Source organism: Coloeus monedula (assembly GCF_965178545.1).
Source record: "Coloeus monedula genome assembly, chromosome: 14".
NCBI classification, from domain to species: Eukaryota; Metazoa; Chordata; class Aves; order Passeriformes; family Corvidae; genus Coloeus; species Coloeus monedula.
Window position 1 is genome coordinate 2,415,635 of NC_138794.1, and position 72,089 is coordinate 2,487,723.

Sequence of the window (72,089 nt, forward strand, 5' to 3'; positions counted from 1 at the left end):
GCTTGTTATGAAATTCTATTACAAAATTTCAGTAGCAATTTCTGTGTCAATATTTTACAAAATAAAAGGAGTTAGAAAGAGGCAAAAAAAAATGCAACTCAATTGGGATCAGAGAAAAACAGCTACTGAAATAAGGTACTCGTCACTCTTTCCTTTCTATAGTTCAATATTCATTAAAGATTTTTTTATAAGTTTAGGATATCAAAAATCAAGTCCAGGTATATCATTATCGGTATCTTTACACTGCTTACAACCCTACTAATGCTGGGAAAGAAAAGTAGTTTTACACAGTTTTCAGAATCTCCTTGCACAAATCTGTTCAAGGGTCTCCCATACATGGGTATCTCCTTAGGGAGAATGTCCTGTTGGGGATCCATGGACTAATACTGTCCCACTTATTCTCCCATGCAAGCTAAACCTTGCAGGTTAGGTTTCAGCAGGTGGGATTTTTAGATCAAGGATATACTAGGCCTCCTTCCACGTAAAAAGTAGAGTTGGGGTTTTTTGATGGAAGCTTTATAATGCCTTCCCTGCCCACTGCCCTTATGCCATCCACCGAGCAATCTTATCTTCAAATGTGTTCAAGTGAAGACAACTCTGCATAAAGAGCTTAAATTAAATTAAGCTCTCTACCCCAGAATATATATATACTGTATGACCCACATTTAGTTTTTTATTTTTGGTTCATACTGTTGAAAAGAAAATCTCTTCTGATGCACCCAAATGAGAAGCAGAAGAATAAGCTAGTGCAAGCTCTGTCAAATACACACTTTGAGAAATGGCATCCTAGTTTATAGCAGATTTATAGTTCTTATCTCAAGTTTCCAAAGTTCATCTGAATCTCCAATACAGGGAATTTCAAAGTATCAGTAAATCTTTTACGTCATGAAGAAAAGTCACTCAAAGAAGCAATGTCCCTTATCAGTGGAAGAAGTGATAAATCTGAAATAATATATAATTCACGATGACACATATCAAGACACTATAGCAAACACTGACACAAGACCTATTTATGGCATTGCTTTGCTAGGCGTATTCCCTACAGAACTATCTTTTCTTATTCTGACCCAAACAACTGCTTTGATAATGCACATCTTTCCAGAGCTGGGTAAAAAAAAGCAAATCTAATTCAGCACCCATTTCTCATGATAGAAAACTATTGGCCCTCAGCCAGCAACATATAGAAGTAAATGAAAATTTAAGTGCAGATTAAAGAGAAATGTGACATGGTATGGCTACTTTAAAAAATTCATTACCTCAGACACCAAACTATCCATTGTCTGAAACATGCTAATACAAATGTTAAACTGTCCTTGGCTGGGGAACAAAGGTTTTGTTTAGTTCCTTCACACCATCTTTGTCAGACTGTATTGTTTAATACATTTGTGGATTCACAAGCTCTGTAGAAACACAGTCTTCTCAAATCTCTCTGATATGGTTCATTGCCACCCTGAAATTCAGAATCTGGAAATACTCTACAAATTTTAGCTAGAACTCGCAACAACCTCAGGAACAAGGTCACCACCAGACAATTTTGGGAAGTGCATTAAATTTAGTGACTACAGATGACATAACTGGCATAAAATATCACATGAGTCAGTATCACAATCCTTGAATATTAAAAATAGCTTTTAAATAGTTTAAATATCACTCAAAACTACCTGGGATGATGTAGAATTTGAAAAGAGGCATAGCTATATATCTGGAAAAACAAGAGAAACCATTTCCCTGCCAAGGCCATTACTGCAGTTCACCTTCAAATTAACAACCAAGTAATAAAAAAATAATAATAAAAAAAAGAATCTACAGGAGAGACAATGCTCTTGAGACACAGAGCAGGGAGATATGTATTTCCATAGTCACCTCCACATCAGGCATTAGCCAAACAATATACCTACAGTGGCTGGTAAATCAGTTAAACTAAGAAGGACCCAAAAGCTGGCACAGTTGTTGCACACAAGTTTCACACTATTTAGCCAATTATGGTTTTTTCTCTCATCTTTTTAAGTGAGTCATACAGCATAATATCATTTCAAATGTTAATATATTTGGTTTGAAGAGAGAAAATTATTCCAAACCTGGCTGTGCTGCAGTCGAAGCAGAACTGTGCTCTGAACAGCAGCAGATGTGCTGTCTACAAAGTCTGTTCAGACCAGCCTGGGAGATACCAGGCCATTAGAAGAATAGAGAAAACCTTTACAGACTGGACAGGATTACAGTTTAATGATATGTTTTCCAATACATTTTTTTAAAAGATAAAGAAGGTGGGTGTAGACTGGTGGAACAAAGGAACATACATGCAGGAAACAAGGTTTACAGAGAATTCAGACAAGGAGAAGAATAAACCCAGTAATATATGTACTTGGGTAAACACCACAGCAGTTATATTGAAGTGGTAGAAGTGCAATAATGTCTACAAATGGGAGTGGAACAATAATTTTATGCACACATACATTTGATATATACAGATACACACACACATATATATATACACTTGTTCGGTTTAGTAAGGTTAAGGGCTGATTGAATCTGACAATGCTTCTCATCCCTTCCTCCCCCCTCCTGACAGGAAGAAGTGCATGAGAAGATGAATCCTCAAAGACATGCTGCAAACAAAAAAGCAAGCCAGCAATTCCACATGCTTTGAGCTACATCAGACTACCCTTGTTAAGGTGAATTTTCAGCCATCTTCTTCCCAAAGGCATATGCAAAGAGTATCTCAGGCTCTTGTGAAGCATCTCCTCTGACTAGCATAGCCCACACTGATTTTTTTTCTATAATATATTAATAAAATTGAAAAATCTTTGTCATCTCAATGGATCAACCTGCAGTTCTGGGGCATCATGAGAAGAACCTCAGCACAAAGTTTTAATCACCAACTGATTTTCTGCATTTAAATTCAGTAATAAATTCAGTATATGTAAACGACACAGATATTAGGTGGTCCAAACTTGACCTTTAATCAGTCAAGTGATCCTGTTTTCCATCTTCATAGTGGCCTTCCAGACAAAAGGTAAAAGCAGTCCATTAGTAAGTATGGATTGCTGAGGGTCTGTGATAATGGGGGTTGTATAATAAAGCTGAGATAAGAAGAGGCTAAGACATACAGCAGTAATGAAATTGCCTGCCTCATTCCCAAACAGAAAAACCTCTCAGTTAAGTATATCAGATAACTCCCACTAAAACCAATACATTTTGTGATACAATTTTAACAGTAGGATACAAGTCATCCCCTTCCATTCCCAGGTGTTCACCGTTTTAAACTCAAACAAAATGACCTGTATCAGTATAACTTACTCTACTTCTGTCAATGAAGCATGAATAAAGGGGAATCCTAAACTATAAAACCAAGAATCAGGCCAGAAAAACTTATGTAAACCAGCCCATAGAGCCACCTTAGAGCAGAAGGGAAAGAATCCATCACTTTCTCCAGCTAATCTTAATATGTGAAGGAGGAATTCACCTTACTCTCTTCTTTCTTAGCTGAACAATAAAAGAAAATAAAGTGTTCCTGAATAAAATGTTTTCTGTATTCAAGCTGGTTTATATCATAGTAGGAATTTTAAATGTGAAACTATGCATTGGCATGTTACAGAATAAAAGAAACCAGAAAATAAGGAAGAAATATTCATCTGGCATCTATAGGAACAAAGGATCATGTAACAGATGGAAAGGGGAGTCAGCTCCAAACACTGAATAACCTTGTCTGTCACCAGCCTCAGATGAAAAACCTGCCATAATTAGAAGGTTCTGGACAGCAAAAAATGAGTGCACTAAGAAACAGAATATTACTGGTAGCAATAACTTCAGTACAAGGACAACATCTGATTTGGCTGATATTCTTTCTCAGAAGCATTATTCTGTTCTTTTTCCTAAAGAGACTAAACACAGTCCAGAGAATCACTTCATAAATTACTCCTGTTCTTCAGGGAAAAAAACAGCAACTATTCTCTTGACTTCCAGCAATAGAGGACTGATTTCTTATGTACATGGGTGTGTCTAGTTTATTCAGTATGCATCTATGGGTTGAAACTTTGGAGATCTTTATTTTATAAAGCAGTAAAATATCGTTAAGAATGTTTACTTAATGTCTTGCTTTAAAACAACACTTTCATAACTTTTAAGGTTATGATAACAACCTTTTCAGAAAGTCCATGGAAAACTAGGAAGCACTGGAAAAGGAATTTCTGAGAGCTCTTATCACTGTTTATAACAAAAGATCATCCTTTCATGCAAAGTGTCAGGTAGGAATGGCTTGATGATAGGACATATGATGTGTTATCCACTAGTGGTTTTTTAAAATCCAGATAGGTTTCATAAGACAATGTTTTTACTGAGTTTCAAAGTGAATGTATTCCCCATCTCTTCTCTCTCAAAAAAACCCCCCAACTGAACACATAAGAACTTCAGAACAATTTGCTTAAAAGAACATCACCACTGAAGTTGCTATGACAGACTTGAAATATAATCCTCTAAACCAGCTTAATTTTCAGCAAACCTTGTGCAGATGCTACAGAGATGACACATTACTTACACCATCATAAAAATGATAGAAGGCCCACAGTGGAGGCATTCTAAGTAACAATAACAAGAGATCACCTTCACTGAAGACTAGGAGAGACTTTTCATTTTTAGACTGTTATTTACATGCAAGGGAATGAACTAAGAACTAAACAAAAATGAAACTGCCAGAAATGCAAGCCATTTTCCTGTAGATTCCTCAACATGGAATGCTTCTCTTCTTGACTTGCTTGTCCCTCTGATACGATAGGACTGCACCAATTTTAAGTGCTAAGGACTAGGAGGCCAATTGCAATTACCAGACCTTGCAAATTAGCAAGTAAGCAAACAAACGCTATTAAAAAGCCCAGCCAAGGGTAACACAGCATGTCATTTACTTTGTTCATTGTTTTTCCAAAGTGCAATTTAGTCTCCTAACACTCCACAGCACACCAGTGAGTGTAGCAGCCAGAAAAAGCATAAAAGCTCCCACCATCAATGTCTGTTTACTGGGTTTTGCAATCCTGTCCTCTCAGCCTGTTTCAAGAGCTGAGACTGTGGTCCTGGAGACAATTCAGAAGAACAAAAAGCACTGTGGCACCACTACTGCATGCTGTAATCTGCATGTGTGTTGCAGCTTCCCTCAATGCCTGCAGATGAGTAAGGTGCCTTCCAGTTCACAAGAAGGTATCAAGTGCCCTGTTCAACCAACAGCAATCAGTATTGGTCACAAACAATTCATTATTTATAAAGCAGAAGTAACCACAAAGAGTTTAGACTAAACTATGTCAGTATAACATATCTTGTTTAATTTTGATGGTGACTACTAAAAGGCCAATTGCAGACAGGCTGGAGCAGGACAGACAGGGTAAAGTCACAGTATTAATGGTTTAGCTGCACCTCTCCTGTTCTGGTGGCAACATAAAGGTGACCAGGAACACTCTTCTGCATGCAGTCATTAAAAGCAGAGAGATGGGGCAATGCCACAAGGGGGTTGTGACAACTATCAAGTCTACAGTTTTGCAAAGCTGGAGACATTTTCACAGTATGGATAGCGCATCAAGGATTTAATCTGTACATTTAATTCAGGGATTTTTTTTTCTTATTTTTCCTCCCAGCTCTCTGCTGATTTTTTTATAGTAAGAAGCTCTGACACAGGGTACAATTTTCAGGCTGATGTGTGTCAGCAAAAGGGCTTCTACTGTTCAGCTCTGTCTGCAGGCACGTATGTACATATCCACAGTGGGCTAAAGTTTTAGCTGCATTAAGGCACAGCCATACTACCTCAAATCAAAAAGTACCTACCTCAGATCCAGCAGGAGATCCCCAGCCCACATGACACTTTGTTTCCTGCAACTCCAAGTACACGTGAAAACTTTTTATTTTTTGGCACTTCTTGAACTTTTAAACCTGCAAGCTTCTAGGCTTTATTATTCCTCAGAAGCCCTCAAGATTTCAACAGATGAACACTGTTTTCTTCTTAAAACACACCCAAGAACTCTATCCGCACTTCAGTAAAGAAACAGTATTGAGCTAGACTTCCCACCTCACCACAGCTGTAAGGGGAAACTACAGCCTCTGGGAACTATGATAATATTAATTGGTATCACATCCATTTACTGTTCACAACATTTTAAAATATATAAATACGTATTTAAGTAACTCCAAATAGGGATTCCACTTCATAAGGGGGGAATTAAATTTTAACCAGCAGCTCATGAAGTTTGTGATCAGTAACCAGTAATAAGGCAGACACGCATTCCTGGAGAAAGTCTTAAAATTAACATGGTTTGTTATTCCAATTTAATTGGGTCAGATCCTTGGCTGGCATAAGGTAATACAGCTGTAATGACTTAAATTAATCTATGGAAATAGGGAGAGCTTCAGCTATTCCACTGCCATAAGGGGTCCATTACATGGGTTAAGTCAGTTCTTTTTTATGACACCTGCCTGAAGAGGGTATGTATTAATTCCTTCATTAAGCCCCAATCTTATACTATGCTAGGGTCTGACTTGCATGTAAGGGGTACTGAAGTCTGGTAAAACAAAAGACTGATGCCACTTCCCCAGCTTGTAGAGTGCACTGCTCGCAGTGTTGAACACTCACATCACAGAAGGCAACAGAAGCAGCAAGGAATCCCAGCCTAATCCTCCCTTTTCTCTCATAATACTCCCTGTGTTATTCACACACCTTCTGCCAGTCAGTCCTGAAGAGAGAAGACAGCAGTCTGTCCCAAAAGGAGCCTGACAGCACAGTGTGAGTTCCTTTCAGCCCGTGAGCTGCCCAGCAGCAGAGGCTGCTCTGCGATTCCCAGATCACTTCTCAGGGGCCGCCTGTGACAGACACTCCTGTTTAGCCATTTCTGCAGGGATCCCAGGCTTTGCTACACACCTGGACTTGCTTTGAGAGCTGGCTCTTGATATGGCCCTGGAAGAAGCTCTGCTGTGAGGGGACATTCAGGGTGTACAGCAGCTTCGAGCACCTCAGCGCCACAGCCAAGGCGGGACAAGTGGGGTGCAGAGATCACAGTTTTGTTCAGCTCATGCAGTAAATTGAGTCAGGTTTAAGAAGTGGGGTGGTTATTTTTGTAGCAGATGCCAGGATGATAGTACGGGTCCTGTCTCTATGCTAAAGTCTGACCTATGGGTCTATCTCTGCAGCAGTATATTCATCCAACATGATAACAATACTGAAGTCAACCAGGGAAAGTTCTTAAAATAGATATTGGATTCCTGATATCCTTGAGGAAATTATTTTGACCTTATATTGCTGAAAGTTCTCCCACAGTCATACTGACAGAGCTCCTTTGTGGCATATAAGTTTATTAGAAAAAATGCCTGTTGCAGATTTTCTGATCAGAACCAAGTAATGCAAGTCAGAGGCTCTGTGTTCAGCTGATTCAGTGATAGCTCTCTTCAGTAGGGAGAAATTACTTTTGTGTAAGAAGCAATACCCAGCTTGTTTCAAACCTCAGCCTCTGGCAAATCTGTCATAGCAGGAGACATTCCCTGTTTCTTTGACAGATTGGCCTGCGGCTGAAAGTTAATCTAACATGTCAGAAAAAGTATACAGTAGGTAAAGAAAAAAGCCAAAGCTAACCCTCTCAGCATTTTACATCAGGGTATATTTGAAAGAAACACTCATTTATAGACAGTAAAATATTGCTCTAAGTCTTCAAATTAAAAGAAAATGAAGGCATAAAAATATGCTAGCAATAAAAAATTAAGTTTACAGAATGAATGGAACAGCATCCATAACCTACACCAGCAAAAAAAAAAAAAAAATTACTACCACCAGCTGACAGTCAAAACTCTTTTTTTTGCTATTACAAATCAATTTTCTTTCTCCTTATCACTCTGAGTGCCAAATTAAGAACCAGTTTCAATTATCATGATCCATAAAACCATGAATTTTGGCTACTACAACAATTAAAAATCCTACTTGCCAATGCTATCAATGTGTAATTTTGTTCTTGTCACAGTTTTATATATCACTACAGTCAGCAGCCCGAATTTGCTTAAGTTTCTCTACTCTTTCTTGCTGATAAGGTCCCTGAAGTTACATAAAATAGCATTCTCAGAAATGCACAAACATGTAAACTCACTGAAGCTTTTGCTTTAAACTCAACCCCAGATCTTAAGCAAAGTTAATAGGATTGCTGCTGGCTAGCACTAATCTTAGAAAGCGGAAGTAAGCCAGAACTACATTCTCTGTGGGAAATGTAGTTTTATCAGAAGTCTAAATATTTTGCAAGAATAGGTCAATGACTTAACTCCCTTGATGAGTAGTGAAGCAATAAATTTTTATGTTATTTTTTCCAGTGATTTGATTTTTAGTTGTACCAAAATGTTAAGATTATATTTATGATTTTTCACTTGTAAAATGAAAATACTGAACATCTCAAAAATTACTTTGCATTCAATGAAAAACCTTATAGATTGGGGGAGAGGGTTGGAGAGAAGAAGGGTCTGACACACAATGAAAACACATTTAGCAGTGTGAGATTTTCCCAGGGGTTTGAATTTCCAGGCAGCCACATCCAAACCATTAAAACAGGGTGAAACTCTACTGCTTATTGGTATTCTAAACATGTAAGGAAAATTTCATAAAAACTTCTCATGTTGCCAACTTTCTTAGGCAAAGCAACGCTCCTGGTTCATCTGTAAAGTGTTTATATTAAATGGTGAACAGCGTGAGGGGAAAAAAGTGTGATACAGTTTAATCTCTGTAGCACTTCTATAAGCCAAAAAGAATACAAGGAATGAAGCAACTCACCAACCAGTCTAAAAGTTGTGTTAAGGCTCTGAATGCCCTTTGTCACTGTCACCTGAAGCATCATTTTCCACTTTTCACGTCTTTAACTTCCTATTCCAACACCATGACAGTTTTTTCCCTAATCCATTAATGCCAAAATAAGGGCAACTGTTAAAGCAAAGCCTGTTTTGCACCAGACATCATTTGACACTGTTGGGGTATTTCCCATCTCCCTGCGCTCTGCGATGGAAGGTGCAGCGGGAGGTCAGCCCAGGGCCCAGCGCTGCTCCCAGCCGGGCACTCCTGAACTCGCAGGGATGGTGCACGGCACAGTCGAGGCGCACGGCACAGTCCAGGCACACAACTCACAACGCTGGAACAACAGCAGCAGCAGGCCTGGGCTGCATCTGGAAGGAGGCAGCAGAGCCAAGCCGAGAGAGGAAGTAGCCACAAATGCAAAAGGCAGCAGGAAATACAGGGAACATCAAGAGGGGAAGGCACCATCCCAAGCCCCTCTACTGCTTTGGCCACCCGTGTACCTCCTGGCCTGGGGGCACTCACAGGTCCTACTGACCTCGTGTGGTGGAATGGCTGCCTGTCCCACCAGCTGGCCCTGCTCCTTACTCCTAGGTTAAAGAAAAACTGGAAAATGAAGGAAGCGATTGAGAGGCTCAGGCAAGACCACCCAGAAATAGGGAATCAGAGGTGTGTAACAGCCTTGTGCTGCAGGGCACCTTCTCTCCTGGCCAGTCCTATTGACCACAGCAACCTGTGTCCTGCCACCATCTCCTAGGGCTTCTGCAACAGTGGATGGATTGGGCACCTCCCACTGTGTTTACAAGACCCAAATAAGGAAAACAGAGTGGGCAAGGAGAAAGGAAGAAAGTTAAAAATGTTTGAGAACCAAAGCCTTAATCATCTCTACAATTACTAAAAAAATCCTGAATTAAATTACTTACAAATTCTGCTTCAGTACATCTTTTGAGTCTCGAAAGATGACAATGAATGGTTGAAAGCATAAAACACTAAGCACTGTTCTTTTTATAATGTATGTTTTGGAAAATTGACCAGGCTCATATTAATCTAATAAATGGCAGCTTTCCAGCCTGGTAGCTTCATAATTGGCATCTTGGCCTTTCAAGAGTCTTTCTTTGAATCCCCCAGAGAGTATAAAGGTGCAATTGCATGTGAACTACCAGCCTTTGCAAAGAGGAGGTTCCACATCATGTTTTCCTGCTAGCAAGCTGATTCTCCTAACAAATGCACCAATCTTCATCCTTCCCATTATGATTTTTCAAGGGAGTATTTGTGACAGCAGGCATGAAGGACCACATCTGCTTTTGTGTGTATTTTGTTCCCCCACAGTTTTGGGAGAAGCTACAACAACAAAGAAAAACCCCATGAGATTCCTTCTTCAGATAAAAAAAAAGAAAAGAGAAATACAAGTATTAAGAGTTACCCATCAATGCAGTTCCCATAAGAGTCATGGAATGAGTTCCACTTGCATACCATGTGAAGCAACTTTCACAAGCTAAGTCCAAGCTTTAAGAGATAAAATTTCAGATTTTAATAGTACGGAACATCAACTTCAGTTCCTCTTTTAGGTGAGTTCTCCTGTGGTACATTTGTAGTACTGCTCTGACAGATGATTTGAATGAGCCTGTATCATAATAGTTAGGGATTTCTCAAACTTCATTTCATACAGTTGTTTAAAATAATCACTAAATACTTTATATTCTGAGCATGACAGCCACAAAATTTGACAGGCATCAGCAAGAAACAGAATTATATTGTCAGCTAATCATCACTGCCAAATTTCAGCATCACGCCAATGAAAATACAGGTGCCCATATGGAGAGGAACAGACATGTCATACCAGGCTGAAGCCTTTGCTGCTCTGCACATGTATCCTCACTGCAGTGTACTGCAGTTATCTAGGTGGAAACACCACAGGGACAGGCAGGAAAGGTGTGTGAAGTACAGAGGTTTGGTTTCATGAAAGCTTCTGAGCTTTCAACTCTTCAGCTTTCTGCCAAGTCTGAGTGGAAATTTATGAAACAACTTCCCGTAAAATTATTACAACTCAATCTAAAAGTCTGGTTTTCACTTTGGTTATATGCTGTACATGCACAAAAAGAGCTTTAAAATGAAAAGCTGCTTTCAATTTAGAAGAAGAAAAAAATAAAAAATTGAAGGGAAAAAAAAAAAGTAACTTTCTATCTATTCCCAAGCAGTGAAATGGGAATGACCTCACCAGAAATTCTCTTTTTTTTTCAAAACCAATGTCCCTAATCAACCTAATTTGGCAAGATATTCTGGTTCACGCAAAGTACTTACTCCCAAAAAACATGCATCTGTCAGAGTTTGGACTAGCATTGGCAAGCTTGCAGCTCCCCAGAAAGAAGTGCTGGTGCACTACTCTCATGAACACTGAGGCTGTTTGTTACTGAAGAGATTACTTGGGCTACATAAACCCAAATGAGCAAAATGAAATTAAAACAAGATCCTTCATCTAAAAGTTCAGTCCCAACATGACTGTTGGCTGTGCAGCCCTCCTGCCACCCAGGGAGCTTCCAACCACTGCATCAAAGGAAAAGAAAAGTTGTTGGCCAGGGAGCTACACAGTATTCACAAATGCAGTAACACTAGGGTGTCTCTCAAAGAAATTACCATTGAATAGAACCTCAAAAACCTAGTATTTTAAAACCCTAATCTTCTGCTTCAGAATGGACTACAGCCTTTGGTACTTTATGAAACAGTTGTTATCACTTTCCACATCAGACACACACAATCTATTTACTGTGTCCCACTTCCCCATGTGAGCCAAAGGGACTAAAATAAACTTCACAAAAGTCCTTGTCCTTTCATTCAGAAATAGCAGCTTTATAGACTCTACTCCCAGCTGCAAAAGTAAGTCAGACTGGCATCAACAGAAGAAAAAAATATTTTCCCTTGGGATATTGTTCCCAAACACTCCCAACAAAAATATTTTTCTTCTAAAGGCTTCCTTTCGGGATGAAAAAAGTCCAAGGCTTTGTCCTCTGCAGGCTGGCATTTACAGCAAGAGCAGATGAGCTCATATGAGGAGTCCTTTGATTCCAGGAGAACAGTTGCAGTGCTGTCAGCACAGTACATGTGACTTCGAGTGTGTCTGAATAAGAAGGGAGCAACAGATGAGAAGGGGAGATCACTGCAATAGGGAAAGGATCCAGTTTCTAGTCTGAATGCACAGAAGGTGTCACAGTGCAGCTTGCCCTCTGTCTCAACACTTCTTGATTTTGGTTTCTAACATCATAGGCTAAATCAATTTCCCCCTTCTGGACCAGAGCTGGAAGAAAAGCTTAAGTAAAATGTCTTTGTCATAAAGGATATTACTCCCCTGCAGTGCCAGATGGGTCTACAGACGTGCAATTCATCCAATATTGGGAGGTGAATACGGGGTTAGCAAAACCATTTTCTCACTACTCTCTTAAGCCTTTTTTGCTTTTGCTATCCCAAGCTACGGTTCATGGTTTCAGGCTTTTCCCATACTGCAAGATTTAAAATCCTGAGCAAGTACACAGGACAGGAAGGATGGAACAACACATGCTGAAGAATATTAACCTGAATTACCTTTCAAAATCAAATCATTAAACAGAGCCACTCTGCAAGCACTCTCAATCAAAAGTAAAGCATTAACATACTTGCGAAGGGAACTTGATCAAATTATAACCACTTTAATTCTGAGTAAGTGATGAACTAGAGCCGCATGAGCTGAACAGTCCGTAACAAGCAGCTGACAAGCTGGTGACAAGAGTATCCAGAAGAAGTGGGGGAGCTTTTGCTACACAGACCAGGGGAGTCTTTGTTTAGGATCCACATACAAGGGGTCTGCACCACTCAGAATCTGCCCAGAGGAACCTGGCAGCTTTAGGGTCACAGCCTCTAGAGAGAACAGAGAAAGTGCTGGCTGCAAACTGTTCCCTATGACTCTGCTAGGGGCTGAAACAGGGAGCAGGCATCATTTCATCCAGGTATGGGGTGTAGGAGCAGGGTGGAATTGCACGGGTTAAGCCAACCAACATTACTGATTTCTGACCCAATCTTCAAGGTACATAGCTTTTAGCCTCCAGTTCAGGCAATTTAGAAAGAGAGTTTGCAGAACTTCATGACAGGAACAGGTCAATTAAGACCACATCTCTGATTAAGTGTGACCTTTTCCTTGGCTGCATGATTCCCTCACTATTGATAGAGGAGGCACAATTCCTTTGCTTGAGCTTGTTTTGTCCAGCTTAGGGGTTTGTTGTGATTCCTATGAATTTGCAGAAGGCAGAACACCTACACCTAGGGAAGCGTGAAGTCTCAGCGTTATCAAAGAACCTGCACTCTCATCTGAGCACGTGAAGAAACTGCACTGAATACTTGATTACAACAAGAAGTAGAGAGAAAAAGAGAGAAGACACTTTCCTTGGGCTCCCACTGCTGCAACAGGAATACATCATCTACACTGCTTCTATGCCAGCTCACCGTTCTAGCTTCTGAAAGCAGAGTAGCTTAACACCTTTCCCAGGAAACAGCCTTCATTATCTACAAAGTCTAGAAAATTAAGGGGATAAATAAAATAAAACTATTCTTTGAGAACTGGCACACCTAGGGAAATACCAACAGAGTTACCGTGGGAAGACAGCACCAGGTTAGGCTTAGATTCTGCCTACACCTGGAAGGTGTTTCTGCATGTCTGAGGAGCAGATATGTTGCTGTTAGAGAAAACACACATCCCTTACAGGTAATTACACTCATCTGAATAAGTTTCCTGCTCCTCCTTGGTAGGCAACATACATGTATGATTTTGGAGAACTGATGCACATCCTGTTTAAGCCCCATTGCTTGCAAGTGGTCAGAAGATCAAAAGGCTCCCAGCCAACCCAATCCAGTTTTGCACAGCCATTACGTGGCACGCATGACATGCAGGGCCCCATCACAAACAAATACACTGCTCACACACAATAACGTGATAAGGGGGAAGGACAGCAGAACAGAGGTAGTTAGGAGCAGGCTACCCCAGCTAAAAGAGCCACTTCTTTTGCTACAGGCCTCTTCCAAGTTATCCTGGGAACCCGGCCAGATTAATCACCCTGGTAGACCACACACAACCCATAGGTAAGAAGCCTTTGCCGTGAAAAACTGAGTTGAATTATGAAATTCTCTCTCTTGTCAAAGGTTCCAAGCTTGAAAAATAATGCTGCCCAACCTTACCTTCATTCAGCTGCTATGCTTTCAGTTTTACTATTGCACCCTGTTAGCAGACTGCTGTTGGAGGGCTAATGCACAGCTGTAGGAGGGGAATTACAAAACTCACCCATCCTAGCCTGCTAGTTAGAGGACTTCCAGAATATGGAGACTGTTTTAATCACAAATACGTGCATTTGTCACCATACTTTGAATCTCCCTGCCAGGTCCACTTTTTATGAATGACTAAAGTATTGAATCAGCCAGAATCCTGCTTTCACAAGGTCCAAAACTGGAGGAATTCTTGTGAATCTCAAATCCTGCCAGGTAACAGAAGCCAAGGGACCACACAAGGCACACTGGATGGTGATTGAGGTTACTGTTAAATCAACAAGCTTCTGGGCAGGCAGAATTTTGTCAGTGTCATATTTCAGTGCTTGTTTCTGGAAGCATTCTTTGAGTATTGTGCAGAAAGGACTATAATTTGTCTCCAATGCAAAAGCTATGCTTTGCATTCTTTGGGTACCCAAAGTGCTAAATAACCTTGCAAGTATCTGAAGCAGCACAGCACCTCCCAAGTGACTTATCATGATAGTGATTCTCTTTCTCTACAACTGCACAGCACATGGGTAGCATCTGATGTGGCAGGGACTAGAGGTGCTTTAAGGTGGACCTTGCTGTCCTTTGTCAGAACACCAGAGTTGTCAGAACAACACCCTTTGTCAGAACAACACCAGAGTTCACAAAACACCACATATACCCCTGTGTGAAACACATGGGTGTGCATTAGTGTGAACTAAAAGGGAATTGTTCTAAGGTGCTGGACTGTGAAGTGGAGTGGCTGCATTGCCCTACACCAATTCTGTTGCAGGAAGGCACCCTCTAGCAGAGGGACAGTAACAAATCCCTGCAGAGCAAGGACATCTAAATTGCTGCAGGTGTTTGTTTGGGCACACAGAAGCCAAGGCAGTCAGCCTTGTTTCAGCAAAAAGCAGCAGGTTTGATGAGACCTAGTAGTGGGCATTTCAGACCACAGAGGAAGAGTGATCCAACCACGCCAAGAAAGAGAAGTATTAAACAAAATCAGAGACATTTAGGGTTCAAGAAGCAGCTTGGATGAGAAGAGGAGATGTACTTGAAGGCAGTAACCTGCAAGTCTGCCATTGGTAAAAGCACTTAAACATCTTCCCATGCTGTCTTCCTAGACGTGGAAGAAGATTGCTGGTGGGGACATACAGACCGCTTACCATGGTTATTTTCCACGCCTTTCGGGAATGCTTTCTCTTTGCCTATCTGAATTCATTTTCACAAAGTACTTGACAGCTCGGCATAAGCTTGATATACTTAGTTTAGCCCTTGCTAATTACATAGTACCTCAGCAATTGATTGTACACTAGCCAAATAAATTCAGAAAATAGTTATCTCAGTAAGACATTGTTTGCAGCAAACCAATGGATAAAACTTTAAATCGATGCTTATAATACTTTTCTCACTGCTAGTGAAACTGCAGGCAACTTAATTATGACTATTTTGTTAAAGGCTGAGCAAAATTTTTTGCCAGAAAGGAGGCTTAAAGAATGGTGGAAGAATGGACATGACATACAAGAAAGGCAGTACTGGTCTTTTGGCTACCTACAATGAGAGAGTGGCAGGTGGCTGAGTGAAGCAATACAGACTTCCTAGGAAAAGGAAGTTGTCTTCTAAAGACAAAAAGTTTTCCCATGGCAGAAATATCCTCCCAGGAAGTCCTGCTAAATAAAACTGCCAATGCAGTAAAATCCCCTACTGTCTTTCTAATGGGGCAATGAAACTTTTAAGTCATCAAGGACAGTCATTAGAAAACAGTCATCACAGTGACTGTCAGCTGTCAAGACTTGAGTTGAAGTAGCCCTCTTCCATCTCAAAAATTGAGTCAATGTTGCAAAAACTTAGCTAAAGGCTCAAAAATACATATCCTTTCTGGAGTAACGGGAACAAAACTAAACCAAACCAGCCAAAAGCCACCAGGCCAAGCCCCAAGCCAACCACCACAAGAGAGGCCAAGCTAAGCATGATGAGGCCCAACTTCAACTCTTAAAACAGTCAGGTGCAACCATTATCAACACTAAACTCCCTGAACAATAACTCAAGCATTTGGCATCAACCCACCACGCAAGGAACCCACTGACCTATTGCGGAAGATCCAGAACCACTGAAAATACGAGACAAGATGAAGGAACTCATTAAATACTCAACTGAGTACAACAGTTCAAAATAAGCTAAAGTTCTGGGATTACATGATTTGTTGTTTTTAAACATCCTTTTAAGATATTAAGACTTGCTTTACAATTCTATATACGACACCTATATTTAGGCAAATCTCTCCCTTTTATGTGGCATAATTTAGAAATAAGGAAGGCATATGCAACAAATTCTAATAGAAAATACACATTAACATGACTAAGAAATACACAAGAGGTGGACCTGGCTGTACAACACAGAGCTTCAGAATTCCTCACAAAGCCTGAATGAGCTCAACCACCAACTCTCCTGCATCATATTGCAGAAATGAGGCCTACTTCAAAATTCTCTTAACAAAACAGCCTGTAGTATAATCTCAACCAAAACCAAGATGAAACCAAACTCATACTTGAATAACACAAGTACTTTTTTAGGCAGAAAAAGAGGCAAGGCTTAGTTACATATCACTATAAAATAATGGTGGAATGAAGTGAAATTATGATATGTATCAGCCCTGAGCCATCTGAGCTGGTTTCAGAAATGGATACCAGCAGAACAACTAGTTCTCTGAACTGTTTAACCACTGATGGCTAATCTCTTGTTTCCTGTCTTTTCTCCCCCTCATTCTCTTAAATCTGGACTTGAGAGGATGCACATTAAATCATTTAACAGACCTCAGTGCTGTTTTCTCCCACACCACTTTAAAATAGCAGCATATCAAGAACTTGAAAAGAAATGTTGTGCAGCACAAAAGTGACATTTATGCTCTATTGCTACAAGATTTTCTGTCCAATTCAGAATTAGTTTTCAAATACTAAAATATTTGATACAGTATTAGAGATTATTTGAGAAAATAACACATGTATTTATGAAATATTGCAGATCCAGCTAGTGTTTTCAAACAAAATACAGTAAGCATTTCTAAGTAAATTACCATTTGTCTATAGTACTCAGTATGTAATTTCAGAGGGAATATTTGAAACATCCAAGAGAAAGCAGACAGGCATTTACAGTTACTAAGCTCAATACCAAACAGCTTCCATTTAAAACAAACCAACCCTATCTCTTACAACACAAAAGCTTTAGAGCTGTTTTCCCCTGCTTGCATATCCAAGTCTCTCTGACCACAGAGCAATTCAAGGTTTTTCAAACTGAGGTGAAACCTTGTAACAGAGACTGTTTCCTCAAACATCCACAGCTACCACCATGTAGGTAACTAAGTACACTGCTACCACTTTGGCCTTTTGTCCAACCTTACAAAAGAAGAAACTTGTCCTTATGTCTACTGTAAATATTAATTTACATTCCACAGGCAACAGAAACCAAACAAGATAATTCTGAAATATGCAGCTCATCAAGGCTGCACATACTTTCAAAGCACGATTCTGATAATATAATGGTTTTGATAGATTTAAAGATATCAACAGCCATTACAACTTTTATTTCAAGAGAAAACAAATGCAAGTAAAGCAAAAGAGTTACTTACCAGTACCAGTGACTGCTTCTGCATTAAAAAATTAATTACCTTTAGGACCAAGAAAGGGTATTAAGCAAATTCTGGCACATATCCACTGCACTGGTCAAATGAGAATTTAGCAACACTTAGTCATCCACATCCAAAGTCGATTTTTTTTTTTTCCCCCCAAAGGTAAAACCCACTATTTAAACAAACTATGGTCATATCTTAGGTAAGAGTACTGCTGCTGCTATTTCTGCCATGAGTTTTCAGTCAGTTCTTAGCCACTTATATCAGTGAGGAATCAATAAGATGATAGCAAGCAATGCTTTCCTGGACATGTAATTAACAAAGCCCTAGTCCATCTAAGTCACAAATACAGATTGCACAGAACAGAACATGTGTGAGAGAGAGGGAGGGAGAGAATTAATTATAAATGCATCTAATTTGGCTATAATACAAGCTGCACATGTGGACTGAGAAGAGTCCATGGCCCACAGTGTGTAAGCTGTCGCCGAATTGCATTTTGTTAATATTTCATATCTGTAGCCAGCAAACTAAGCCAGCCAAAGTGCCTCCTACCCAGGTAGCTATGCTGTGGTTGGATATCAGTTAGACAGCTGCAGCTTGGTTTTGCTTAATATGGTTTATCTTAAAATTTCAACAGCTGGCTGAATGCTCTAGCAGCTTTTAGTCAAATTATTGCAAGGTTTCAATTTTCATCTTAAACCCTGCAGAAAGGAATGTAATCATATTATACTAATAAATAACCAGTGCTTTCAAGGTCAACACAAGAAAGAGATCATAAAATTGTACAAATCAAAAATATAAAGAAAAGTTTTAAGCAGGCACAAGTTCTAATTTATTTCACATTGATGCTTCACGCTGGTGGTCGAATAAATGCTGTTTTGCTTTCATTTTTGCCATTCCTTTTCATATCCTGAGGTATTGTCACCAGCAGGAGGAGAACATTAGTTGTGATGGAACATTTGCTTTCTGAGAACTCAAATTCGCCAAATGTCGTCACTGCATATTTGGGTACGTTATGGTAGAGATACACCTGAAGCAGACAGAAACCTCAGAAAAACATCATCTGTTTCACATGCACAACCTTACAGTCTACTCAAGCTAATTTCCTGAGAACAGAATATTTAAGAGTATCTGGCCATGACGGTTTCTATCTCAGAGTATTATGGTAGTAAGTATTATTTATACACATAGGTAAATTGCTAGATCCACAACAACCCAGCAATTTAAGTGTTTTACTACCAGAGTAGGTTATGTTCCTTCAGAACTTGATACAAAATCAGCTGCAAGTACACAGGACCTATCACCTCATTTAGAGGCAGAATAATTACAAATGTTGATAAGCACAGATGCTGATTAACAACCACTCCTCTTGCACCTGAGATTTGTCTGCATTTGGATATGGCTCCCAAGCATCCAGATTTTTCTCGACAGCTTTGAGATTAGGAACTAAAAGGTCACCAGGATTTGGTTTGTAAAATTTTCTCTCATTCAATATTTTAATTACATAATATATCATATTCAGTGCAACAAAAGAAAATCAAGGTACTCAGAAGTACAGATCATCTGATTATATTTTTTATTCGCTATGTGTATTTTATGTCTGTAAAAATACGTGCCTGTAACTGCCTGTATCTGGATAGATACATCTATCATCAACACTGGTATGGAACTAAGAACATAAGTTTTTCCTTAAAATTGTTAATGATAATTAAGTATCATTTGCATGTACTCCAACAGGGAACACAGAATGAGGCAATATGTGACAGAAGCAAGCTCTAGGGAGATAGGGTCACTCCACTAATAAATCCACGTGGACTGCAACAGATGCCATCTCCTGTCTCAGCTATTAGAAAACACTTGATCATTTGCTCCTGTTTTGTTTGCCATGTACAGCATAATCAAGAAAATGACTTCTCAAGTAACAGTAATCTTCAGAACATTATGATTTTTTTACTCCTACACAGACACTGTCCTTGTTCTAAAGGCTATAGATATGGGAGGAAATTGCTAAATGCATCCTTCAGCATTAGCAGAGATAGCAATGTGCATTTGTTTATCACACTGCTCTCTGCGCAGGGTCACTGTCTCAGCTGTGAAGTATCCACCTGCAGACACGGACAGACTCACACAGCACAGATCCGTGCAGCACTTGTGGAAAAAAACACACAAGGAAACAGTGGGATGAGTTGCTGAAAGACAAAGGAGAAAACCAGTCGTCTCAGGAGTAAACACGATAATACACATGTGCCTGGAGCAAACACCTAGTGGCTACAACACAGCACTGCTTCGGAGACCCACTTCCCACCATTCATCTGCCACGTGAAGGCCACTAATAGCACAGACCCTAGAAATCACAGGTGGATGTAGAAGAGTCACAAAGAGCAGTAGGAATTATTTTTCATCCCACTCCAAGTCTTCACAAATCTTCAATATGGAAAACTATTCCCATCTTCTGAAACGCCAAGTAAACTAATAACAGTTACAGAAACATTCACCATACACTGCTGCTTCACCTGTTGGAAGTCTCTACTCCCACCCCTGAGTTTTAAAGACATGCTTGGCATGACTGCTCAACCAGATCTGGCTGAAGATCTTAACAGGCTCATTCTGTGTGAGTACCAGCTGAACAGAAATTGCAGCCACAGCACTCAGCCAAGCATGTCGTGCCCATCACACAGAGCTTGCTGCGTTAAACCAGACAGGACTGCAATAACCTTGGGCCTTTAAGACAACAAATACTAATCACCAGCTGACACCAGCAAGTCCTGCTTTCTAGTGAAGCATTTTCATTTTTGTACATGTCACCTCAAGAATCATCACATTTTTAATTGTTTCATACACTGAAATGATGATGCCAAGGACTCTTATCTTGAACTTGTAAATCATTGGTCTTGCTGTGAAATAACATCACAAGGAAATGTTGCTAACCATGGCTAAACACTACCCACAGTACACCTGTCAGACAGAAAAAAAATGTCATTTTTTATATGAAGTTAGAACCAATTTATTGAAGGGAAAAAAATAAACTGTAGAGCTTTATTGCTTCCATAATCATTTTCTGTTATCTGATTCTTTCCTGACTGACTGCACACACAACTGCCTATAAACATCAATGGGAACTACATAATGACGATCTGGGGAGAGGGGGAAACAACCTTCACCAATCTTCCCAACAGCTTTTAGAATTACCCTTTTTCCCCTTAGTGTTGGATAATATATGTGGACATAAGTTATCTGAAAAATAGCTGTAGCCTTTAAACTCTCAAAGTGTAAGCTGGTATATATTTCTTCATAGCAAATGATACTACCTCATTTAACTGGTTTTTAAACTAACACGTATTGAAGCCAACACATATTACAAAGAGGGCAGGTGATGTAGCCAGTGACATTAATGGGCATTAGGGAATTGCACAACATAAGGAATGCACAAGTGCTTTATGATCAACAGTTTGCACCCAACCACAAACACCTGGATAAGAGATTCTCTCAACTCTGACAAAAAAAAAAAAAAAAAAAAAAAAAAACCAACACACACAAACAAAAAATCCCAGTCCAAAAGAAGCAAATAAGGTAGCATCAAAAAATGTGTAAAAACACAGCCAGAAACAAAAGAGGGTGGCTGGCCTCTGTTGCACGGATGCTTGGGGTGTCAGGCACTAGCTATGTGAAGTAAAAACATGTATGGGACACTGATTCTAACACACAGCTCAGAGATTATACACTAAGGGCATCCACGTCACTCAAAAATTATTCCCCCGTAGGTACCATTTCAGACTGATAACACAGCCACTATAAACCTCTCTTAGAATTAGCTCTATTATTTCTCAATTCCAATACAAATAAAAATTACACTGTTTTCTGTCCCTGTGACTGATGTGGGTTTCACATGGGTCCAACGCTTCACATGACGTGACAAAGTGGGAAATAGCTGTATCACTCCATGAACATTTTGCATAGCTCAGCTTGACTGAGACAGATAGGTTGCTGTAGGTAAGATCAAAGAGGGGTGTCGGAGGAATCTGACAGGAAAGAAAAACGATGAGCTAGATAAGGAGCAACCCAACAAACATTCAAACCACAAGACAGAGGCTATTAGCTGTGAAGAGACAACCTGCCTGCAGCCAGCAGTTACATGGTTTTCCAGAGCTAAGGGAAGAGATACAAGATAAATAAGTAAACAAACACATTGGTCCATTGAAGAAAGGGATGAGCAGGGCCAACACATTGACACTTTCAGAGCATGCAGCAGTCAGCAACCAATACCACCTGTCAGACGTGGAGTCAGCTGGCATGCAAACACCACAAAGAACAGTCAACAAAGCAGTAAATGCAGAAAGGCCCTTCTTTTTTACTACTGAGTGAAGAAATAAATTAACATTTTAGACTTTGCATAGATAAATCCTACTGGGCAAAACTGCTCCAGCCACAGAGGACAAGGCACCCAGGCAGATGAGAGAGATAGTCTGATACATTCAAGAGCATATCAGCATTACAGACAGCATCATAACAGAACGTCAGCAACTGGAGAGGCAGCCCAGCTATGCAGAGCAGAGCTCAGGTACAGCCAGCCAACGGGAAATACTGCCCTTATGCCAGCCCAAGCCACAGCACATCTCATGAGCTGGTCAGGAAACAAGCCAGGATCGTAGGCACACAGCTGTGTAACTCTCTCCATATGGCCCATCAGCAAAAACGTTAATCTCATTTCTCACCCATTTCCAAGGAGGTGCAAGAAGCATACAGGTGTAAACTGCTCTCTTCCGTAGCTGCTTGCCTTAAACAATGAAAATCACTTAATGCAATGCCCACTTCATGCCTCCCTTGGCACAGAAGCAACACGATGACTGCTGCCTCACACACAGGATCAGCTAAATACATCCTAGAAGCCCCTAGAATATTTCTCAATGCAGTGCAGGTTGATGATGCTCAGGATGGTAAAATGTTTAGTCAGTTTTATTTGTATTCAAGCTTGCATAATACAAATTTTATAAAATAAAGTGTTGTTTTTCCACCAAAAAAAAAAAAAAAAAAAAAAAAAGTACTATTGGAATACGTTTCCTTGCCATGTGCCTCCCTTACCATGCTCTTTTCTGCTGGGCCAAAGACCAGAACAGTTCTGCTTTCCAGATTCCAATCTTGGTTTTCTCTGGATGAATATTGGAACGAGCAGACTGACAAAGGACAATGCAGTTAAACTAGGAGAAACAAAGGTCAAGATGTGGCATGGCAGCAGGTTTCCTGCTCCACCAGCAGTGGTAGGAACACTACAATACCTTCTGCGTAGGTAACTGTTGTGGTTTATATTCACATACACATTTTCAAGCACTGTCCTGGTAATATGATGAACAGGACATGCAGTTCCTCTCAGTGAACTGTGCTTTGAAAGTTGTCTTCTCTGAACAGTTGGAGGAATGCTGCTCTCCCAGTCCTCAAACAGGCCATAAAACACAAGACTTACTGACAGCCTGGAAAAATCTTTGTTGCAGTACTACACAACAGAGCCAGTTTCTTACAAGCCATTGCCAGTTCCATGTTGCAGGAGGTTTTTATGCTGTCAACTTAATAATGCAATAAAAGGCAGAGGAGAGCTATAGTTATAAGTATCAAAATATAAAATTCTACCACAGATAGTGCTTGGAAGATAAAGTCTCTTCTCACAGACTAGAAGTGACAGCTTTGCATTAGAAAGCAGCAGTAGATATTCAAAAGCTCCAGGAAAACCTGTAGTAAAGGCACCAAAAATCAAAGTGCAGCTGCTCTTTTTACTGTTTAAATCATTATATATTAGCAACAAATCTTGTTGTTGGCCAACACTCAGAAATGGCATATGGCCAATAAAAGGTTCAGTGGAGTTTTCCATCTGTCACTGGAATCAGCTATGGCTCCAGCTCATACATAGTAAGTTTAGTGTCATAATTATTTGTGTACTAGATGTCAACCACTCAGTCTAACATAATCATTTGACTACACAATTTGCTAAATATACTGCCCAAGCAAAACACACCATAACCACGGAACTGCAGCTCACGAGAGGCATTTACAGTGTAAGGCCAGCACTAACCAGAGATAAGCCTGCGTGCAGAGGGGGCTGGTTTGCCACAATGGGCTATGCAAATCCAAGCAACCGATGTATCCTCTTGCTGTGTGTCAGGGCAGTAAGAGGCATCATGCTCTTATTAAAATCAAAAGTCAAACACCAGAAAGATACCAAGTCAGTGAGTGGATGAGTGAAAGGGGACAAAACAGGTTTTTTCGTAGCTGTTTTTCCTTATAGGTTCTAAGCATATGGATTTACTTTGCTGTCTTCACAGTCCTGCCAGCACAAGAAGGCTGACAGACTAAGCTTTAAACTATTTTGTTTCACTGTAGGTTCAGGAAATACCTTAGTAAGAGTATTGTCTGAGGTTTTTAAAATTCCTTCCACAGTATTTTCCACTAGTTTTTAGCAGCTTTGGAATTACGCTTTTTTCTCCCTCCCCCAAGAGCACTCCAACGCTATGGATCCTGCACTGATAGGTCTTTAGGGCTGCATTCAGATCTGGATTTTCCAGACACTGGGATTTGTATTTCCATCAGCCAAGAGTCACAGTCTGCTTGGTCCCAGATTTGGGTGCAGGCACAGGCAGATTTCTGGTTTTTTTAGTTCAGCCAGAAAAATTTGTAATACTCCCAAATGCAGAGCTTTAACAAAGTGGGGGAGGTGGGAGTGGGGAGAAAGAGGGGAGTGTACTAAGCTGTGCTGGAAGTCAAAAGCAAGAACATTTTTGCTTGTGCAAGTTTGCAACTGTACTCTCTCTTCCTAAGCTCTACATCTGCTCCAAGAGCACTGCCAAAATAGTTTAGAGCTACTGGATCTGACCTGTGGCTGGCTTTTAACATTTAGAACTTGGGAGCATAGTAAATAGGGATGTAGAAATTCACTGAAACCCTTTAGAATATTTTATAAATCCCTTTGTGGTTTGGTCAGAATTGGCACAACTTCACAGCAGTAAGCTGATTTGCACAGAAATGGGCTCATGGGTCTAACAAATGCTAACAGCTCACAAGAACAATTTTTTGCTGCAAACAAGGTCCTGTCCAGAGTGTTGCTTTGCTTCAAACAGGGTGGAGAGTAGAAACAGATTATTTAGAAAAGAAGAAAAATCAGAACACCTCAAATAATGAGAAGAGCTTAAATGCTCAACTCAGTTGCTGAAACTTTAGTTATCTTCATCAGAAGTGGAACCTTAGAGTACCCAAGACACTCTGTGAGGCTAGCAGCCATAGCAGGACCTATTTCAGAGCAGCAGGGGGAAAGCTGAGGATACTCTTGAGTATCCAGAGGTCAAACACCTGCAATTTGCAACCCGACTAGAGCGTATAACATTTTCAAATTCTTGGACAGCAGAAAATCCCATTAAGCAGATTCAGTATTCAATATCTCAGGGATGATTAAATTGAGCATTTTAAAAATCTGTTTATGTTTGCATAGTTTACTTTATTGCTTCTGTAAAATTGAAAGAATATTTAAATCAGAAAGCACTTGCAAGAAAATGCTTTCAAGAAGAGATTTTAAAAGCCTTGAGTCCTCCATTGCCAATTGTTTGTTCTGTCTTGAAAGTTAGAGATTGTGCTAGGTATTTTACAAGAGCATCAGCTCATTAGACAGGACATAAATACATCCTTCCCCCACAGAATCAAAATAAGCATCATACAGAATTTTTAAAAAAAAAGGAAAATCACATTTCCTCTAACTAGATGATTACTGGTTCTGGTTGCAAGACCAGTTCACAGGAAAATCCAAGAACCCACCTAAAGCCCTTCCTTGATTCCAAATGGTTTTGCCTTGGCTTCAGTGGGCATAAAATTACAGAAAATTAAAAGGAGAAGCTTCACATGGTCTTAGCCCAGCCCAAGCTCTTCAAACATTAAAAAGTTAAGATGTATTTCCAGCTGCTGGGGAAAGTGTGGAGACAGTTCACAAAGCTGAAGCTCTCATGACTGCTCCTCTTCAAATAAATGGGAAAACATGGTGGAGAAAAACCAGTCCATTGAACTACAAATTTCTCAGTGTGGCAGGTGAAATCCAGCAGCAACAGACTTGAGAAAGGAAAATAGTAGCTCAACATTTATTACAACCTCTGAGCCAGCTGTTCTCATTCAAATTGAGAGTGAAAAGAGTCAGGGGTGGGCATAACACGTAAGAGTCAAAGCATCTGAAAGTAGATCCACTGGATTCACCCAGTAATTAACAGAGTACCTATTCAATTTCTAGCTGATTTGCTTATATCCCCACCATTTTTTAATCCCAGCTGGTGACTTTCAGCCTGTTACGCTAAATCAGCTATTCATTCAGGCAAACTCTAGCTGAGAAATCTTTGGCAATGGATAGGAACACCCAAAAATAATCCAGGAAAAGGTAAGTCATAGTTGTTTGTAAAAAATTATTATCAGTAAACTAGTCAGTACTGAAACAGCTTTCTTGGATAGCAGAAAGAGAACACCAGCTGGAGACGTGGCTGCCATTTCCATCCTCTGCTTTCAAGGAAAATGAAAGAATTTATGTAAACTTGCATATACCGTGCACATTGTTTCTATGGTTGTTGATTATGTTTATTAGTGACAAATCACTGCAATGAAATGACGTTTCTAGTGGCCAGGGAACAGATGCATAAGCTAGAAGCTTATAGATTTCAGGATACGTGAGTATATGAGAATCCAGTTTTAGCAACAGAAGGATGTAATAATTGTTGTATCCTGAGGGAAAAAGTTTCAGCTCTATCACATCAGTTCTTCTGTCAGCAGAACACGATTCTTGTGAAAGATACAGTATTATCTATATATTCTGCGCTAGCAATTAAGGCATCAATATGTTCATTTTCTTAAGGTCTGATAGAAACTTAAAAGCTGCCTTAGAATATTAAAAACATTATGTTCCAGCATATACAGCAGTGACAGAATTACTATTACATGTGTGAGGATTTAAATATTCTCCATTTTACAGTGGAGCTTTTTAAAGTTAGCATTGTGAAGGAATCAATAGTAACTCAGCAGAAGTTTATGTCAGCTTTAGAGACACTCAGTCCTTTGAAAAAACACAAACTGCATTTCTGGTGATATCTCATGAGGAAGTGGGTGGCTGCACCAAAGCTCTCTAAAGAGACACACTCTCAGAGACTGCAATAATTTTATCCCTTAGTTGCCTGCACTGCTCAGTTTGAGCAGTAATAGCTCTGTCATCTCCTCTGCAGAAGCACAGAATTGATTTTGTTCCTTTGCCCCCTGTAAAGCTTTCAGCATTTCCAGAGGAAAGGCAGGCATCTGCACACACATGGAACTTGTATATTAGCCTGGATACAATTTACATGAGCTCTACCCAAAATATAAACCAGGAGAACTAATTTACCAAGAAGTTCCAGCTGAATTTCAGCCAGTTTTCATAAACTCCAGGTTCACAGAGCTATCTATCTAGACCATCTTTTTGGCACACAGCCCTGGCACATTGACGTTTTACCAGAAGGTTGTTCTCTTCAATTGTTGCCCCACACACCCCCCCTTCCTTGCAGAATACTCAACAGGCTTATGCTTCACTGTCTAGCCAGGATGCAACAAAGGCCTCTGCCCCACCTCCTGAGAAAACTGTTCTCTTATTTTCTCCTCCTCAGCAAAAGCACAGGCAAAAAGCAACCAAACTGATTTTTTCCCAGGTGGCCTCACCCCTAAGGCTGCACAGGAGTGAAGGGGGGAAGAAAGAATTTACAGGAACATCTCACAACATGCACAAAGTGACAAAGGTTTAGCATCACGGTTACTGCACCAAAAACTGAAAGTGCTTTAAAATGAAAGAAGTCTCCTCTAGACTGATGCACAGTAACATAACCCAACACACTCAAGTAGAATTTTGCAACACACTGCCTTGTAGCAATCCATTTCTGAAACAGAGAAACACCCCCAAATCAACAACATCTATTACATTTTAAGTAAGGTTAGTAAATGCTGATGTTATCTGGTGAAACAACTTGGTAGTATATAAGATAGAATTAAATGTGTCCCTTTTCTAATATGTCAACAATAATTATTTTTCTAATACTTGTTCAGTTATAGGAATACATGAAAAGAAGCAATCGCACTGGAGAAAACAAGATTTGATGTTGTTTATATAGACACGTACCAAGAGTTTGTTTTATCTCCTGAGACATCACTGAGATTAAAGAACTTGCAGGCAATAACCATAAGAATAGTATTTTAATCATAAGAATAATAATTTCCATTTTATGTATGTATAATATAAATTCCTAAGTACTTCCAAATTCAAGGTCAGCTGAAAGTTACCAGAGTAGCTCGATTGTTTCATTAGCAATGCAAGGAACAACAGCAAAACTTCAACAAACCCAGCAAATGCACTGAGACTGCAGAGGCTGTGACACACAGCCTTCAACACATCTTGCTCTCCAAAATGCTTCGAGAGAGGTACACTGAAAGGACAGCAGGCAGCAGCTGCAGCCAGGCCTCAAGACAGCCAGAGCAAGAACTGAAGTAAAAAAAGTCATAGCAAACATAGGCTTCAAAGAGTGGAAAAGACAAGCTTATACTCCAGTGTATGTACAAGGACACCAATTGGTTGAAGTGTTTGTGTCAACAGGAAGAGGAAAGAAAGCAAGTGGAAGCACAAGTCACTGAGAGACCAGAACTCTTTGGTGCACAAAACTGGCAGAAAAGACAAGCTTAGAAATTGGAGGTAAGGAAGCACTTTTCTGCTCTGTTTCTCTTTTGTCTACAGAAGCAAGACTTCGAATAGTTGAGAGGGAGGAGGAAAACAAAACATCTACCAAGAAAAAGCCCACCCAAGGTGTTAGCAAAGAAATACATGATTCACTCATTGCCAGTATCTACTCCCATTTATGTTTTGGGGTGTGTTTACCTGACCCCTTGACATAAAAGTGTAGAAATAGAAGAGGATGTGTATTTGGTCTATTCATAAATTCCTGGAGGAATGGAACAGAGCAACCTGAAGTGATCATGGTGCACTATCACTGTTATCCATAGGACACCCCTCACAAGCCTCAACATTGTGCTCCATTCTTTGGCCATCCTGCATTTGAACACCTGACTTAGGTGCTTGAGGCATGCTGGCTCTATTTGCAGTCTTTTTAGACTGTGTGCAATCTTTTGAGCTTCATAGCCTTAAGATGTTCTGAAGGCACTACTGAGATACAAAACAAGAACTACACCAAGAAGCTTCTCTACAGCATTAATCCTGGCTAGCAATAGCCCTGCTCTCTTGGTATATGGAGGTATTGATATATGAGTGTAACAAGCCTTTGTGACAAGATTTTCTGTTTTGATCAATCTAGTTAACCACCATCAGACATTCAATTTCATGATACCACAAACACTGACATTTACAATACATTCCAATTGTCTTAATGAGAACTTCTAATCAAAGGAAAGCAGTTAACATGGAGGAGCACTCAAATTGTACTGGAGAAATACTTATGAACTTAAAATTCAAAAACATTTAATCTGAGACACGTTTCATTTTCAGTTTGAGAGATTCCTTCCATGTCCTGAAGAGGTGATCAAACCACCTGGTGAGCAAGCTAAGACCATGAGAACTACTGTAGAACTTTACCACAGAGACAGCAGATGAAGTGACAGAGGTCTCAAGATGGGAGGTACAATTTTGTACACATGAATTGCTGGGAAAATAGAAATCCCCAGGCACAAAAATGAACAGATTTGATTTTCTTCAACTAAAAATAGTACACTCTCCTTTAAGCAGGCATTTTCTTGAACTTGAATTCACTTGAGAACAACCAAGCAAAAATGTTCTGCTAAGGAGTTTTTAGCTTTTTTGATGTTGTGTACCCATAAGATACACCTTTACCTGGCTATGATCCACACTGTCACAGGTGATGACTGTACTCCATAGCTTACATGAAAAATATTCTGTAACTTGCAATCCCTACAGAAGAGCAGTCTCAACAGCTCCCCACCCTCCCCTTGACTATGTCATCTGAATGCTTCCATAGACCACATGCCCAAAATAACCATGTTGCTCACTTCTGGTGACTGAAATTCTTCTGAAGGCAGACAGCACTACTGAAAAGCTGGAAGCTTCCTGCATTTAGCTCACATGTACATTAACACTAAAGTCAAATTATGGACCACTTAAAAACATACAGTTCATAACTTCACAGCTTAGAGTCAACAAAAACTATTCGTCACACATGCAAGGTCAGAACACAAAGGCCAAGAGACCTAGAATAGATCTGACTCACACCAGCCTGCACCAGCTACCACAAACCATTCCTCAGCTCAGCAGCTTTCCTGGCCATCAGGAAACCAGGGATTGCAGTTGCTTTGTATCTTCCAGGGATCTTCAGAGATATTCTCAGCAAGAGCATTTGGCTCTTGGAGCTGAGGGTCAGAAATCAAATCCTTCCCTTTGACATTGTTCTAAAGCCATGAACTCACCCCTTCCTCAAGTCATGAGATTAGCTTGAAAATAATTTTGTCACACGCTTATTTGCCTCCAGCATTAGATGCTCAGATTGCCATTTTCAAGCTTTCTTTACAACTATTCATTTGAAAAAAAGAGAAAGCAAGCTCTGATTCTTGTGTGGCTAATGTACATCAAGCTGATGCTTTAAGAAAAACAGCAGCCATCATGAGAGTTGGCAACTCTCAAATTGCTGGTTATGAAGGAAAGAATATTAAACAGCTATCATCAATCTATCTAGATCCAGGAAGCAAGCCATGAAATGCTGACAAAGGGGAATATCTGATCTGACAATGACGGCGTATTTATCTTTTAAATGAAGAATAATGGAGTTACACTGAAGAGACTCATTTTAACTTTGCAACAGTGAAGTATTTATCTCATCACCTTAGGGTGGTATCTGAGCACCTCAGGGTAAGAGAATTTATTCTATCAGCTCTTTTAAAGGCCACCATTTTGCACTCCAAAGAAGCCACAGGAGCTGCACAAACAGAAGAAAAGGAGTAGGAACTGACCTTCTGAACAGCCCTAGTGCAGCCTCCCATCACAGCAATAGGCCAGGCAGTCATCCAGGAACTTCTTTTCTGCCAAACAGGGATAACACTAGATTATCACAACAATATTTGGGTTTGGGGTATTTTTTTTGAGGATGGAAACATCTTCAATTATTCTGTGTCTCAGCATATTAGGCCTTGTGACTGGGAGCATAAGTGGTGTGTACATGCACAGATTATCACACAAGAAAGCACAGCCACGCACAGGCTCTACATCCTGGGGCAGGAGCCATAACACCAAGGTACAGTTAAAACCAAGCTGCCCTCAAATCAGCCCTGGGGCTGTCTGAGCACCCTCATCCAAACCCAGACCAGGAGATTTTTATATAGACCTCTATCAAAAAAAACTCCACAAACAAATCCCAAAAACCAAAACCACTAGGAAAGGATGGTACAGACACTGATCTGTGATTAAAACAGTAGGTTGAAGCTTGAGTTATAAGAAAGATTGGAAATGTGTTTATAATTAAGGAAGGAGAAACTCAGGATTCTTGCACAAGTATGATCACCTATACCTAAGTTAACCACATATTCTTTACAAGAATCTATACCACCCTTTCCTTCTCCCAAAAGGACTGGACCCCACACCACACAGTAATACTTTTTTATTGTTAAGCTAGCCATGAATTCATCATGCCATCCCCACATCTTTTTTACCTAAAGACTGAATCCTACAACAAGGACTAATGCTCCCCTTAAGTTCTGATAAACTCACCTGCTTTTCTTCATCACTATCCATGTTCTATCTGCTCAAACTGTGAAAAAAGTAGAGGGAAAAAACCTTCAAACAATCCTAAGCAAACTCACTGCTTGTAGAAAAACTCCTTGATCTGGTACTGAAGTGCTACTCTCCTCACAAGACAATGAGTACCTGTTTTGTGGAGATACAACTGCTGATCCCAATTAACATTTTCTCTCCCACCTGCCCCCTAAATTGCACACAGCTGGAGCCACACCTCTAGACAGCCCAACCTCCTTTTGCTTTGTTGGGCAGCAAACCAACTCCCTGTGCTCAGCTGTGTGGGACATTCAGATGTATTGTAGCCAGTTCACACCGGATTATGATCACTGGGAAAGGAGCTACAGCTGCTGTAGTTTGATGCTCCCTTACCCTTTCTGAGGGCTGTGCTCAGGCAGCCATAGCAGCCTTTCAGCACGTCCCTGGTGGAGCATTAGTGTTAGCAATCTGACTAGCAAACAGTCACCCACGTCTCCCCTTCAGAAGCTCGGAAAAATTTATTTATCCATTATTTTTACTACCAGAGAGTAGACCTTTACCTTAATAGCAGCCAAAACATGCAGCAGCACGGATTAAATCTGCACTAATATTTGGCCGCCCTCAGCTTCACAGAATGCTCTCTCACAGTGCAATAGCTCAGACCTGGCAGGCAGCAGTGCTGAGGCCAAAGCCTCCTCTGGCCGCCCGTGTTTCTGTGCTGGGTCAAGCATGCAGACAGGCAGCGCGTGGTTCCTCATGCTGGGAGACCGGGGCTTTTTTTTTCTGTTCGTTGCTCTCTGCAGGGGTGTTCTCGGCAAGGAGGGTGTGAGCGCAGCACCCTCACTCAGTGATTTCTCAGCAAACTAAGTGGACTTAAGCCTTCAGTAAAATCAAAGCTCTGGCTTTGCTTCAGCTATGCATGGAGAAGGGGTGCCTATAGAAAGGAATTAGAGCTGGAACACAGAGCAAAAGCAGAGCAGAGCAAAACCTTCAAATCCTGAAATCACATGACTGAGCTTTCCTAACCACGCAGTGAGCATGTTGCTGTACCAGAGCTTGTTCCCATCAGAACGGCAGGCTTATAAGTACTTTAAAGCAATTTTAAAAAAACGCACCAGCGAAAAATACCTAATTTGAAATGAAGCAGCTGATATTAGAAAACTGAGCTGGAGTTTTAAGAGTAGACCAATGATAAGTTTCAAGGAAGAGAAGCAGTGGCAAGGAAGCCACTTACCTTGATAACAAAACCCTTTCTGCTCATCTATGTAAGGAAAGAGCCACCAGTAATTTAGACAGGGAATTTTGTACTGTTTTCTCTGGGGGAAAGCGGGATTTGGAAGGAAATCCTTAAATCTTTCCAGACCTAAATTATTTATTTTTTCCTGTAAAGCGGGAGAAGCGCACATTCTCTGCTGCAGTCAGAGGGCACACAGAACTCATTTGTGAAAGTTAGTTGTCACCCCTAAAAATCTTGACTATTAAAATCATTCTTGCTCTAGTAAAAAGAATTCTGGGCCACAGAGGGATTAGAAATGGGCAACAGCAATTGCTGCAGAATTTGTTGTTCCAGACAATTTTTCTCGTTGTTCATACTGTAAAAGTGGCTGTATGATTATGTTTGATTCAATACAGAAGGAAAATATCCACTTTTTCACCTTATTTCCTGTATCCTAGAGAGGGGTTGATCACATACTAGCCAAACACCATGGATGCAAGGAACAAGAGGAGTTTAGAGGGACTGGATGTAATGAAGCAAAACAGTGTTCCCATTTGCACTTGCTCACAAATGTGAGCAGCAGGCCTGCACCTCACAAACAACAAGTAATAAAAAAGGCACCCCATTTGGCATCACAGGGTTGCAAATGTTTCTGGAGACATGTCTGCAAGTGATAGAAGGGAAACGCAACTCTCTTCCTGAGAAACGAGTGACTGGGGAAGGGGCAGGGGTGATGACTTTACGAAGCTTAAAGACTGTATTTTACTCTTTAATCTTCGGTTATACACATGACTTCATTGTGGAAAGGTCACCAGACAAAGGAGTTCAGTGAACTGGTCCGAAGGGAGGAACTGTGTGCGGGTCTCGGCTTTGCTCTTACAAACCATTCACGTAAATGGCATGGCCATGTGCCCCGGCCAAGGGCGAGCCCAGTGCTCACACAGCCCGCCACAGGAATCCTGGGAACCGGTGGGAATAACCAGAAATTGTCACAGCAGTAAAAAGGTACTGCGGAGTAAGCTTAAATTCACCTTCTACCTCCGGAGACACCACAGAGCACTTGGGTATTGCGCTCAGCACCTTGCACCAAGATCGAACTCGCCGTGGCCAAAACCTTCGCTCTCCCCCAAACACAAGGCAGGATGGGGCGAGGGCCGGAGCGCGGCTCCCTGCGGGCGGGACCGCTGAGAGGGGCGGCGGAGTTTGAGGAGGGAGGCGGAATTCGAATGCGGCGGCGGGAGCCCTGCGAGGGGCGGCGGGACCCTTGAGGGGGGCGGCGGGAGCCCTGCGAGGGGCGGCGGGACCCCTGAGGGGGGCGGTGGGAGCCCTGCGAGGGGCGGCGGGACCCCTGCGAGGGGCGGCGGGACCCCTGAGGGGGGGGGGCGGGAGCCCTGCGAGGGCGGGTCCCTGAGGGGGGCGGCGGAGCGGGGGCGGGCCCCTGAGGGCGTGGGGGGGCGCGGCCCCACGTGACCCTCGCGCCCAGCGCCGCCGCCCGCGCTCAGAGGCGCTCGCGCGGGCCGGGCGATGCGGGCGGGCGCGCGGCGGCGCGCGGCGCTGGTGCTGCTGGCGGCGCTCGCGGCCTGGGGAGGGCGGGCGCAGCGCGCCGGGGGCCCCGCGGGTACGGGGGGAGCGTGAGGGGACTGAGGGCACGGGGGGACCCCGGGAGGGGACGGAGGGCACGGGGGGACCCCGGGAGGGCACGGAGGGCACGGGGGGACCCCGGGAGGGCACCGGGCTCGAGCGCTGCACGGCCCGTCCCGCGGGCGGCTCTGCCCCGCCGCAGGTGTGCGTGGCTCTGGCGGCATCGCTGCAGCGCTCCTCGCTGCGCTAGAGAGGGAAATCCACCGGGGCTCGAGTCCGCGGACGTCCCGCGGCCTGAGGAAGGGAAAGGTGTCAGGATGTGTAACACTTTTGCACTTAATTTTCAGAAAATGGGACGCGTTGCGTCCTCTCGTCTTTATCGGAGTTTCCTGAAGGATTTTTCACGCCGCAGGAGAGGAAGGATGGAGGAATCGTTATCTACTTCATAATTATACTGTACATGTTTCTGGCCGTGTCCATTGTGTGCGATGATTACTTCCTACCTTCCCTAGAGATCATCAGTGAATGTAAGTGACATCCTGATCTTTTTCCTGTAAAACTGAGCAGTTTGGCATAAAACATTCTCTTTTAAAAAGCTTCAAAGTTAAAGTGTTCTGAAAGAAAACTGAACAAGTTTCATTTTCCATGCACGGATGTGTCCATACAATATTTAATTTGATACACACTATCAATATTTTATTGAAAAAAACCTACTCTGATTACACTGCACAGGTATTCATTTAATATTTGCTTTTTTTCTGCCTGGAGGAAAATCTTTAAGAATCCTCAATATTAACTAAACTGACAATTTAAGTTTGGGTTGCATGGTATTATGTCGAGGTAACTGCTAAAGAAATAAAAAAGGAGGGATGGCGGTGTGTGGAACCAAAACAAGAAACCAAAACTCTTCCTAGAGTTTGTTTTGCTTTGAAAGTAGTGAACAAGTATCAGGATGAGCTACTGCTAACTTATTAAAGGTATGACACAGGAGGGACAGGAATTCTATGGATCTAAGAAACCCAACCAACCTGCAACAATTCCCCTGGCTTCAGCAGACCACTGAAGTAAAGAGATGGTCTTGGCAGGGAGTTTAGCTTTTCAATGCCAAGAATTAACAAAATTCCCTAGGGAAACTCATCCCTGAACTGGAAAACACTCTCCAAATCAGAACACTTACATAAAATGTAAGCTTAAACACTGCCATAAGAGCTGGTGTTCTGTTTATTGATGATAAATAAGCATTTGTCACACTTTTGCCATGGTCAGTCATACGTCCCTGTTCTTTGTGTGCAGGACTTGAGCCACAGAATGAATCACATTTCAGGAAGAGTCAACTTGCCAGAACAAAAATCTCATTTCTCTGAAGCAAGACACAGGCTCTTATACTGTCCATACAAAATGAAAATTTGATTTTTAAGATCACAGCACTGATTTGAATTTAACTAGTGTTTCTGGTATGTGAAGACACTGTAGTATAGATTTCCCTGGAAGATCAGTAGACTTGATATGGATCATGTAACAATATCACACTACAGTCCATGGAATTTCCCCACTATTATTACCCATATGAAACATAGTTAAATCCTGCATACAAAGGCTGATTTTACAAGAAATTTAAACTAATTTCTGTAATGAAGTTAGAAATAAACTAGCCCAATAGATCAGGCTAATTTCATTATTTTATGAATCTCAAATAAATGTATTGACTGTATGAAAATAAAGTTTATTCTATTAAACCATAGTAATATCTAAGATAATGTACTAATGCAAGTAAAGGGTACAGACTACTGAAGTATCAGGTTTTTTTAAGCAATTCTTTTTGCTCTATCCTCAGGCCTTGGCCTCTCACAGGATGTTGCTGGAGCAACTTTTATGGCTGCTGGAAGCTCTGCTCCAGAGCTTGTCACTGCTTTTCTAGGTAAGAGATGTGTTTTGACTCCTTGTAATTTAGAATTCTTTTCTTTGTATGCCAAACAGAACCATACCAGAGAGTAATTTTCCTTACAGGAGCTTTTGTGACAAAGGGAGATATCGGCGTCAGCACCATCCTTGGATCAGCAATATATAATCTTCTTGGTATTTCTGCAGCTTGTGGGCTGTTTTCCAGTGTGGTATGTATCAGCTTTGGTAGTTCTGCTCCCAAGACCCAAACAGTTATCCTTTCTCATTTGCCAACAAAAGCCAAGAGAGACTTACTATGACAACTGCCAAGTTTATTATTTAGTAGCAAAACCAGCATGTAATCAGTTTTAAGATAACTTGCTATGAAAGTTTTTAAAAACACTAACTTGTTAAATATCATACTTAAGTCATTCCTAAGAATCTTTAATTTTTACATAATATAGAAACAACATATTGATGCAGCATTTACAGCACTTAGTGAAAGTATTACAGAGAGGTTTAAGAAAAGTACATGACTGATCTGCAGGTTTCGAGGCTATCCTGTTGGCCGCTGTTCAGAGACTGTCTGGCCTACACCATCAGTGCAGCAGCGGTCCTTGCGATGATATCTGACAACAGAATTTACTGGTAAGAGCACAAGTAGTGTTGAATTCATGTTGACTGGAGATTTGTGAGACTGCTTTTCAAAACAAACAAAAATCCCCAAGCCCCAAACTTCAAGTAGCCTGAACTGCCATTCACTAACAGAAATAAACATCCTGTTGGCTTTAAAAAACTTAAAAAGTCACAATGCTTGTAAAGATTATTACCTAAACATTCAAACTCTGCATATTTATGAAGTTTGATCTGCATAGGTTTGTCTGTACAGACTTCACAATTTCTATCACAACTGTTCTGGCATAGCAGTTAAGTGTTCAGCATTTACTCCTTTTGAGCCTTTCCTTTCATAGCAGCATTGCTCAGAAAAACACTTGTCTGCCAGAAGGAGATCATGAGTTTCTGATGTTTTAACTCTTCCATCAACACTGAAACTCCTGTTATCTCAACAAGACAGTCAGGTCCAGCATTAAGTCTCTTGAAGTTTATAATTTAAGCAGGACATGAAGACTCAATTTTGCAAACATCAGGAAAACGTTCAATCAATAAGATCCCCTGAAAAACATGCAGCTATACAATACACAGACAAGATTCTGCAGGGGAGGGGAGTTAATCAAACTGCTGAAAGACATGGGGACACTCACAAACTTCCATGACATTAGCCATATAATTGCAAATAGATGCTTTTGTGTGTTCTCCTTTTGCTACTCATGCAAATTTTCTCTCTCTCTCCTTATGCCAACCATTGGGTTATTTTATACTACATCTTATATAAAACTTATTTTTCATTCTAGGTATGAAAGTGCATCCCTATTACTAATATATGGGTGTTATGTTCTGGTGCTATGTTTTGACATTAAAATCAACCAATACCTCATGAAAAAGTTCAGTCCCTGCTGTACGTGTTTTACAAAAGCTGTGGAAGAGAATGCAGAGCAGCAGCCACTGGTTGGCTGGAGGGAAGAGAGTGGACCTCTAATTCGTCAACAGTCAAGAACAGACAGCGGAATTTTTCAAGATGAGCTGGACTACTCTCAACTTTCAACAAGCTTACACGGGCTCGATGAAATCTCTGAAGGTATAAGTATTATTACAGCTGTCTCTAGCACTCCACATGCCTCTCTGCATCAAGTCTGATCAAGAGCAGACTCTGAGATAGCATTAAGATTTTGCTCACAAAAGAACTCCAGCCTAGTATTTAAGTAGATCATTTTTCTAACCTGGAATATAACCTTCAGCAAAATCAGAGTGGTGGTTTTCATATGAAGTTAGCTGCTAGAGGAATGCAAGAATTTGTGTTGTATTAGAACTTCAGTCTTTGCTATGTATATTTGAAACTTCTCAGCAACACTGCTTGTAAAATGCATTATCACCTGAAAGCCACACCAGTACTGTACTAATATACACAGTTTTCTTACGACAGTGGCAGGTTCATAGCCCAAAATATGCATGCTATCAGAAGTAAAGGGATAGCTGTGATGTGGCCACAGGTCATGTTTCTTCTTAGGCAAAAAACAGCAGTTGGTACTTACTCTTGGTAAATGTTATGGGTAAACCTTTATAAAGAAATTCATTTTCATCCACATAAGCTCTCTTACTGGTGAACATTTTACTCATAGAATACTAGGTTGGAAGGGAATCTCAAGGATCATCTGGTCCAACCTTCCCTGGCAAAAGCATGGTCCCAGATGGGCCAGCACCTGTTCAGCTGAATCTTAGAAGTGTCCAGCATTGGGGAATCCACCACTTCCTGGGAAGATTATTCTACTGGTGATTATTCTCATTGCGAAAAAATGGTTTTCTTGTGTACAAGCAGCCCCAGAAGTAACTTGATTTCAGAATTTTGTCCAGAGAGATGTAGGTACAGGGTAATACTACAGCTGAAACTTGAGGAAGTATTATTTTTCACCTTTTTTCAGTATTCTCACAAGTAGAGGACAGTAATATACTGTATGCTATGGATTCAAACTTAATACTACAATTTAAAAGTTACTTTTTCTTCAACAGATCATCCAAATGTCTTCACCATGCCTGAAGCAGATATGAAGAGAATTTTGTGGGTGTTATCCCTTCCTATTATTACACTACTCTATTTAACTATACCAGATTGCAGAAGACAGTTTTGGAGGAACTGGTTCATGGTGACATTTTTAATTTCAGCAGCATGGATTTCTGCAATAACTTATGTTCTTGTATGGATGGTAACAATAGCAGGTAGGTACCTAAAGTGTTGTTGCTATACCAGTCAAGAATCACTGAAAAAGTTGTGAGGTTTCCCTGTGAGGTTTTCCTTTCCATAAGCAACAGTCAGTTTAGCAACTCAGACTGTGCTGTAAAAAAAAGGTAACAAAGAAAAACAACAGAAATTTATGTTTGACTGCTTAGTTTGCCACCCTCTTCTATCCAATAATGGAACACTTTAGAATTTAGCTGCTTCACACTGCTTACCATCACATGAATGAGAACTTTATGTAGCTACAAAAAACCCAATCTATTTTTAAAAACAAGAGAGTTTCATTAAACTGCTTCATTAAGCAAAACAATTAAACACACAGCAATAAACTTGTCATGCTGAAGGCTGACAAACATGAAATCCACTAAGACTGGAATTAGAGGTCAAGGTTTTTGGAAAGGATATGTTATTTCTACACCTGTGTTTTTCAGGAACGTTATAGTAAGAGATTTGGCATTAAATTAACTGCCAAAAAACGTCTCAAATGTGTTTACTAAACATTTTTGGGGTATGTATATGTAGACCTCTTACAAATCTGCATCATAAAGTGAAGCAGTCAAAGGACTGCATGTAAGTGAGAGAAGGGGTAATAACTTGTATGTAAAAGCCTTCTCCTAAAAGTACTTCGAGGTATTAAAGTGCTCCTCACTTCATTGTTCCTCCAGTCAGCTTGAAAGACATCCAGTTTTCCATTTTAAGAACAAGCAGAAAACAAAACTAAAACTCTACAGAGATTTTTCAAAGCTTGCCATTTTCACATTATAGCTTACTAATCCTACTCAAGCATTCTACTAGTTCAGACATGAATAATTCCTTGTTCAGTGCAGAAACAGACCTACACATTTGGTGAACCTTTGAGAAATTACTAGTAGATCGCTGGATATTATACCCACCATGTTAACCCCTTGGTCAAATAATTTTCCACTTGTACCTAAAGAGCAAGGGTTCACTGTCTGGATGCTAGAAGCCTTTGAAACAGGATTCAAGTCAACATTATTGCTGTTCTACAAGACAAAGCATTAATTCATATGAAAGAAGGTATGGTGGAGATTCAGAGAGTGTATTAGTTCACTTTCAAGAGTCATCACAGGTAGTGCTGGGGTCTTTGGCCCACTACTCCTAGGTAAATTATATTCTATTAACATGTTAAAACACTACAAGTTACACACACATTATATTCAAGTCCAGGCTCTCATGAAGGTTGACTCAAAGGTTCTATCATTGCATAATCAGCCTACCAGAATGTCACAAAGGTATCATAGCTGGGGACTACACTGGGATGGTCAAGAACAAACCTAACTTAGTACACCTTTCTGTTGCTGGCAAAAAAATTTGACTACTTATAGCAACACATTGCTACTGATACACAAAATTAACTAAAGCCTAGAAAAATAAGACTATTCTGTCTTTATGGTCAGTTGCCAGAAAAAAAAATAAACCCCTACACATTAAATAGAAGATAAATCTATCTAATAAAAAGAAAAATTAGATTCTCCTGAGTTTATATTCTGTCTTATAACCTTCAGAGGGCTAGAAACTAATGTTGGGTACATAAGGCTGGTTCATTCATATTTCACCTTGGTTTGAACCATTATTTTCCAGCCTGAATGGTTTATAAAAGCTGATTTGTTGGTCCCTCATCCTACAAATCTATTAGGAGTGATGGAAGGATAAAGGGAGTACAAATTCTGCAACAGGATCATGGTAGTCCCTCTGAAACCAACAAACAGTTTCAAACATAAATTTACTGGGCTGCTCTAGACTAAGCTGGTAAGTAATAGACAAGCACTGCTGACCTAGCTTAGAGTACTGCCTCTTATTTAAATAAAATTGCTCTTATTAAATGTGTCAAAATATTTCAAATAAGAAGTCAATATTTTTTATTGCTGAAATCTAAGATACTTTTTAGTGAACAAAAAAGTTTAAGAAAAATTAATTCATTCATACCTTGACTAGAGGTATCAAATACTTCAGTACACTGATGCTTCTGAATGGTACAACTGCTAAAACAGTTTTGAAGAATCCCTGTCTTTTAAGTTAGAAATTATTATGGTTACAGGACATTTGGGGCTAAGAAAAATAGAGAGTAGGGAAAAATAAGCTGCCCTTCTAATAACAGTTTAAAACTTTTTTTAATTTAAATGAGTATTTACCTAAAGGAACTCACACTTCTAAGGGGTTACTTGTACTTACAAGTCATATAAAAATTTCTGCACATTGATTCTTCCAAGTCACTTTCTAGTTGGAGTGAAATGGTAAAGGCATGTAATTGAGACAGTATTCTCATAATACTTTAATGACTGTCCTGCCCAAGAAAATTCATGTGCTTTTTCCCCTGCCCCTGAGGGGAGTGAAGAGGGTAATTTTAAGAGTTATTGCTTCATGAGACTTTTGAACACTAACAAGGAGATGCCCACAACCTTAAGAAAGACTACAGTATTTTCTAGAAGTTGGGGGGGGGGGAAGAGTAGTAATTTGTTACATATTTAAACTTCTATTTATCTGTAAGAAAAAAATCATAATTGCTATTGTCTTGACCACTGGAGACTTGAAGAACAAACAAAGGATATTTCTTTGTTGTTACTCTTTGTTTTAACTGCTTTGTGGTTCAGTCACCTCACATGTAGTCAAGGTAGCTGACACATTCCATTCGAAATTACTGTACGATTACTGATTCTTTCTCCAGCAAACAAAGTCCAAAGCACTTTCTTTGGATGAAACCTAACTAAAACCACACTTGCATTTTCTACTGTTTTTTCTCAACTGCAGGTGAAACACTGGGAATCCCAGAGTCAGTAATGGGTCTCACATTACTCGCAGCAGGAACAAGTGTACCAGATACAGTTGCAAGTGTGCTGGTGGCTCGAAAAGGTAAAGATTTTAGTACTTAGGTTCATGCCAATGGATGTGTTTAAAAGGTACTAGGAAAAGAAAATACTATTTTGATAAATTCAAGGAGTAACCTCAAAATTTGGGCTCCAGCTTCTAGAGCTTAAGTTTACTAAAAATAAATAAATAGCTTACCTGAAAAAGCTGTGGCTCAGACATTTAAAAACTTCTCAGAGTATCTCAGAGAAGTATTCTACGTTGGTTTATTTGTTGTTGATCAAGTATTACAGTTTTACTGCAGAACACAACTGTAGGTCTCGGTATTTTAAACATAACTGGACTTTATAGTAGCCTGTCTGGCTTAATTTTAAGTGCAACTGTGCAGATGCTGGTGATTTAGGGAGACTTTCTATGGTTGGTACCCAAAACCATGTTCTGTTGAATCATGACTATGGTTCTTTTGATGCAAAATCTGAAAGGGGTGCTCTGTGAGAAACTGAGGGCTGGCAGTCTGTTCCTCCAAAACAGTTTGGCAATTTCATGTGATACAATTAAGCCAACTTATTTGTATTTCTTCTTTTACAGGAAATGGAGATATGGCTATGTCTAACATTGTAGGATCCAATGTATTTGATATGCTCTGTTTGGGAATACCCTGGTTTATAAAATCTGCCTTCATAAATACATCAGGACCCATAGAAGTGAACAGCAATGGTCTGACATACACAGCCATTTCTCTTATCTGTTCTGTTGTTTTTATTTTTCTGGCAGTTCACCTGAATGGCTGGAAAATAGATAAAAGATTGGGAACAATTTGTCTTGTCCTGTACTTAGTATTTACTGTATTATCAATTTTATATGAACTTGGCATCATAGGAAACAATCCTACAAGGGTCTGTGGTAACTAGCTTTAATCAGTGATTATGCTGATGAAAAAAATAAAAGCAGGAGAAAAAGATCAGTTTCTTCATTTAGTCAAAATAAAATTTAAAAAAAAAACAACTCCAAACTCCCATTGGGCTCTAAATCTTATATACAGAACTAAGTCATGTCATTAAAGTAATATTAAGTAGAACAAAAACATCACAGCCTAATTGGAGCCCTTTCTTTTAGAGTCAAGAATTACAGTATGACTACAACACACATATAAAACCAAAATTCTGAAAAAGACATCTACTTTTTACATTACACGGTTGATACACACTGGAGGGGAAAAATAAAAATCAGAAAACACTAAATAAATCCCACTATGCAATCTGGAGATTAACAGAGAAAATGGCTTATTTTATTAAAAACAGTATAACCATTCATTTAAACTGAATGACTAGAGACACTTGGCCTAATTTTCCAAAGGCACTGAGCATCCAAAGCATCCACAGTCTACAGGGACCTGCAGGTGCTCAGTGCCTCTAAAAAAACAACAAAAATCAGGCAAATTGTCTTTAAAAACCAAACATAGTAAGATTCAGTTAACAAGTATCACAGTATATTAAACACTATACTGTTAAAGGCTGGTGGGATTTAAAAGTTCCTTTTTACAGCTTTTGTAAGCATACAATGTTACTAAAAATGACTTACTAAGATAGAGAAGCTAAACAGACATAGGAATGTTCCTGAACACACAGTTTTAAATTATGCATTGCGATCCAAGCGGACATCAATTTCTCTGCCACTGATTTTTATGCCGTTCATTATCCTACAGGCCTTTTCAGCAGATTCTGGTGAGTCAAATCTGACTGTTCCACAGCCCTTTGATTTTCCATTCTCCATTTTTATTTCTGCAAACATTACATGACCTGAATAAATAAGTTAAACAGCAGTTATTTCCAGTCCTCAGTGTACTAACAACTTAAAGAACTCAGAAGTGATAAAAAAACATTTTTAAGTATAATCTAGGGGAACGTATGAAATTGGCACTTTCAGACTGATGGTACATTCACTCATTCAAGCAAGGTGACACAAACAGCAGTAAAGAATCCAAATCCAGATCAGCTATCTCAAATCTTTCCTTGCCATCAGCATAAGATGAAGTATGCCTGTATTTGACCTCAAGTTTGAAACAAAGTGCCCTATAAAACTCAGGGAAAGGTTCGTGTTTCATTTACAGACACTGACAGAAGTGGGAATATTGACAGGGATTAACTGAACTGTAGCTTAATCCAGTCCACCATATTCATCACAAAAACATACCAAGCAAGTGTCACAATCAAACAATTTTGTTAAGAAGCTGCAGAGCAAAATTAAAACCTTTAAAACAACAGTTACCAGGCTGGGAGTGGCAGAAAAGTAGCAGGCACTCTTCAATTCCTGCTGATTTGCCTTGAGGCTGGACACTCAACTCACAAGGAAAATACTTCTATAAAGATGTCTTGGTACCTCTGAGAATGTTCAGTTCCCTGAAGCTAATGAGTTTTTGCTTATGGTATGTTGTAGCACACCCCTCCTGAGCCCCAGAATGTAACTAGGAACAAAAAACTTTTCCCTAAAATACAAAGCCTTTTATTTTAAAATATCATGTAAGACTGGCCTTTCACTGAAAGAAATCGAACCCTGGGAGACGGAGTCTTTTTATTTCCTTACGATACTGACATGAACACAATCTGTTGCTTATAATTCTTAAAAGCAATTTAATATAATTACTATGTCTGTTAGCTGACAAAGAGATAATGAGAAAAAAATTCTGAACTATCTGAAAGTTGCCCAGGAGGCTGACACTTAAAAAAAGAAAGGACCTGTTGTGCTATATCCTCCATCTACAAAAAAAAAAATCAACACCTTACAATTTTTCATAGTTGAACTGTGAGTTCTAATTTATATCAAATCTGTAAACAGCTGTATGATGACTACCTTATGTATCAGTAGTATGTTTTAAATTATTTCTTTTCTGTCTATCCAAAATAAGAAGTCATCCTGTAATTCAGTTAAAGGTCTCTGTTCTGAAAACACGTTTTCAAAACATGTCACATATTTCTACACCCAAGCTTTATTTTTTACTTATTTCTGTGAAAAGACCAACTTTTCTGAATTAGATAAAAACAATTATTGAATATTTGTAGCAAACCGTTATTTCTTAAGATAAAGGGGAACATTACAGCCTGCAAATATGCTAATCAGGATCATCTACCTGCATAAAATAACCTGAGTGCTACATTGGCAAAATTACTAACTCTGATTCAATGCAGCACCATTTCTGGAAGTAATGCATGACCTGGACAGACCCAGGCTCCTGCACCTACTTATCTGAAAAGAAACACTACATTATATACTCTTACTGGCCAGGGAATATGTCAAAAAAAGAAAAATTTCAAAGAGTAATTTTATTAATGGAATAGGTTAAAGTTTATAGCAAGGGAGCACTTAGAGCCAACACAGCCCATACTGTACCTTGGTCTTGTGTTCTGTCATGCCTAAAAATTATTTATATAACTCAAGAAAGCTGGGTGAAATAAGAAAGATTAAGCTAGCCAGACTCTTCTTCAGAGTCAGTCTTTGTGTTGTTATCTAATAAACACCACATAACACATGAAGTCCATGGAGATGAGCAGGGGTAAGGTTCATATACATACCACATTGACTGAATTTCTCCTTCAGCTTCTGCCAGGTCAAGTCAAAAGGAAGCTAGAATAAAAAAGAATTATGGGTAACAAAATACTACAATGAGAAAAAGAGCATATAATTAAACATACACACAAAATAAGCTTGTGGTTTCTATATATTTAATTGCTTACATTTCTCACAAATATCTGGTTGCCTTTAGAGCCTAATCTCTCTCTCATGCCACTTCCCATCGGGCCAGGCACAAATCCTCGATCAAGGTCCATGTTCCTGTCCAGGCCTCCACCCATGGCTGGTCCCATTCGATCAAAACCAGAACCCATCCGATCCATTCCCATTCCTCCAGCCATATTGTTCATACCACCCATTCCACCACCTACAGAGAGAAAGAAATGAAGGATAAAATAAAATCTCCTTTTAGTAATAAACACACAAGTATTTGGTATAAAATAAAGTTCTTGTGTCAGGAGAAGAGTAACTTTATTAAAACTGCTGTAATATAAACAATAACTTTTATACATGCACAGTGATTTATCGAGTAGCACGGCTAGTATTTTAAGACAAAGTATTACAAGAAACAGAGTGTCAGTTCTAAAATAAAAGTAAAACCAAACTGCATCAAGCTATTAGTCAAACCATCTAATGTAGCAAAATGTTGAACACAAGACTTCAGATTTAAAGGCTGTCTTGTTTAATTAATAAAAATATGATACCCTGTACCAAAAAGATCAAATAAATACCTGTGGCAATACTAAGATACAGGTAATTTGACTAGAAACACTATTGTTTATTTGGCTTCCTGCATTTACATTCAGCTTTACTTAATGCAGTCAATACCCACACTTAATTACAAAATCTTCCAGAGAAGGCATTTTTTTGCCGAGAACAGAAGTTACTGCAAGTAAAGAGCATGAACTTTCCTATGTGTCATGGTTTAAGCCCAGATAAAAAGTACATACATGGAATAAAATACATTAATTTATTTTGTATAAATAACTAAGAGCAATAACATTCAAATACTATAATATTTCTGGATTCATAATTAAAAATTATTGTACAGTAAAACTATCAAGATCATTCATGAAGGACCCTCTCTTTAAGCCTTATGGCTTTTAAGATTGGCACTAGCAAGATTTTAGCTTCTCATCTGCCCTAGCCTGAGAACTCAAGACAATTGCTGCAACACAAATTCAGTATTAGAGCTTTGCACAAAATTAAACTGGGTGATAATCTGAAATTCAAAGCTGATTTTTACTTCAATGATGACAGATTACTGAGGTTCAGGTTCATGAAGTTTACTCAAATATCTCTGCCTGTCTTTTTTCTGAAACACAAGTTTACTTTAATCACTTCTCCCTCCAAACTAGAAGTTGAAACCATTCCAAATCTAAGATGAAGGGAAAGACAGTATTAGCTAGTTTCCCTCTGAACTTTTCCCTCGACAAAACAGCTTTGAAAACTGTTGGACTTGTCACATGCAACAGAGTTCTACTTCCATCAACGGCAAGACACTACACTACAGCAAGTCCCTCTGATACAAGCAGGTGTACACCATATTGTTACATTGCCTATGCATTTATGTTCTATTGAAACAAGTTAACCTACTCATTCCAGATCTTACTGGGCCCATGCTAGGTGCTCCCATTCCTCCTGCAAAAACACCAATCATTGCACCACCTAAACAGAGAAAAATAATGAAGTGACATACACTGAAACCACCAGTTAATGAAAAAAACAAAGCACACACTAATGAAGTGCACTGATCTCAACATTACCTGGAAATACTTTTATATAGGGCACTTTAACGTGTGCCTTTATTATACAAACTAAATAGGAACATCTAGTAAGTAAAATCAGTTCCTCCTTTTCTACTATGGGATTTAAGCTACTCTGATTTCTTTCTAGCTTTTTTCCCCTCTGACAGTCTGCCAGCAGCACAAACATGGTAAAACTAAATGAGCCATTTCCCACGTCAGGAAGAACAACCTCAAAACTCAAGACTTTGTCTTAAATGAACTACATAGTATAAAAAGTCAACAATTCTGCTGTAAATCAAACATCCTCAATTTCACTCTGCTACTACAGCCCAATCAAAGACCCCTTCCTTGATTTCAAGGTTACTAAAACCAAATGCCTTCACAGTATTTCTTTTTAAGATACCATTAACCTAAATATTGTAACAGGAGTACATAAGGGCCTTCCCTGATCAAACACAGTAGCTATTAAAAGTCTCTACAATTTCCTTCCATTAAGGTTAAGCAGGGAATCTCTAAGCTTAGTTCTCAGGACACTATTCAAATGGTAAGATCACTGACAGATTGTAAATTGAAGCTTGCTGGATCTACTGAATGAAAGACACCCACAACAGTCTCACAGTGGCCATGTTCATGCATTTCAAAACCAACATGTAACCAGAACACTCAAAAGCCTACTGCTTGCAGAAACATTTATCACTGAAGTGGCCTTGCATTTTCACTGAGGAAACAGATGTTTATGCAAGTATCCAGAGTGAAAGCATACGCTTGATTTCTAAGACATTCATTCCAAGGCATTAAGACTAGTTCAAAGGACAAGCTTACTACGTTCTTACCTCTTCCATACAATTATCAGTATTGAAGAGAAGCACAGAACAGTTACTCTTTGCTATGACTTGCCTCAACTAATACAATTTTTAAAAAAATAAACCAATCAACTTTTAGCCCAGATGACCCTTATGCTCTTAGGAGTTCTTCTCTTGCAAGGAGGTGAATTAAGGGAACAGAGAAGTACAAGAAACAGGGAGGAGGAAGAAAAGCCATTTCCTATAGTGCATTTTGTGTTCAGTTTTGGGCCCCTTACAACAAGAAAGACATCGAGGTGCTGGAGTGTGTCCAGAAAAGGGCAACAAAGCTGATCAAGGCTCTAGAGTACAAGCCTCATGAGGAATGGCTGAGGGAGCTGGGGTGTTCAACCTGGAGAAAAGGAGACTCAGGGAGGACACCTTTCTGCTCTCTGTAACTACCTGAAAGGAGGTTGCAGAGACGTGGGGGTCAGTCCCTTCTGCCAAGTAACAAGCCATAGAACAAGATGAAATAGCCTCAAGTTAAACCAGGGAGGTTTAGATTGGATATTAGGAAAAACTGCTTCACAGAAAGAGTTGTCAATCATACAAACAGGCTGACCAATGAAGTGGTGGAGTCACCATCTCTGAAGGGATTTAAGACGTGTACATGTGGCTCTTGGTGACCTGGTTTACTGGTGGACTTGGCAGTGTTGGGTTAAAGGCTGGATTTGGTGATCTTTTCCAACTGAAATGATTCTGATTCATCCAGGTAACAGCATAGTAACAAAGGGCAAGAAGGCTCTACTATTGAGCACTTCCACGCCTCTGAAGATAGAAGAGTAACTCATTCGAGGGCACCCCACTGTCAACAAGACATCACCTATAAACAAAATAATGCTGGCTCAGCCACAGAAGAGGCCAACAAATACCACTCTGAACTGTATGAGCTCAGAAGGCAGGACGAAAACTGAGGGTACTGAAATTCACCACTCCTGTCCCATGCTACCTGATTTGCAGTAAAAACAATACTACAGCATGCATTTGTGAAACGGGCTCATGGAAGTTACAAAGGCTGTACATAGACAGCTTGTTCAGGATTATCAGAAACATATATTCAACATCCCAAAGATTTAATACCCCACAAATTAAACAGTACAAAGGTAAATGCTTTCCTCAAATAGTTATTCCGTTTCTATTTTACCTCCACACCTGAACCTCTGCCTTAAGTGGTGGCTGTAATGAACACTCAGATGACATCCTTACAGTAATGACTGGGGAAGAAGGGACAGAAGAAGATGACCAAATGAAACCAGGTTTCCTCTTCTTCTAGCAAAACTCTTCCAATACTATGTCACAGAAAATTTAACAGTTACCATACCCATCCTTCCAAAAGACTCTCCAAAACCACGGTTCAATGCCATGTCACCACGACCAAATTCTCTTTCCATGTTTGCTCCCATTCCACCACGGAACATTTCTGTAGAGAACAAAGCAAAAACCCAGGAATATTCTGTCATTTACATCTAAGTTGATGCTCCTACAACACTTGTTTCACAGCTGCTTGTTTAAATAGAAGTGAGTCTAACACACAAGTCACAGGCACCTATTACACACTCAACGCTCCTCCCAGTTCCTAGACCTCCACTCATGCAACTACCTCCTTTGAACTCATCTATATTACCAACCCCTAGACGGAGAGCTTTTAATAAATAAATATTAGCAAACTAATAAATGTACAGGAACGGTGTTCAACTACCTCCCATTCGGTTGACTCCAAATCCTCCCATGTTAGGCATTCCTTCCATTCCACGAAAGCCAGGAAGTCCTATAAAATAAGGAAAAGCGTTTTCTATACAGTATTAAAGAAATACTTAATGCAAAAAACTTCATTGCACGTACCGCCTCCCATTCTACTCATTCCACCAAATCCTGGGCCGTCCATTCCCATACCTTTAAATCAAAAAGATAAACAACACTTAGTACATCCTAATGGATTTTAAAAAATTCAGACACAATTAAAATCTCAAAAGCACACTATACAATGCTTGCTTTGTCAAAAGTCTGTCATTCTTCCAAATACAGACATGACAATTTTAAACTTATAGCTCTGTACAACTTAAAAACGAAGAACATGGATTCACCTCCTGGACCCATGCTCCCCATTCCGCCACCCATGCTCAGCTGTGTTGCACTGATGGGCTGTCCACCTGGTCCAAGTCCCATACCAATGCCACCAAGACCACCTCAAAAACAAAAAAAGAAGTATGATCAGAAGAGAGACTCTCCTCTGTATCATGGAGACCACAGTAAGCAAAGTACTACTAAATTGTGCCAAAACATGGATCACCATATATTAAGTGCAAGGAGTAGAAAATCGAGCGTGCACTCACGAGGTAATTGTGCGCTTTTGCTGTCCACAACACGGAAGTCTTCATGAGGAACTGATTTGTCATCCTGATAAAAAACAAGGATATTATGCTATGATCCTGTCAAGGTTTTGCAGAGACATATAAAGAAATGAAAGCACCTTACCATTTTTACATGCATGGGTCTATCAAACAGGAATTGCCCATTGAACATAGCTGAAGAAATGCAAGTCAAGGAAACTTACGAAGGCAATTTAACTACTTATGAAGAATCAAGCTAATAACTTATTTTATTTCTGTACAATTACTGTGAGTCTTATCTTTCCCTATCTTATCTTTAGAAACCCAATTCAAGGGCCAGAAGATGCAATACAAGCTGTTAGGTACATTAGTTTCACAACTGTCACACTCCCAGATATTTTAATTTTGTTCAACATCATCAGGAATGTTTAGAATTTAGTAGTAAATTCAGTCATTACAAATGTAATCTGCACAGTATTACACTCTAGTCCCTATACGGTAGCTACAAGGCAAATAAGCACCATTTGCAAAACTACGCTGCCAGAACCATTAAAGACTAATCAATATTTGATCAATTATTTTTCAAAACCAAGGATACATATTGCTTGAACAGCTTCAATTGCTTGTTCAAAGGTAACTGTTCCCATTCCTCGACTCTTGCCATCTTTATCTTCTTTGATGTCTGCACGCTTCACAGTTCCAGCAATGCTGAATACCTCCTTCAGTTTCTTCCAGCCAACTTTGAAGTCAAGCTTAAACACAGAAATACATCAGAGATTTCAGTGCACATCTCTGTTCTGCCATTACATTTGGAAGAGATTTTCTGCATTGCTGTTAACTTTTCATTGACGAAATGCTTGATAATTGTAAATAGTTGAGATTTTGTAATATACACACACTGCATCACAGTCCAAAAAGTCAACTATTTATTCTATGTACATGTATTTTACTTTAATGAACATACTAGCATTGAGAAAGGCAGCTGTACTTCCACGAGACCTCATATAAATACAGTAGCTTTTTGTGCTAATAAAGAACTCAAACCATTATATTTGTTGGAACTTTATTATGTTAGTCTAAAGTAACCAGCAAGATAAACTAAAGAATATATTTAATAAAAAAGAAATGCAGTTGTAAATAGATAGTGAAAAGATGTATAAAATATTTTTGAATCAACAAATGACTGTGCAGTAATTAAAAGGGCATGTCAGTCTCGAGAGTTTAATGTATCTTTCCATGTCCAAAATCTGAACACACGTCCAACATTTTCAATTGGATATACTAATTGTGAACTAATTTCCAGTCTCCTCTTTATATTAAACTGAACTACACAGGTATAAGATGTCTTAGAAAGATCAAACATTAAAGTTATAACATACAGTTTTAAGCTTACATTGGCAACAAAAATCGTGGATCCAAGCCTGCCTGCTTGCAAATTACTGATAACCTCAGGAGGAATGTTGGGGTTATTGAGAATAGAAGGTGGTAAATTCATCATTCCAGGTGCTGCATCAGGTCCATGTCCTCCTGGGAACTGTCCTCCTCCCCGCTGGAGTGCCCTCCGAGCATGTTCCCCTTCAGGATCCTGAGGAGGGCACAAATAAAGCCACTGAACGATCAACAACAGGACTGGCAACAAACAAAATGGTACTACTTGAAATTCTGCACAAACCCATCAAAATTATCAACTAATAAATATGCTTGTCCATGTCAGAGGGATCAAGAACTGAATGAGCATGGAGACCTTATTGCCTCACCTCTAGAGGTGGGTCCTTTCAGATGAAGGTTGAGGCATATTGGCAAAGCACTTGTTGAGGAAGCGTGCACTGCCACTTCACATGCTGTACCTAGCCTATGGACAAGTAGAAAAGATTTCAAGCTAAAGGACTGTCAGTCTAGCACTTTCCTCCAAGAATTGAATTAATTTAATTAGGTGGTGGTTTTGTATTATTTATTAATACCATTATTAAAATTGTAACAGGACAAGAACTGCATCAGACACCATCATATACTACAGCAGAAATGTTGACATTATTTCACTTCCCAGACAGCACAACTTCTCTATTTGCAGCCCCATTTTTGCACATTTGTACTGGTTTAATAATTAGCCCATTCTGTGTCATATTTTGAAGCAGGTAAGCAACGTAAACATAGAATTACTTAGTTTGGAAAAGACCTGATGATGCTAAGGTAAGAATATGAAGTTGTTTTAACAAAAAACATCATTCGATTATTTTGACTTTAGGACACACTTTTTGTCAGTTTACTTAGCATAAAATCCAACCTTCTGCAACCCAACAGGCAGTTCAGCACATTATGAAAATTTCACAAAAAATGAAATTGGAAATTACACATCTAAGATTCTCAGAACACTGCATGGTCATCTCAGTAGCTTTAGTATCTTCACTATTTCAAATTCAAAACAGCAGCAATAAACATACCTCTTTAATATTCAGGGGTCTTCCACTAAGGTCATATTTGTTCATAGTGTCTAATGCCTTCTTAACAAATTCTTCATCTTTGAATTCAACCACACTTAGAAAGAGACCAAAACATTTAGAGTATTAAAATAGAGTTTAAAATGCCAAAACTAATACAGTGTTTGGATAGCAGTGTGCTTCTACACACATAAAAAAAGAAACTTACCCACAACCCTATATCCACGAGATTTGTCATCATATGTAAAGAGAAAACAAGCAAAAAAAACAAGAAGTCAGTCAGCACATATGATAGAGCAATGAAGATTCCAGTTAAAGATCCCAGCTCACTGTTAAGTAACTATACAAGTTATTTTCAGCTTCAAAATCCATAGTACATGCTCTTTAGTGGTAGCCAATCTGAATTTCTCCTACTTTCTTAACATACATACCTTTCAAATGCAAGAGAATACACTGTCTCTTACACTCTTTGAGTCAAACCAGAATTGGAAAAATGCCACACAGATCCATGTAAGGACAATTGGGAAGAGGAGGTGGGAGGGAAAGGGTGGAAAGGATATAACCCCAAAACATAACCAAATACCGATCAAGACACTCATCATGTCATTAAAAGCTGTCCACTAACTACAAAATTCACATCTACCTACATCAAGTACACCAGTACAATGAACAAGCAGTCTGCATACCTCTTCAGTACTACAGCATAATTGAGAAATTACCTTATAAGAAAATAACCTTATTGACTGCACCAGAAACCTTCTAATAAAGCAAAGAGTTGAGGATTTCTTTAAGTATAGCAAAGCTGACAGCATGCTTTAGTTTTAACAAGTATTAAAGAAAGTAATTTACAACAATTGATACAACCTCAGTTGAGACTCAAACCTGCATTTCTCACGTTCTCACTGCAGGTTTGGAGCTGCTATTGGCCAAACTTTTGACTATTATTAAGAAGACAGAGGAGCTTTAACAATCTTCACTATTAGTGCCTCATTGCAGGCACTCTGTTGGCTACCAACCATCTCCATCCATTTAGTTTTAAGAAAGTAAATACATTAACCCAGTGTTTAAAAGTACCAACCCTGCAAAGCTGTGAAATCAGGCACTTCACCCAGTATATTCTTAGCTAACATTTTATACTTATTGGCCCCAAGAAGAGAATACTATGCTAACAAAATTTAAATAAAATGATTGGTTTATTGAACGTCCTTTATATGAAACAGATTTGTACCAAGACAAAGGTGCTGGCTAAAAAGAAGAATTAAGTAAATGCCATTTGTTAACATTTACAGAAGTACTTTGCCCCTTACAACCAGCTAGTGTGAGTTGCATGAAGGTGTCAGACTACTTCTAATACAGAATCCTCAAGGCTACCTTAATGAAAATCAGTGTAAAAATGAAACTTACTTTCCAATAACTGGTACAGGTATTATACAAAAATAAAACTGCTGAGGAACTTTTAAACCTCTAGCAGATTGTTGCCCACGGCACTTACCCTTGATTTTCCTTCAGCATCCTTAAACAGCTCCACGTATGTAACCTCACCAACTACATAAGACATACAAAGGGAAAATACCAAGAGACAATGCATTTAAACACCAGTATCTTTCTTTACTGTGCCCCTGTGCACAAGTCTACAGAGAATCACCTATTATTCACCAACAATCAAAACCAGACCAACATACCTCCTGTCAATGGCTATATAATTTAGCTAGTTTTCAGAAATATGCAGCAGCCACATTCTCAAAAGCTAAAAACAAACAACTATATTTAACCTAATTCATACTACAGATCATATTTTGGCCAGTATGATATAGTTGGTGAACAAATTCAGATATACACAGTCCCTTAACCTAACAAATGAAACGTCAACGTTCACTGAAAAGTGTTACATTTATCATCCTACTCACAACACCTGTTTTAAGGTGACTTTCTACCTGAATATCTTCAATCAAAAGTTTGCCTTCAATAATAACCAAATTTACACATCAAATATTTCACAGCAAGCGACTCACTTTCTAAAGTAGGAAGTTTCAGTAAATAAACCAATCAAATAGTCACGTCACCTTACAACAGATAAACCAGCAGTTACAGAAGGGGGGTCTGGCATTTTTCACAGCCTAAAAGCCAAGTGTGCTTTGCATTACTTTTGAAGAATCAATTTTTCAAGGAAAACACAGAACTAACTTTTTACAAAATCCATATATTATCATTATTTTACCCCAAATTTAATATAAAACTTTTGGGGTAGTCAGATTTCTCTATCAGAGCTGCAACAATAGTAACAAGCTTTTAATACAAAGCTCCAGACAAACAGTCATGGCAGTAGTGACAATGCAGACCAAGTTAATGCCACAGCCAGATTCCACCAAAGAAATACAAAACAACTTTTGAAAGACATCCCTTATTATTCAGGTTAACACACTTAATGTGTTGCTTAAATACAATAGCCCTTAGAGAAAAAAAAATCTACAAGAACTACAACTAGACAAAACACAATCTCTTTAAGAACTCATGAGGTCATGCATATACTCTCTACTGTCACACCAGAATGGCAGAAGATTGTGAGCACTTCATTTACCCAGCCTACCCTGCAATGCAATTGTCTCGGATGAAAGAGGGGGAAGGGAGATAGATGTACCAAGTAAAGGCCAAAACAAAAAGAGTCAAATCAAATCTGTGTGGCTCAAAGGACACTTCCGTTGCATTTAAGCCCTCTCCGTGTCTGTACGAAGTGTATTATAAGGAGCGAGTTACCTTTCTCTCTCATCAGGTCTTTAATAGCTTGCCATTTCATGTCATATGGGATGTTGCTAATAAAAACTCTATTGCGATTAACAGCCTTCTTGTCTCCAGAGCCTGCATTCTTCTCCTTTGCATAGGGGTGGAATCTATTCTTGTTTCCAAGAGAAGGGATTGCCTTCGGTTTTGCAACGTACTTCTCTTTCACAGGTGCTTTCCCTTCTTTTGCTGTCTCATCATTATCCCTACATTAAAAAATAAAAATCCAAACAAAAACACTATTAATCTTGTGTTGGATCATTAGATTATCATACTTCCTACCTATGTAACTGACTATCTCCTATGCTACTGTAACTCCCAGGATGTCAAATGCTGCTTTTGCAAATTAGGAAAAATAAATTCATGCTACCAGTGCAATTCCAAAATACACTGTTTTATTGAGAACAAAAAAATGTTACAATGTTAAGTAAAGAAAGTACATCTTACTAATTCACATTTCATTTCACAGAATCATAGAATCCTAGAACGGTTTGGGTTGGAAAAGACCATAAAGATCTTCTAATTCCAAGCCCCCTGCCATGGGGAGGGACACCTTTCACTAGGTCAGCTTACTCAGGGCTCCATCCAGCTTCTAATACTTCCAGGAATGGGGCATCCACAACTCTGGGCAACCTGTGCCAGCACATCCTGTCTGTCAAGACTCAGAAAGATGGTACTATGAAACTACTACAAATGCCAAAACAGAATGAGTGAAAAATCAGCTATAGCACCCATGCCTTGGTGCTTTGGTAATTTTCACACCACACTTGGCCAAGTTACAGGATATTCACCACAGAAGTGAGAGTAGAAACAGTCTAAGCTTTAGAGTTGAAATAGCTCAGGATGCTTCATTCAATGGAATAACAATATATCAAATCAATTCCAGTAGGCTTTATATCAAATTATGTTTTATCTACCCCATAAACAACTTTTATTCACAATTTGTGCCAGACTGCTTTTAGACAGAAATTAAAATTCATCGAAGAACAACAAACACTTTTTCAGTTTCACTGTTTAACACTACTAGAATTTGAAAACTTGCTAAATGCATAGAAAGCAGCTTATTAAGCCATGCTATGAATCTAAGGCTAATTAAGTAACCAGCTATGATCCACCAAAACCAACAAAATAGATGCCTGATCCTCAGTCTTACAAAAATTCACCAATAGCACCAAAAATATCCTTTTAAAATCTTTTTATTTTTCAGATGAAAATGCAAGAAAATTTGCTGCTTCTCTTTTAAGGCAGCCCAAATCTCAACTTCAGTAAGACCCTACACTTTTAACAGAATTAGAAGAAATATCCATAACTCTTCAGCGCTCCTGATATTACTATCACAAGGTCATTTAGCATGCTAACAGAGGCTCGAGGTGCCTGAATTGTTACTCCTAAAAAGGAGAACTGCTGAACTGAAAGAATCCACTGAATAAAGCCACACAAATGTGATCCACTAAACAGATTACTTAGTATCTTCAAGGACACATCACTGTCTACCTAAAGAGAAACTTAAGAAGTACTTTTACACAAACGTATATTTTAAAAAGCCAGCATTAGCGTCATGAGTAAGAACAATTAGAAGGCTATGTCCTACAGGACTGACAGAAGTGAGTGATTGTGAACCCTCCTTCTTAAATTACATCACTATCTTTACTGTATTTCCTACATTTCAGAAGGCTTAGGTTTTATCTCATTTAGACACTTTGGAAAGTTTCTGGTGGAAAATTAGCCAAAACAGGCATTTCAGTTTTACAACCACAACATATGGCAAAATCAGTGATTTTGATTAACTGACAAATTTTCAGCTCTCTGCACAGTTAACAAAACAGTGAGTAAGTGGCAGTCCTGCACTCAAAAGCACATGCAAGGAGCTTTTCATGAAGCTAATTGTATTATCTACTCAAGCTTGGGCACTTTTCAGGGAGGAGTACATTCAAAGACATCCGTATTTTTGCCACGACTTTTCCCCCAATTTTGAAATAGTCCTATGGTATTAACTTCACAGCCCTTGTGTTTACAAGTGGTTTAAGAGAAGATTAGCAAGTGGGAAATGCATGGATACTCCCCCGGGGCAAGTATTTGTAAAATTTAAAACATTTCAAGTCAACAACACGTTATCTGGCTCAAGCATCCTCCAACTTCCCTCTGCATCATCCCTCCTCCACACCATCCTGTCTGCGTGACAACGTAATTCTTGTATGGCTGTGTAGCGAAGTGAAATGGAGGGAACAATGCAGGCACTGGAGGCAGCCAGAGAGAAGAGGCAAAGATCAGATCAGTTCCTTCCAATCCAATCCCATTTACAAATGCAAAACTCCTGCCCAACAAGACTCCCAGTAAAAATCTGAGTTCTTCCTTAAGTTTTAGGATTAGAGCAATGGATTCTCTTCAGCCTTTTAAGCTCTTTCCTGCTTAAAGGATTATGAAACAGCCCCTTGGTGCTCAATGCAGTGCACAGGACAAGACAGGTCTCAAACATGGAATCCACAGGCTCTGCAAGACCTGGCTGTACAAATCAGTAGAGAGCACAGAAGATACAAGCTTGGTTTAAACTTCTAAATCTGCAAAAGAAAGCGACATTTCACTTAGTCTGGGAATCACAGCCAGTCTGCTGAAAATAGAGGATTAATTAAAGAAACAATCCTTCTTGCAAAACTCATCTGCCAAAACCAACATAGGCCAGTGAACAAGCCAGAGGCACAGATCCTTTTACCCTCCTCCTTGAATATTAAAAATAGTTTTAATCAAATAATACATTCAAAGCACTGTCGCATTAGTCACCTACAGACCACAGAAAAAACAGACTCAGAAATTATGAACTGCCATAATTTTCATGGGGAAAAAACTACAGTACTTTCTGGTCTCTACCTCTTGCATGAGATACACATTTCACAGATGAAATTCGTATTTGCCTGTAAAATCACAGACCATCACCATTCCTAGGATTGGAAAAAAGACATCTACTATTAGTTCTTAAAAAAAAAAGTACATATGCTCATTGATTTGAAAGGCCAATTATACCTTCTGGAAAAAAAAAAAAAAGCTTTCCATAAAGTTTTGGAGACAAAAGCCAAGCTTTCCACATGCAACACTAGAAGCCTAAAAATAATAAGCACAAGATACATCAACATGAAAGCCCTAAAACTTGATTTTTTAAAACAAACTTCTACTCCTCTCCTCTCAAGTGTCCATAATAAGATCAGCAGACAGAAATGGAAGTTCACAGCATGTGATTCCAAAGCACATAGATCAGTTTAGCTTTGTTGTGCTGAACAGTTCCACTGCCCAATACAATAAACTAAAGGAAGTGTGCAAACTGAGCCAAGATTTCTCTCCAATTTAATGAGTGCTAAGCAAAACAAGTTAATGAAATACTTTTTTTTTTCATCTACACACTGACAGCTTAATCCTTTGTACACCTGTTTGGGGGAAGACTAGAAACTGTATATGAAAGAATAAGCTTTGTATCTCTGTTCCAAGAACTCCCCATCACTATCAAACTTCAAGTTGTGACTTCTACTATGCAGAATAACTGGGATTTTTCATTTGCTTGTGAGGTTTTGGAGGGAAAAGAAGACATTGTTGACAAGAGGGATACAGAGAAATTACCTAATTTCAAGAGCAGCAACCTCCAAAGACAATAAAATTTATACACCTAGAAGGGGCAAAAGGGTGACAATCTTCCTGTGAAAATTCAATTTTAATCTGTGAAATTTGGAAGTTGAGGGCCAGACTAGGGGAAAAAAAACCAAATCCACAACTTCTATTTTACCGTAAAGTGAAATTTAAAGCTTGCAAACTAAACTAAATGTCACAGGGAATCAAGTAAAGGCATGAAGTACATTTTTATTTCTCCATCTTTATATTGAAGTCGATCCCACATGCATTTTTTTAAACACAACAGTATCAGAGCAGGGCTGCTTAGAACATGTCAAAACTTCACAGACATCAACAGCTTTGATGTACTGCAACAGTAAGTCTACTGTAAACGTATTTTCCCTCCAAGATCTGAATGAGATTGGAAGAGATGCTGAAATTCCAACGATCTGAAGCCAAAACCTAGTTCATGTGAGGAGTGACAACCCTCAAAGCCTGACACCAAGAACAACCACGCACACAAAGTTATTCATGGTATTGTTCCAGAGAGCTGGTAGTTCCAGCTCCCTTATACTAAGTTCCTTTTAGACCTATTCTACAAGGCAGAATTTTACATACTCTGTGTATGAAAACGTTACCGTTCCCAAGAAAACTTTGTTGCATGCATGAGGGGGGGTTGATTAGAAAGTACATTACTACAGGGCTGTCTTCCCATTCTCACGTAAACAAAGACCAGTTCAACGGCTTTACAAATAACATCGCTTCGGCCAGCAGCAGAAACGTAAAACGGCACCAGAAACGATGCGGAACGCTGCTGGAAGAGTATCCCGTGGGAACCGGCCCGCCAGGTACCACAGCCCGGGGCTCGGAGCCCAGCCCTGCCCTGCGGGGCGGCCTCGCAGCGCCCGGCCCTCAGCGGCCGCTGACCGAGCACCGCCGCCCGCCCCGCGCCCGGGCCGCGGCCTCCCCGAGCTCCCGCGGCGGGAGGGGCTCCCCCGCCGCCCCGGCCCCGGCCGTGCCCCGTCCCCGCGGGGGAGGAGCCCAGGGGGCGGAGGGGTCCGGCCGCCTCCTCCCGCCGCACCCCCGGCCGCGCTGCCCCCGCCGCCCGCCCGGCCCTGCCCTCACACACATTTTGACGCCATTAGCGCTGCCCGCGCCGCTCCCGGGTGCCGCGGCCACCGCCGCCGCCTCCTCATCCTGCGGCGGCTGTTGCGGCGTCTGTTGTTGCGGCGCCGGCTGCTGCTGTTGCTGCGGCGGCGGCTGTGGCGCCTGGCCGGCCGCCTCCTCGGCTCGGCGCGGCGCGGCCGCCTCCGCCCTGTCGCTCTCCGCCATCTCGTCCCGGGCCGCGGCCCCGCGACCGCCGGTTTGAAACGGGCCCCGACCGCCTCGGCCTCGCCGCGCCGCGCCGCGCCAAGTCTCGCGAGAGCGCCGCTCGAGGCCGGGGCAGGGCGCGCGCGCCGAGGCTTTGTGCGTTGCCACGGCGACGCGGGGGCTGCCGGGCCGCCATGGCCGCCGGGGCGCCTCACGGCAGCCGCCCTCAGTGAGCCGCTGAATCACTGCATCGCACAAACAGTTCGGCTTGGAAAGTCCTCTGAGACCTTCACGGCCAACCTTTAGCACAGCACTGCTAAGTACACCACTAAGCCGAGTCCCCAAGTGCCACATCTGAACATCTTTTAAATCCCTCCTGCAGTGGTGATTCCACCACTTGCCTGTGCAGCCTGTGCCAGCGATTGACAACCCTTTCTGTAAAGAAATTTTTCCTAATATCCAATCTGAACCTCTGGTGCAAGTTCAGGCCGTTTCCTATCACCCTATCACTTGTTTCTTGGCAGAAGAAACCAACTCCCACCTGGCGGCATCCTCCTTTCAGGCAGTTGTAGAAAGCAATAATGTCCCTCCTGAGCCTCCTTTTCTGCAGGCTGAATGCTCCCTCAGATGCTCCTCACAAGACTTGTGCTCCAGACCCTTGATCAGCTCCACTGCCCTTCTCTGGAGACCCTTCTGCACCTCCATGTCCTTCTTGCTGTGAAGGCCCCAGAACTGAACACAGGATTCATGTTGCAACCTCACCAGTGTGACCAGGGGAATCATCGCTGCTCTAATCCTGCTGGCCACACCATTTCTGATTTTAAAATCTTGTATGGTCTTTTTCCAAACATTTCAGTACCCCCCAACATTAAGAAGATCCCCACATTCATCGTGAACTGAAGGCTCTTGAATCCTGAAGGATTTGGACCCAAAATCACCACTTAACCTGTGCTGAGACACCTCAGACCAAGTACAGAATCATGGAATACGCTGAGTGGGAAGAGACTCATTAGAATCATCCAGTCCAACTCCAACACCCCAAGAGTCACACCATGTGCCTGAGAGCATTGTCCAAACACTTCTGGAACTTTCTCAGGCTTGGTGCTGTGCCCACTTCCCCAGGGAGCCTGTTCCAGTGCTCAACCACCCTCAAACCTTTTCCTGATCTAACCTAAACCTCTCCTGACTCAGCTTCATGTTGTTTCCTCGAGTCCTGTCACTGGTCACCAGAGAGAAGAGATCGATCCCTGCGCTTCTGCTTCCCCTTGGGACGGTGTCAAAGACCCCAACGAGGTCTTCCCTCAGTCTCCTCCGGGCTGACCAAGTGACCTCAGTCTCTCCTCATAAGGCCTCCAGACCCTCCACCATTTTGGTTGCCTCCTTTGGACACTCTCTGATAAGCAATATTTTTAGAAGAGGAAAAAAGCATTTATCATTTGGACAAAGTTCAATCATTTCACTAACCACAAGTACAAAAGCATTTCTAAAAGGGTAACCAAATATTATATAAACATCTATTATATAAGGAAAGCCATTCAGTCCTCTGCAATGAATTTAGAATGGTGGCTTCTGGTTGCTGACCCACTGACCTGTACTAACATGGGTTTTGAAAGTAAACTCCTTATGAGCTGCTGGGACTCTCTTTTGTCTGTCCTCATGACTGTCACAGCAGGTGCTGGTAACATCTGAGATTTTGGAGAAAGCTCAAAGACACTGCAAAACACCCCAATAACCTACAGATGAAGGTAGAAAGGTATGTCCAGAGGTCTGATAAGAGATGTAATTCTGTTCACACATTAACCATAATTAGATAAATATCTTGGTATTTGTGATAATAATCACCGCTGGAACAGTTAATGTTTACTTGATATTGCTGTCATTACATTTTACAGCTCTCACTTCCACAGGATGAAGGGCAGCAATTCCCATGTTCAGGTTACAAGATCCCCTGTTTGACTGTGCTTTGCTCAGAGCATCTCAAGTGTTGGAATCCTATGCTCCCTAAAGCAGTATTATGGCACCAAGCAGCTGACACCGAATTCCTGTGCTGATGGGCCTGTGGATGTAACAGGAATTGCTGACTTTCTTACACACAGTTTGCCTACTTGTTCTGAATAATCTACTAGCTGTTTCAGTTGCTACCTCCCCAAGTTTGTATGCCTTTTGGGCCCATGGGTCTGGCTGAGTTGAAGTCAGTTTTCCCCACAGGAGCCCTCAGTGCTGTGCTCTGTACTGGTAGCTGGAAAGGTGTTGGTAACACATTGGTGTTTGCTGGGACAGCATCACAGCTGTATCTCACACATTCCCCTCTCACCAGTGGGCTGAGGGTGGGCAAAATCTTGGGACAGGACATAGCCAGGACAGCTGACCCAAACTATCCAAAGGGATATTCCATACTGTATGACATCTGCTCAGCAGTAAAAGCCAAGAAAAAGGAGAGGCAAGGGGGCAGAGAGGGAATTTTTTACGACATTTGTCTTCCAGAGCAACTGCTATGTGTACTGAAGCCCTGCTTCCCAGGAAGTGGCTGGACATTGCCTGCTGATGGGAAATAGAGAGTAACTCTGTTTTCCTTGGCTTCTATACACAGTCATTGCTTTATTCAGCTGCCTTTATCTTGATGCATGAGTGTTTTCCATCGTATTTTCTCTCACCCCATCCTGCTGAGGAGGAGAGTGCTAGAGCAATTTAGTGGGCACCTGATGGCCAGCCAAGATCGACCCACCACAGCCCAACGTACCCAGATTTGTATCAGTAACGTCCAGAGTCATGCAATGGGTGCTGCAATAAAGGCTCAGAACTGCACAGTCCATACACACCCAGAGATGAAGAGGTGTTTTGTATTAAGGCTGCACTGAGGCATAGTCTGGCTAGAAGCCTGGAGGAGTTATGGCAGCTTTGCCCTGTCTCCCTCACACCACAACTCCAGTGTAGAACATTCTGTTTAGCTCAGTTGCCCATGCTAGGATTTTTATGGGAGTCTTGCCTCCATTTATAAAAGTCCCATACATAATTACTCAGTATTTCTGTCTTCAAAGAACAATAATAAAAATGGAAGAACAATGCCACAAAGAGCTGTTAAGAGATCTGACAGGAGTGAACTGGAATTAAAAAGCAGAATTTCTTTGGTGTACAAAACTCTGTTGAAAAATGTTTAAGTTTTTCCCTAGGAAGACTCTTGAGTATAAAATGATTGAAACAAAAATTAAAAAAAAAAAAATCTACTTACCATAGTAAGTGAAAAAAAGGAAAACCATTGTCTTTCCATGCCATTTCCTGTGCTGAGAAAGTCTCCTTTGTTACACACTGATTCCTCCTGGGAATATTTTAAACTTACCTTTTGATATATAGGCTTCCAACATCTCTTCTGCCTCTGTTCATGTTCTTACAGGAGACAGACAAGGTGTCTGAGGAATGTTCCTGCTAAAAGGAGATCCCTCATTTAGTACAACACTGTTACAACTGTTCTTGATTTGCTGTCCTAACAAATTCCTCATCACCCCTAATGTAAATAGGGTTTCACAGTTATAGGTAGGGTGTATGGCATAATGGTTGTATATTCTTGGCAAGCAGAGAGTTGACAGCACTAATTTACACACAGAGTTGAGGATAATGGAATATTATTCATGTTCTTGCATATATATGTAAATATAAGCAACTCTAAAGGAACTACTACTGAAAGTCTCTTGTACAAGTAGTTACTGAGGTAAAATAATTATGTGTATTTTAAGTATCAGCATTCTTTTCACAGCAACTCTCCAGTAAATTCAAGTCTCAAGTCCTCAGTGACAAACAAGGCATAGCTCCCAATTTCCTAATGAACAAATATGTATCATCATCCTTTTAGAAAGGACTATTTTAATTTGTGTTTGGTTTATCTCAACTTTTTTTAAAAATTTTGTTTCTGATTAAGTCATGATCAAAACCAGTTCACCAGCACTTTTATCAGGTGGAACTAGTGAAAAAATTATGTGTTCCTGAAAGTCAGTTTGTATGGACCTTCAGAAAACGGGAATTTTAAGCCTCATAAATTTTAAATCCATTTGACTTTTTTTTTGGTAAATGACTGTTTTCAGTTCTCAGTATATGATGCCTGCATGGTGGATATGTCACATATCATTCTTCTTGTTTTGTTTGCAATGGTACCTAAATGTGCTTAACATTTTGTAGACCCTGTCCCTTCTCCAGCTGGAGAAGGGTTCCTTTAGCAATATCTTTGCTTTGTAAATATTTTCACTTTCATACCTTATTTGAAGATTCCTTTTTGCACAGACACAAGTATTTCCAGACCAGCCTGCATTGCCTAAGGCTACACCCAACCTACACTGCTTTACTTTGTGCTAAAAAAAATAAAATTAACCCTACTCCGCAACTGGCACCCTCTTTTGCATACTTATCGTGGACCTAGAGTAAAGCAAATACTATTTTCCCCAAAGGCTCTCTTTGCATTTAAGCATTATCTTTCCAGGCTGAGAAACAACGTGGCATCAGTCACACAGGAGACCTGCTCCACTTGATCTGCAGGGACCTAACTTCTTTGTCCCCCATGGAAGGCTTTCATCTCCCTAAGTCTCATAAATTTTTTTTCAATGTTACGCAACCCTTGACCACAGCTTGAGTCTAAATCTTAATCATCTCTTTTTTACCCCTGAAAGGCTGCATAACACCAGACTCTTGGTAGCACTTTTACCGTTCCTATATGGAAACAATTCACATTACCCTCTCTTCCCCCAGACGTTACTTTAGCTGCTGAAGTTACAAAAGCAAAAACTGAGCAACCTGCTTTTATGTAGGTCCTTCTTCCCCTGTCAGGCTATGCCCCTAACATACCCACCACCTCTGCCTTTCAAGTGGGGCAGCAAACACCTCCCTCCTGCAGGTCTAAAGGGACCTCATCCTTCCCTTTGCCCTCTCCCTGGCTGGCCAGAGGCTTTTCCCAGTCCCGAGGTGGAGGAGCTGGGGACACACCGGGGGACATTCGCCTCCTCGTAGACGAACTCTCCTGTCCCACCCACACAAGGTGGCACTGTTGGTTTTCACTGTATACATGCACTCTTCCACCTTCCCCAACACTAACATTGATTGGACTTAAAGAGGGTGATTCCCAACCTTCTTCAGCTTCTGAATCCCCACGCTTTTCCTATTTGAAGAGTGGGCCTAGTCAGACATTTAACATGGGGAGACTGCTTTGTAGGACTTGTTTTTCTGCCTCATTCCTGACAGTCACCAAAGCAGTACCCCACACACCCACAGGGCTGTAGACTCTATGTTGCTGGTGAAGTCAGTGTCTAGTAAATGCACTGCCTTTGAACAAGCCCAAACAGAGATTCAGATCTTTTAAGACTACATAAAAAACCCATGGTAAAACAGAGATGTTTATTCTTTTAAAGATGCTAAATACCTTGAATTAAATTACATAAAATAATTCCAAGTTGCAACTGTGATCAATACAAAAATTAATTATAATCCCCCCACTTTTGCTGTGCCTCTCTATTACTGCTTTTATCTCCCCTATATACTATTGTTTTCTGATTATGCATATTCCCAAAAAACTTGCTTAAATTTGATTAGGGAGTTGCAACTTGATCTGTTTCTTCTGTGCACTCTGTGACTTCAGCCCATTTAAAGTTTCCAGCAATTGAAGGGAGAGTTTGTTTGCTTGCAAAGGAACACTCAAAGAGCTGTTTAAAGCTAAACTGGAAAGCAAGTTACTAAAGGGAGTTAGTTATCCCTCGAAGCAGTTACATTTTCTTGACACCTACACCACTCAAGCGATCCTTAAACATTAAAAGTATTAACCAGCTAATAGCTCTAAGACTTCCAAGTTGCCTTTCACTCACTGGCACCCACTTGAAGTATCTTGCCCAACCTTAAATTAGGCCAATTGAATTTGCCAACTCAACATAACAAATTACTAGATGATTATAAAATCTCTATTTCTGATCAAGGGCTCTCCTTTGAGGAAACACAACACTCCATAAATAAGGATCAAATCAACACAAATATGATTGAAGTGAGATGAAAGTGATAGTAATAGTCAGTTGAACACAAAAGATGGATCCTGATAAAGAAATTGAAAACACAGAGTAGTGAATGCTCCCTTTGTCCATATATCCAGAATTATTCACATACATTGCTCTCCCATTTTCCTTACCAAAAAATCACTTTTCCCATGCAAAAGCAAAACTTGTGACTTTCAAGTGAAAAAGAAATGAAATGTAGGGAAAGATAGTTATTCCATCACTTTTCCATTTTAAAATATACCACGTTGAACAGAAAAACAGTGCTACTTGTCTGCTGACAACTGGTAGATGAAGAAGGAGACTCATTCCCTATTGCTGGCTGCCAGTTTCTTTTCCCGTTTCATCTCCAGCAAAGTGGATCTTCAATACATAAAATCAGAAATCAAGTCTTCAGAATATAACATGAGTGTCAGATTCCTAGAAATAAACACACAGTTTCAGCAACTTCTGCCACACCATAGTACAAGAGGGACAATTATTTCAGTGTTGAAAAAAAAAAATCTAAAAGTTCAATCCTACTAGAATAACAAGACAAAAAGATAATGTATCTATAAGGAGCAATATCCCACAAGTAAACCTTTTCCAGGAAAATGGTAGTCAAAGGTCCAGCATCCATGTCCAAATTCTGGCAGAAGAGGCAAGATGCACCCCCTTAGAATGTGTTTCTGTTGTCAATGCTGTCCCTCACTCCCAGCCACAGCAGTTGTAGTGGTCCTGGCTACTCCAACATCCTACTTCCAATAAAGTTCTCCAAGTACAGCAGTGCTCAACAATTATTAGGAAACCCTGGATTTCTGTCACCCTCCCTTAACAATTATGCTAGGTTGAGGAGGTACTGTGAAATTCTGAGACCTTGTATTTGCTGCTCTCAAAATTTCAAACTACAGCTTTCCATCTAGTGAGAGACCTTCATGGGGCCCCCAAGTAAATCAGGGACAGGGCTAAAAAAGAACACTAGAGCTCCTTAGGAGCAGTAGGGGCTCTGTATACATATTCTGAAAGCACAATCTTATACTATTTAAAACTATCTATTTATAAAGTCTTCATGGATCTTTAAGTATGAGAGGCACTTCAAAAATTAGCTTGACTTACAGACATTGTTTATCACATGACTAATGCTGCAACATCAGAAGATCAAACTAATAACCATTAGCAAATACATAGTTAACCATCAGTTTAACCATTAGTTCTACCACCAGGAGAAAGCTGTATTTTGACTCTACCCAGTGCTTAGAAGTCCACTGCAGTCACAGCAGAGGAATCAGGCATTAAAATGGCAGGCAAGGCAAAACAATTCTTTCCCCAGATAATTTCAGGAAGAAGGTTTAGCCTATCATAGTGTTATTGCATGTAGTAAGAAACATGAGGAGTTTTAAAATTATTTTCTACAGAACAAATTCTGTTAGTAGGTCTACAGTAGTCTCATGATGCTTGACAGTGTGATACAGTCCTGTTCCACTGACCCACGTGCATCCCTGCAGGGGTGTGTTCACCCGGATGATTTACAGATATGGAATCACTATCATTTGAAACAGATTTGCTATTTATTAATGCAATATATACAGATCCAGCTTTGGGAAAATGAATCTTCTTTTCTAATCCAACTTAAACACCTGCTGTTGTAGGAAATAGAAACCTCTCTAATATACAACCACCATCAGCTAAACGCAGCTAATGAAAGGATATAAAGCTTGGTCTATGCTTTAATCGTTATTACTTTTAGAGCTGCTGGGAGGACCCGAGGCCACACTGCGGGCACAGCCTAAGAGGCTTTCAGCTCAGCACGCCCCACTGAGCTCAGCGTGTGAAACCCTGCCCGCTGTTTCACGGCGAGCAGCGGCCCCGCGCACCCAGCGCGGCTCCACAGGTCCTGCTCGGCGCCGGCGGTGAGGCTGCGCTGCCCGGCCGGTCCCGGGGCCCCGGGAGGGATGCAGCCCCTCCTGCGGGTACCGCAGCCCCGTCCTCCGTCACTGCAGAGACCACCCGGCCTTCGAGGCCCCGGTACCCGGCCTGGGCGGCGGGAGCGGAGCGCAGGAGGGAGGGCTGCTCCCGCCCCGCAGCGGCCCCGGCCCGGCCCTTACCGATGCACCGCACGTAGTGTTTTGCAGGAAGTTTCCACGCTCCTGGGTTTAATCCGCGCAAAGCGGGGCTGGAGAGGAGCGCGGCTGAATAGCGATGGAAAGGGGCGGGCGAAGAGGTGGAGGAGGAGGCGGTAGCAGCAGCGGCCGTGTTTAATTTTTTAATTAGGGCGGTTTGAGCATCTCCCGGCGGGGTCGCATCGCCGGGCGGCGAGGGGAGCCCGGGCGAGCTGCCCCCGCCGCCCGGGACCACCCCGCGCCCCGAGCCGTCGGGACTCCAACCTGGGCTTTCGACAGCTGGCGAGGCGGGCCCGGAGGCGCGGAGAGCTCCGCGCTCGGCCACCATGGGCAGCGCGGGCGCGGAGGACACGGGTTCGTAGCGCGGACGGCGCGGCGGGGCCGGCGGGCGGGGCGCGGGGCTGACCTTGCGGCGCCGCCCGGCCCGGCCCGGCCCGGCCGCACTCCCGGCGGGGGCAGGGAGGGATGGAGGGAGGCACCCCGGGCGGCGGGGGGAACAGGGCAGGGTAAGCGCCTAAATCTGCCTTCCCCGGAGTAGCGGGGCCGGTGAAAGCGAAGGCTGTGCGTGCCATCCTACAGCAACAATTGCTTTGCGGGTGCTCGGTCTCAGCCTCCATCCCCTGGGAAGCAGGCAACACTTTTCCACATTCACAAGTTAAGGATGATGCTAGTGAACGTTTTATTTTCCTGTATCTCTGTATTATCCAAATTTAGACCACGTATTTGAATTCACAACACAGAAGCTCTTGTCCAGTGAAGACTCCAGGCTTATGTATTTGCTACGGATAGAATCTTATTTTTGCAATTCATTGCGTGTCGGAAGGCTGGACGTGTCACTGCTCGGCTGCTGCTTCTTCACAGGGGAGTGCTGTTTATGTGGAAAAGTGTTGCTTGCACCCTGAGTTACCATGCTGCAAAAACACTGTGTGTGGCTCTCTTTGCAGAGCCGTGAGCCATGCCTTCATTTGCTGAGCATCCATGCCCTGGCATTCCTACCTTCACCTCCCTGTATGTTGTCTTAGAACCCGTACCCTGAGGAGACAATGTTCTCCCCAGCAATTTAGAGAATACAGGCATGCAGTGAGCACGAGTATGACAGGTCAGCTGTGCAGTCACAGCGCTCCTTTTGCAGCATTTCTGGCCAGGTGGTGTTAACTCAGGTAGCTCAGACTCTGAAGAGAATTCCATGTTCATGCTGATTTCTATTTCTAGTCTATTTTATAGGACTTCTCCATTGTTAATCTTTTCATCTTACCACCTTCTATGACCAATTTCTGTAACAGCATTTCTGGAATACTGTTTACTTTCCCTGAACAGATAGTTAAGTGCAAATGAGGCGCTTCCAAAGCTCCCAGAGAAAGCCTGTTTGTATGTCCCTTTTCAAGTTAGGTTTGCTGTTACTTAAGCACAAGCTCGGGACTGAAGCTATTCGAAGTGCTTGCAGAATGACCACATCCATGAACAAGCATCTGGGCTGCAGACATCCAAGAAGAGAACAGATGGCCACTGATTTGGTCCATTTTGTTACAAACTATCATTTAGGAAGTGAGTCTAAGGCTTAATCACGCCAAGAGGATGAATGGTCCCAGCTTGAGATCTTGTACAGATAGTCATTTCCAGTACTGAGCCATTAGAAAAAAATCCTGAAGGGGGTTCTGTGAGAGAAGGACTGGAACCCAAAACCCAAGGATGATTATCCTGGTTACTTTCTTGATCTTCTCAAGTCTCTCTGTAAACATGAGACTAAAGGCTAGGTCTGAAAAAAGTGACACCCTGTCACTCCAAACCACCAAATAGCTGGGGCTGGTATCTTCAGTCAACACCAAACACTGACAGAGTTGGGCTGGTGATTCTGCTAGAACAAGAATTTCAACATCTTCCTTCCAGCTGCCTCACAATACCTAGCACCCATGGTGTTTCCCTTCACCCCCCCATAGGTGCAGCCAGCACTCCCAGCTCATACCTCTGTTTTTCTTAGCTCAGTGCTAAGCTGTACTCCTCATTCCTATTTTCTTTAGGACTCTGATTGTTTCTTCTGGCCTCAGAAGGACTTCCAATGGCCTTTTATTTCACAGCAGGATGTTAAGGAGCCTTTCTTTTTGCCAGTGTTTATATGGGTAGCAAATCAAAGGAGGAGAGGAGTCCTGACCTGTAAAAAAAGATTGAGATCAGTCTGGGGTCAGCCCCCACAAAATGGCTCTGCAGATCCTAACTGATACAATGCTTGTCCCCATGAAGCTGTCCTGAAGGCTATCTTTGAGCATTTTGGGATCCAGGCCAGGTTAGTTAGTATTCAGAGTCTTCTGGTTCAGGACTTGGACAGATACACTGCAGCAAATGGCAGGGTGTCTGACTGCCTGGGAGAGGACATCTGACCTGCGTGCAGCACTAACATGTGAAAGCAATAAAAGGTACTCAAGGTCAGTCTTGGTACCACGGTTTTGGGGATACATAATTAGAACAAAAATTCCTGTGAACTTTAAGGCTTCAATTACAAATTCTGAAATTCAGGACAAGGAAGAGAAGAACACAAAGCTGCACATTAGAGTTTCCCAGAAGCAATCCTCCCCAAGCAAAATACAGTTCTCTCATGCGGCTTTTTCCAGCAAACTTTTGTTAAATAAGACTAAGATATCAATTTCTCCATGTTTCAGCATAAATCAAGCTTTGCACAGAGATCTGTCCCATAATGTCTCCTGACAAGCACATAATCTACAAACAAATCCCATCTAATTCCAGTGTGTAAGCTGCAAAATTAGTAAGACTGGAAGTCATATTCTTGGAAAATTACTCAGTGTGGTGAAGAAATGTTATGTCAAATACAAACGTATTTGTCTGGACTCAACTCAAATTCAGGGTTCTCCATGGCCAGCCTATCCCTAACATTTTTCTCAATGTCTTTCAAGAGAACAACTGGGTTTTTTGGGTCTGGCTTTTCCAGGTAGTGACTATTTATCATTTTCCTGTATAAGCCTTGTTCCTAATTTTTATAGCCCAGTGCCCTAGGACTTTGGGAAAGTATTTTTTTTTCCTTGACTGGCTTTTGCTCAAATCAACTGATTTCTAACATAAATTTGTGATATTGAACTTTCTTTGATTTTTTTTTTCCTGCAGAAGGTCAAACTTAATAGAAAAATTGGAAGTATGCCCAATGAAAATCCATACAGCAGGTGGGCTTTACCTATGATGTATTTTCAGAAAATAAATATTGCTTGTTGTTGACATTATTTCTAATTCCCATAGGCTATATCTGGATCTTTCTTCCATCCTAACAGGAATTAAAACAAAATGACTCAAAGAGCAGAATACAATGCAAAACAAGGAAGGATCTCATATACAGTTCTACAGAATAAACAGAACATTGGTTGCTGTGCTCTGGCAAATGTGTAAACACTGAAAGGAAACATTATTTAATATCTACTATACTGAGGTTTATTGCAAAAAAGAAATACTTGTTTTTTGCCCTTTTGATCTTTGTTCTAAAATTTTTGTTCTTTAGGATAATAGTCAAAAATCCCACAAATTTTGAAGTGAGAAAGGAGACACCAAACAAAACAGAAATTCTGTTCATTTCTATCTGCTCGG

At 40.7% G+C, this 72,089-nt stretch overlaps 2 protein-coding genes across 2 annotated transcripts; one reads left to right on the forward strand and one right to left on the reverse strand.

Moving 5' to 3' along the window:
* Window positions 1-34,162: 34,162 nt before the first annotated feature.
* SLC24A5 (solute carrier family 24 member 5) lies at window positions 34,163-42,718 on the forward strand (the record flags this gene model as incomplete). The annotated part of the gene is made up of 9 exons (XM_082290617.1): window positions 34,163-34,256; window positions 34,567-34,746; window positions 36,054-36,137; window positions 36,227-36,330; window positions 36,648-36,748; window positions 37,513-37,796; window positions 38,726-38,932; window positions 41,721-41,822; window positions 42,366-42,718. The coding sequence occupies 9 exons, from the start codon at window positions 34,163-34,165 to the stop codon at window positions 42,686-42,688; spliced, it is 1,479 nt and encodes a 492-aa protein (XP_082146743.1). The 3' UTR covers window positions 42,689-42,718.
* Window positions 42,719-42,727: 9 nt separating this feature from the next.
* Window positions 42,728-60,439, reverse strand: MYEF2 (myelin expression factor 2). Its single transcript, XM_082291015.1, has 17 exons — window positions 60,204-60,439; window positions 55,457-55,686; window positions 54,195-54,247; window positions 52,911-52,918; window positions 52,706-52,799; window positions 51,658-51,849; window positions 50,863-51,016; window positions 50,410-50,459; window positions 50,268-50,331; window positions 50,019-50,120; window positions 49,777-49,827; window positions 49,634-49,702; window positions 49,256-49,354; window positions 46,941-47,012; window positions 45,509-45,711; window positions 45,347-45,398; window positions 42,728-43,576 (listed from the first exon to the last, which is right to left on the reverse strand). Exons 1-17 carry the CDS (start codon window positions 60,404-60,406, stop codon window positions 43,413-43,415), a joined length of 1,860 nt encoding a protein of 619 aa, XP_082147141.1. The 5' UTR covers window positions 60,407-60,439; the 3' UTR covers window positions 42,728-43,412.
* Window positions 60,440-72,089: the final 11,650 nt, after the last annotated feature.

Coding starts and splice junctions, on each gene's coding strand:
- MYEF2 (XM_082291015.1), bottom strand. CDS start 60,406: ATGGCGGAGAGCGACAGGGCGGAGGCGGCCGCGCCGCGCCGAGCCGAG. Junction 55,687..60,203: donor AGCGCTAATGGCGTCAAAAT/GTGTGTGAGGGC, acceptor TTTTTAATGTAG/GGATAATGATGAGACAGCAA. Junction 45,712..46,940: donor CCCAGTAAGATCTGGAATGA/GTAGGTTAACTT, acceptor TTCTCTCTGTAG/GTGGTGGAATGGGTGGTATG.